The 71,013-nt window shown below is 52.7% G+C and overlaps 1 protein-coding gene across 1 annotated transcript; it reads right to left on the bottom strand.

Moving 5' to 3' along the window:
* Window positions 1-49,306: 49,306 nt before the first annotated feature.
* COL6A1 (collagen type VI alpha 1 chain) lies at window positions 49,307-70,161 on the bottom strand. Its single transcript, XM_079922766.1, is given in 36 exon segments — window positions 49,307-50,639; window positions 50,769-50,798; window positions 51,586-51,766; window positions 51,864-52,047; window positions 52,274-52,383; window positions 52,662-52,841; window positions 52,844-53,030; window positions 53,032-53,062; window positions 53,249-53,285; window positions 53,889-53,924; window positions 54,455-54,520; window positions 54,717-54,779; window positions 55,168-55,203; window positions 55,322-55,372; window positions 55,491-55,553; window positions 56,253-56,315; window positions 60,590-60,652; window positions 62,164-62,226; window positions 62,482-62,517; window positions 62,606-62,659; window positions 62,753-62,815; window positions 63,575-63,637; window positions 63,833-63,886; window positions 64,175-64,219; window positions 64,316-64,342; window positions 64,535-64,561; window positions 64,663-64,707; window positions 65,257-65,310; window positions 66,119-66,163; window positions 66,237-66,257; window positions 66,391-66,411; window positions 66,508-66,636; window positions 66,791-66,950; window positions 67,418-67,618; window positions 69,291-69,420; window positions 69,948-70,161. Coding segments are annotated over 36 exon segments (3,339 nt in total). The 5' UTR covers window positions 70,045-70,161; the 3' UTR covers window positions 49,307-50,016.
* Window positions 70,162-71,013: the final 852 nt, after the last annotated feature.

Below are 71,013 nucleotides of genomic sequence, written 5' to 3'. Positions count from 1 at the left end.
AACTTTCCTTTTAACATCTACAAGGTCTGAAATTTTGATATGTCTTCTTTTATTTCTGATATTGGTAATTCATGTCTGCTCTCCTTTTTTTTTTGGTATTCAGTTTTGCCAAAGTTTTATTGAACTCAATTACTTCAAAGAACTGGCTTTTGTTTCCATTGATTTTCTCCATAGTACCTTGTTTTAAATTTCATTGATTCTTTTTCTTTATTTTTTCCTTCCTTCTACTTGATTTGAACGTATTTTGCTCTTTTAAAATAGGTTCTTGATGTGAAAGCTTGGATTATTGTTTTGAGATCTTTCTTCTTTTCTTTTCTTTTTTTTTTTTGCTGTACGCGGGCCTCTCACTGTTGTGGCCCCTCCCTTTGCGGAGCACAGGCTCCGGACGCGCAGGCTCAGCGGCCATGGCTCACGGGCCCAGCCGCTCCGCGGCATGTGGGATCCTCCTGGACCGGGGCACGAACCCGCGTCCCCTGCATCGGCAGGCAGACTCCCAACCACTGCGCCACCCGGGAAGCCCTCTTCTTTTCTAATATAAACATTTAGTGCCATAAATTTCCTTCTGAGAGCTGCTTTAGCTGCATACCGCAGATTTTAATATGTTATATTTTCATTCAGTTAAATATAACATTTAATTTCCCTGAGGCTTTATCTTTTTACTTAGATTATTTAGAAGTGTGTTATTTACTTTTTAATCATTTAGAGATATTTCTTATCTTTCTGTTATTGATATCTAGTTTGGCTCCATTATTATTAGAGAACATACTTTGTGTGATTCAATTCTCTCAGCTTTGTTAAAGATTTTTAATGACTCTAGGTATCATTTATTTTGGTAAATGTTTCCTGTGCACTTGAAAAATACTTGTGTTCTGCTCTGGTTGGGTGAAGTATTTAATAAAATCAGTTAGATCCCACTGGTTGACACTGATATTCAGTTCTTTATCCTTGCTGATTTTCTAGCCTATTTGTTTTCAGAGAGAAGTGTCGGAATCTCCAACTATCATTCTGGGTTTGTCTATTTCTCCTTCTGCTTCTGTCTTCATGGATTTTGCTTCATGTATTTTGAAGCTGTGTTATTAGGTGCACATGCATTTAGGATTGTTGTATCTTCTTGGTAAATTGACATTTTTATCATCAACTTCCCTTTTTATCTATGATTTTTTTTCTGAAGTTAATTTATGAATTTTTTTCTCTGAAGTCCGTGTTATTTGTTATCAATATAGGCACCCCATTTTAAAATGTGTGCTTGCATGGTATATCTTTTTCCATCCTTTAAACACTAACCTACCAATATTATATTTGAAATGAGTTTCTTGTAGATAGTATATTGGTGGGTGATTTTTAAAAATTCATCCTGAAAATCCCTGTCTTTTATTTTTATATATACATATATATTTTTAATATAGTTATATATATTTTATTTTACATACTTATATATTTATTTCATATATATAGTGTATATATACTATTATTTATTTTTTAATTTGAAAATATTTTTTGGTTTCGGAACTAATCTTTTTATTTATTTATTTATTTTTAACATCTTTATTGGAGTATAATTGCTTTACAATGGTGTGCTTGTTTCTGCTTTATAACAAAGTGAATCAGCTATACATATACATATATCCCCATAGCTCCTCCCTCTTGCCTCTCCCTCCCACCCTCCCTATCCCACCCCTCTAGGTGGTCACAAAGCACCGAGCTGATCTCCCTGTGCCATGCAGCTGCTTCCCACTAGCTATCTCTTTTACATTTGGTAGTGTATATATGTCCATGCCACTCTCTCACTTCGTCCCAGCTTACCCTTCCCCCTCCCCACGTCCATTCTCTAGTAGGTCTGTGTCTTTATTCCTGTCCTGCCCCTGGGTTCTTCAGAACCTTTTTTTTTTTTTAGATTCCATATATATGTGTTAGCATATGGTATTTGTTTTTCTCTTTCTGACTTACTTCACTCTAATCCCTGTCTTTTAATTTAGACTACTTACTGTTGATCTGTTTGGATTCAGGCCCACCACTTTATTATTTGCTTTTTGTGCCCCCTCCCCCTTCTAAAAATTCTTCTGTTTCCTTGTTCTTGCCTTTGTTTTGGTCATTTGAACATTCTTTGGTATTCTACTTTAATTTATCTATTGCATTGTTGATTATGTATCTTTTTACATTTTTTGGTAGTTTCCTGGCAATTACAATATGCATACTTAAACTTTTACAGTCTACTTAGAATAAATATTTTACCATTTCAAGTGTCTTGTAGAAATCCTACCACCACGTATGTTGCTGTGCTCTCCATCCTTTATGTTGTAGTTGTCTTGTATAATATATCTACATAGGCTGAAAACTGCATGACACAATATTATAAAATTTGCTTTTAATCATCAAACATATTTTAAAGAACTCAAGTGGAGAAGAAGAGTTTCCCAGATACGTACCATATTTTTTGCTCTTCCTTCCTAGGCTTCCCTTATGTGCAAAGAACTTCTTCTAGTTATTCTTTTAGGGTATATTTGGTGGTAGCAAATTATCTTAGTTTTCCTTTATCTAAGAATGTCTTTATTTCACCTTCATTCCTGAAGGTTATTTTTGCTGTGTACAGAATTCTGAGTTAACTTTCTTTTCTTTCAGTGTTTGGAAAATGTACCACTTCCTTCTGGCCTCCATGGTCTCTGGAGAGAAATCTTCAGTCATTCAAATTACTGTTCTTTGATAGGCAATGTGTCATTTATCTCTGCAATGAAGATATTTTTCTGTCTTTAGTTTTCAGAAGTTTGATTGTGAGGATCTGAGTGTGAATTTATCTGGCTTTTTCTTGTTTGGAGCACTTAGCTTTGTAAACCTAAGAAGGAGAGAAGGATAAGAGGGAGGGTCAGGCTCTGCCTGTGATGCAGGCAGAAACTCCTCAGCCAGACCTGTCTACAGAGCTACATGTGATGGAATTTAAGGTTCTGCAAAAAGGAGCTGCAGGAGCCCCACTGAGATGATTATTATACTGGTGTTTTCCAAGGTATGTCTTGGTCAGGTTGGCCAAGCAGATGGAGACAATAGAAGTTCCAGGGCCTGGATGTGTGCCATAGCTCCTGTGGGGGGCCTGCCGTTGACCTCTCTACACATGATTCTCTGGTCACTGGGACCACCCATGGTGGCCTAAAGGGCTTGAGTTTGGAATGACCCTTTTTCTTATCACTGATGTGGGAGGAGGGAACTTTAAACAGATGAAGTCAATGGGCATCTGTTGGCCAACTTTCCAAGGATGCCTCCAAACGTGCAGGGCATTAACATGCCTGTTGAGGGCCTGGCTGGGGTGGGCACAAGCTGGGGGAAGCATGCAGCAGCAGCCAATGGAGAGATGGTCCAGGCGGAGAAGAGAATAAGCAGATGTGATGCAGTCAAGTGACCTCTAAAGAGGTGGCCTGGAGCCACTGCTCCCGCTACTATCCCCTCTCAGACCGCCTTCCTCTCCAGGCCCAGCCTGTCTTACCTGGCACTCGGGGAACTGAGGCTTTGCTGGTCAGTCTGCATGGACATGAATGCACGTGTCCTGGCTGGGTGAGGACAGGCTGGAACCAGAGGGGACAGACTGAGCAGGAGGGGGGGTGGGGCACTCCTTGGCATTGGTGCCAGAGGAAAAGTGGGGGCTGCTGGAGAGGACACCCCCAGGTGAAGATTTTAAAGGCAGAGCTGCTCTGGGAGACTCCAGAATCTGGGCTGGGACCTCTGAGTGGATGCAGACGCCCAAGAGGAGACTTGGCCGCAACACAGATGGTCAGGAAGCTGGAGGCCCAGGGGGCAGCTGGGCAGCCCACCTAGGGCGTGTGCTCCCCTGGGCAGGGTGCAGGGGGGGTACCAGGCCCCGGGCCCAGTGGCGCATGGGGTTCCCTGGGAGGTGGGGCTGGAGGGGAGGGTGGAGGGGTGTGGATCCACAATGTGGAGGGGGCACTGCGGCTGAGTGTGGGCCGAGATGCCCCGTCAGGGGCGGCCTGGGGGCAGGCCTGCCACACAGCACACACACAGAAGTGAAGCCCTTCCAGAGCACGAGGCCTGGGAAACAGAGCCGTGATGAGGAGCTTTGAGTATCCACTGCCTTAGCTTTAATACAACTTATGGAATTGTAAGCTCTTTAATTTAGTTTTTGGTAGTGGGTGTGTTTGGCAACTGCAAAATTCCTGAACACGTATCAGCCTCCACGTGGGCTCTGATGCGCCGCTGGGTGCGGGTGGGGCGTGGAGAGACCATCGTGGTGGGCCGTATGCCTCGGGGGACACAAGGAGATTTGGGCCGAGGGGCCTCACGCCTGCTGCTGTCTCCACAGGGACAGGACCTCGGGGCCTCCTGTGCCCGCTGACTCACTGGGCCCCTGGCTGCTCTGGGCCGCTCACTTCCTCGTGACACATGGGTTGGCTGCCGCTGCCTACACGTGTTTCAAATCTGAGGGACATGGCTTCGTGCTGACGTCCCAGTGCCTCTCGGATGCCCCTGGCATGCGCCCAGTCGGGCCAGCTCCTGGGCCCACCACCAGCTTCCGAGCAGGGGGAGCTAGGAGTCCTGGGGCCGGGCGCTGAGACCCCTGGAGGCCCCGAGGCTGTCCCAGGCCACACTGGCCACCAGCCTCAGCCTCCCTCACTCATCTGTTTTTTCTCAACTACTCTTTTCTGAGCACCCGGCTGCCCTCTCCTCTTGGGGTATGAACGGCACATTTTGGGACAAGACTCAGTCCTGCCCGAGCCCCCTCCGCCACAGGTGGCCTGTGCTGGCTGCAGCCCATGGGCCGCAGTCTGTGGGCCGCGCTGCTGGGCGGCCTGATGGGCAGGAGCGGTAAGCAGTGTCCGCGTCAGCCTGCAAGGCCCGCGAACAGACCCTAGTCACACCTCTGCCTGCTGTGTGCGCTTAAACAACGGTCCTGAGCTGTACTCGCACTTTATTTTGCTTTCAGCAATGTATCTTTGATCCATACATCACATCCTGGGCAAGTTATCTTTGCAGCCATTTGAAGTCAGGCCACCCTGGCCTTGAGTCCTGGCTCCTTCCGTCTGGCTACGAGTTTGGCCTTGTTTTCAGCCCAGCTGACAGTGAGTGGCGACAGCACTCACCCGGAAGTTGTTGAAGGAGTGAATGTGTGAAAAAGAGTCTTTGCAGAGAAAATATTATTGCACACTGACAGCGGGAGTTAATTTCGTAACCCAAGGACATCTCCCAGCTGTGGCTTTTCTGGGTGTTTTAGTTGTTCTGTTTGTGGGGAGTTGGTCACCTCTCCAGGCCCCATGGGAGAACCCCAAAACCCATTATTGGGCCCAGGGCAGGTCCAGCCCCCGCTCCCTTTCCTGGCCCAGAAGAAGGAGGCGTCTGGGATTTGCTCAACCAGAGGGAGGACCCTGTCCATCTCCCGTGGACAGAGGGCACCTCTGCCTGGAATCAGGGCCGCTGTCTGGGCTGCGGTGCCCGGGCAGTGGGCTCCCCTCAGCCCTTTCCCTGTGGAAGGGCCCAGCCTGTCGCTGTAAGGAGCCCTCGTCGTCCCACCCAGCCCTGGGCCCCCTGCCTCCCCTCAGGGCTTGTGGCTCTTGGATTGGGGATTATCTGAGAGATGCCTATCCCCCTCTGGACTGCGGGGTCCAGCGCCCCAGGCAGCCCCAGGGCTTTCTGTCTGTCCTGGGGTTTGCGCCCCGCGCAGCCCCCTTCTGCCTGAGTTCTTTCCCTTCTTCTCTGCTCTTCGTCCCTTTTGAGGCTTCGGTTTCTTTCTGCCCCCATCGGCCCTCGTGGCCCTCTCTGTGGTCAGCTTCCTTTTCTCCCTGGCAAACTGCCGAAATCCTCAGAAAACCCACGGTCCCAGAGCTGAACTGCTTTGGCCTCTTTCCTTCAAGAAGCCACAGGCCGAGAAGGGGGGACTTCCCAGAGCTGTCAGGGGGCGTGATGGAAGCCATCTGGGGCCACGTCCCAGCCAAGAGTCTGTCCTCCCTAACCTCAGCTTTCCGCAGAAGTTGAACGCTCCGTGGGACAGTGCCCGGAGTGGGGTGTGGTGTGGAAAACTGGAGGAGTGATTCCAGAATCTGGTTATCTGAGCTCCATCCTTTAAAGGCCCCAGGCCTTCCCCGAGCCTGCCCAGAGACCAGAACCGAAGGGCGGCCTGCAGAACCGAGGAAACTGCCCCGCCTGCCCCTGAATCAGCTGATGGGCTTCTGCAGCTCCACAGAAGGAGGGCTGGTGGTGGGCCGGACCCGGGGTCCCCAGCTCAGCCCGCCTGATGCCAGCAGTTCCAAGCAGAGGACTTCCTAGGACGCCCACCGCCACTGTCCTCGGGACAGAAGTCCAGTGGGCTCACTTCTCCGTCCTCTCTGGTTCCTTTGGGGCATCGTTCCCCACCGCCACACCCCTGCTAGAATTCTGGGTCTAGGGTGTCCAGCCTTGGTGAGTCCCTCCGACGTCCAGTTCTCCTGTCTGTCCTCTGGGCAGTCTGGACCCTGTCCTTCCCTCTACGTCCTCACTCCAGGACCTATTGTCTCCAGGCCCAGTGTAGTTTCCAGCAGGCCCGAGTCTAGGCCAAGTGTGTCCCCTTGCTGGGTCCACAGAGGACTAGCCCTCCAGCCACTTTGGAACCTTGGGGACAGCACCGCCGAGTTGCTGTCAAATCTTCTGCTCCACCTTCCTCTCGGCCTAGCCCCTCAGGCCAGCATCCTCTGGTCTGTGTCCAAGCAGCAGGCTTCCTTCCTTCCTCTGAGAGGTTTTCCCAAACCCACCTCTGCCACCATGGAGCCTGGCCTCACCCAGCCTGGGGGCAGAGCCGTTACCAGGCCACCTGAACCTGGCCATGCCGGCCAAGTCCCCACTGCCGTTCTGCCCTTGGCATGAGCCATTCACCCCTGTGTCACTGCTGGGATCCTCACACGGCTGGGTCCCCACCATTTACAAAGCATAGGCCGTGTGGTCAGTGCCACGAGCGGGGCCCTCACCTCTGTGAAGGTCGCCCCCATCCGCACGCTGGGATCCTGGATGCTCCCACACAGGGAACGTTTCCTTGTGCTGAGAGGTTTTCTGTGCTGTTGGACATTTACACTGCCTCCAGAATTTGAGTAAATATTTACATTTCAGACTAATTTAGTAAATATTCCTAAGAAGAGTTACTGACTCCAGAGGAATGAAATTCTGTGGACGTTTGTGCCTATTTTTAAATCAAGATCTAATTTAGGAAAAAGTGCAAACCCTGAGTGTACAGCTCTGTAGATGTTCCCTATTGTAGCTCACATACCACCTCCCAGATTAGGGGTCCCCCTACCCCCAGAAGCAGCCCCTCTTCTCAATACCTTAGCTTCACCTCCAAGTAACCCCTGTTGTGATTTCTATTGCCGTATGTTAATTTTGCCCAGCCCAGAACTGCGTATAAAGTATAAGCTCTGGTGTCTGGATTCCATCGCTCAGCATAACAGTTTTGGTGGGTGCCAGTTGTTCATTCCTTTGTATTGTTCAGTGGTACCCCGTTGCATAGCTGTACCTCATCTGCTGACCCCTTGATTTTAGGGAGATCCATTTAAGACTTCTGACCTCCCAAACTCTAAGATAATAGATTTATGTTCTTTTAAGTTTTTGGTATTTTGTTATAGCAACAATAAGAAACTAATACAAGGGTGCTGCAGTGACCAACTACACGTGTGGATTTGTTTGTTTCTCTTTCAGCTTTCTTTTGCTTTTTATATATTTATATTTTGCAGCTCTGTGGTTTGCTACGTACACATTTAGGCTTGTGATGTCTTCTTGATACACGGATCCTTTTATCATATGTAACGTCCCTCTCTGTTGGTTATTTTCTTGGGTCTGAAGTCTACTTTATCTGATATTAATATAGTCACTCTTGATTAATGTTTGCATGATATATCTTTATCTATCCTTTTACTTTCGAACTGCCTATATCATTATATTTAAAGTTAATATCTGTGGACAGTATATGGAAGAAGCAAAATTTCTCTTATAGCATGATTTTGTTTATAGAAAATTCTGAAGAACACGGAAAAAGCTATTAGAATTAATAAGAGAGTTAGCAAGGTGACAAGATACAAGATTAATATAAAAAATCAACTGTATACGCCATACACTAGTAATGAACAATTTGAAATGAAGTTAAGAAAACAATTTCATTTACAATAGCAGGAAAAAGAATAAAATACTTAGAAATAAATTTACCAAAGGAAGTGAATGGCTTATATGCCAAAATTTACAAAATATTCTTGAAAGAAGTTAAAGAAGATGCAAGTAAGTGGAAAGACACCCCATGTACATGAATTGAAAGACATAATATTGTTAAGAGGGCAATACTCCCCAAACTGATCTACAGATTCATCAAAATCCATATTAAAATCCCACCTGGCTTTTTTGTTGTTGTTGTTGCAGAAATTGACAGGATGATCCTAAAATTCCTATGGAAATTCAAATCATATATCTGATAAGGGACTCATAACCAGAATGTATAAAGAACACTTAAAACTCAACAATGAAAAGACAGATTAAAAAGTGGACAAAGCGGGGCTTCCCTGGTGGCGCAGTGGTTAAGAATCCGCCTGCTGCTGCAGGGGACACAGGTTCGAGCCCTGGTCCGGGAAGATCCCACATGCTGAGGAGAGACTAAGCCCGTGTGCCACAACTACTGAGCCTGTGCTCTAGAGCCCGTGTGCCACAACAAGAGAAGCCACTGCACTGAGAAACCTACGCATCGCAATGAAGAGTAGCCCCCGCTCGCCGCAACTAGAGAAAGTCTGCGCGCAGCAATGAAGACCCAATGCAGCCAAAAATAAAACAGATAAATTAAAAAAAAGAAAATTGTAAAAAAAAAAAAAGTGGACAAAGGGGACTTCCCTGGTGGTGCAGTGGTTAATACTCCAAGCTCCCAACACAGGGGGCCCGGGTTCCATCCTTGGTCAGGGAACTAGATTCCACATGCATATCACAACTAAGACTTTGCATAAGAGTTCGCAAGCTGCAACTAAGAAGCCTGCCTGCCGCAACTAAGACCCAGTTCAATCAAATAAATTAAAAAAAAAAGTGGACAAAGAACTTGAATAGACATTTATCCAAAGAAGGCATAGAAACGGCTAATAGTACGTGAGAAAATACTCAGTATCATTAGTCATTAGGGAAATGCAAATCAAAACGTCGAAGAGATACCATTTCACACTCACGAAGGCTAGCGTAAAAGACACGGGTATTATTAAGTGCTGGGGGGATGCAGAGCGAGTGGAAGCTCATCCACTGCTCGTGAGGATGTTAATGGTGCAGCCACTTTGGAAAACAGTTTTCCAGTTCTTCAAAAAGTTAAACATAGAGTTACCATATAACCCAGCAATTCTACCCCTCGGATACACCCAAGAGAATTGAAAACAACGGACACGCAAAGACTTGTACTCCAATGCTTATAGCGGCATTACTCATAATAGCCAAAAAATGGAAATAATCTGTACGTCCATCAGCTGGTGACTGGGTAAACAAAAGGTGGTCCATCCACACAGTGACGTAATTCAGCCATAAAAAGGGATGGAGTACTGACTTACGCTAAAGCATGGATGAGCCATGAAAGCATTGTACTAAGTGGATGACTCCAGTCACGTGAAGCCACATGTTGTATGGTTCCATGCACATGGAATGCCCAGAATAGGAAAATCCACATAGATAGAAAGTAGATTAAGAGTTGCCAGGCCCGGTGAGGGTGGGGAGTGGGGAAGACTGCTGGCGAGTAGAGGCCTTCATTTTGGATGAAAATATTCAGGAATTAGATGATGGTGGTGGTGCACCTCTCTGTGAATATACCAAAACCCGCTGAATTTTACACTTTAAAATGGTGAGCTCTATGGTATGTGAATTATATCGCAAAAAAATTTAGTTGTACTCCTGGTTTAAAGAAAAAAAGAGAGAAAAAGAAGTTGCACAGGTCCCCCGAGAAACGTGAGCCTATGAAAAGTATAAAAAAATAAATTATAAATAAATTATAAATAAATTATAAATCCCCCGTAAGCCCACCCAGCAGCCCATCCTATCCACTTGTAATATTATAAATCCCCCGTAAGCCCACCCAGCAGCCCATCCTATCCACTTGTAATATTATAAATCCCCCGTAAGCCCACCCAGCAGCCCATCCTATCCACTTGTAATATTTTTGTATATAATCTTCCACAATATTTTCCACACATGCGTACATTTGCACACCCATACTTTTTTTTTTTTTTTTGCGGTACGCGGGCCTATCACTGTTGTGGCCTCTCCCGTTGCGGAGCACAGGCTCCGGATGCGCAGGCTCAGCGGCCACGGCTCACGGGCCCAGCCGCTCCGCGGCATGTGGGATCTTCCCGGACCGGGGCACGAACCCGTGTGCCCTGCATCGGCAGGCGGACTGTCAACCACTGCGCCACCAGGGAAGCCCCCACACGTTGTTTTTAAAAGCAGGATCCTCTGCAGGTACCTGTTTGTAACTTGCTTTTTTCCCATGTATCAATATAATACAAACCCCTTTCATTTCAGTAAATACACATTGCTGTTTAAAAAAATAAAAAAATCAAGTGAGTGTCCCTGTGGTCCAAGGACAAGGACCACAGCTTGAAGGAGGCAGCCCTTCCGGCCTTCGTAGCCCGACTGGCTTCAGTCTGCAGAGGGCAGGACAGACATGCGAGGGAAGTGGGGGCCACTGAGAGAGAGGCGGACCACAGGGCGCGCCGAGCTCACAGCCCCTGGGGGTACCAGCCAGGAGGAGAAGGGTGGCCCCGACCCCAGAGCAGGTATGGGTGGGTTTCAGGATGTACGGAGGGCCCGGGGCTCAGCCCCTGCGCTGCGGGCGGGATGCCCATCTGCCTTCCAGAGCGCTCTAGCGTGCGGGCAAAGTGCGTCATGTCTTCATTTTTCACTAGTCGGGAGGATTAAAATGTTATCAAAACAGAAAAAGAAATATTATTCATGGGACATGGCCCAACTGTGCTGTCTCTATGTTCACATGCAGGAGAAGGGCTTTGAAAACATCACAATCCACCAGAAGGAGACGGAGAATCTAAATATTTACAGGCTTCCAGAGCAGCAGCTGGCCTGTGGCTCCCACCTTCTACCCCACGTAGAGAGCTGCCTCCTCCGAGGGGTCTGGGTCAGCCCCAGGTGGACTCGCCAGCCCCGCCGTGCACTTCATTCTCAGCTCAGTGGGGAGGTGGGGCATGTCCAAGGTAGGGGCGGGAGGGTCTTGGCAGGCTGCTCATCTGTTTGTGGCCGTACACGTGGCGTCTGTGCGTGTGCACGTGTGTTCACACGTGTGCCGGTAAGACAGAGAGAACCCCTGAGGCAGAGACACGGAGGGGAAGGGGGCGATGCGCCTGCAGGGAGCCCTGCTTGGACTCGGGGTCCCAGTGAGAGCACGGACAGGTGGGTCCCCGTGTGGGTCATCTGGGTCCATGATGAGCCACGGAACCTTCGCCCGGTCACACAATACAATAAACATGTATGTTGTTGGCCCGTTGGTGACCCTCCAGTCCTTGGAGGTGCCTGAAGATCATGGCTGCTGTGACAGAAGAATTCCGGGTTTGGCCTCGGAAAGCGTTGGGTCCAACTGCCCGGTCTGCTCCCCTGATGTCCACGGCCACCCTGTCATTCAGGGCCCCTACCCCTGTCCCTGGTGGACATCTCAGTGAGGGGTGAGGGTAGGACCACCCAGCCAGGTGAGCTCACCTGCCGTGTGCCTGCCGCTCGGTGCCACCATGCCCCACTCCCGAGCTGCTGTCAGGCTGTGGACGGCTCAGACCGGCACTCGGAGGCTCTCACCCCTCTGCTCTGCGTCGTTACTGCTCCTCCCGTGGCCGCCAAGTCAGATGACCCCTTTCGCTGTCATCAGGTCCTGGAGACGCCTGGCTAGCGGGCCTGGGTGTCTGCTCCTCTCCATCTGTCATCACCAAGGGTGGCCCACACTGTCCCCGACCCTGTCCAGCCTCCTGGCCTCTCCTCTGGGCTGCCCTGGGCTCTGCAAACTTGAGGCCTTCCCAGGGCACCTAAGAGCTGTGCGGTTTTGGGGAAATCACGACTCTCCCTGGAAGGGCGTCCTCACCCCACTGTGACAGCATGGGAGCCCGTTACCTGGACGGGCAGCGTACGTGCAGGCTCCTTAAATCAGGGGCCCACGGGGAGGGCGCTTTACTCCAGGGAATAATGGAAAGAGGTCCCCACCCTCTGCTAAAGGCCGGTGGTTCCCAGCAAACCCTGGATCTGAGCCCACCAGCTGGGGCCTGAGCTGTGGGGTGACCTGCCGGGAGCCCATGCTGGGGTGATTTCGTCTGCACCTCCAAGGCTGACTGGGGCGGCTTCCTGGAAGTCACGAGGTCACTCCACCTGGTCGAGTCCCTGCCCACCCGAGGCTGCGAGGCCCCGCGCACGATGCTCCAGCTGGAATCTGGTGGCGGTTAGGGTTAGAGTGACGGTTAGGAATCTGGTGGGGGTGGCGTGGGAGTGGGGCGGGCCTGGCTCCTGCTGTGAGTCCCCCGCCATCCCCCCTGCCGTGGGTCTCTGGTGGGTGAGGGAGGGCCGGGGACCCTGGAGGGCGGCCGTGTGCTGAGAAGGCAGCTGGCCGAGGTGCTGCCTCCCTCACCCCTTCTCCTGCACGTCCCCTCGTGCACCCCAGGCGGGGCTTGGCACTCTCTCCACTCAAAGGCCCATTTCCTTTCTTCTGATTCAGAAGAAATCCTCCTGCAGATGTGTTCTCCTCAGCGTGTTTGTTTAGAGTCAAGTGACATGTTACAGGGAAGGGGTGATTCACAGCAGCCCTTGCTCCTGATGCAACACGAGAGGCCCAGGCTTCCGGAGTGGAGACCAAGCCCCGACCTTGTCTCGATGGTGTGTGGGAGTGGGCAGGCGACAGGGGAGTGGACAGGCACATGGACCCAGACCTCAGCCCTGCGGGGTCCATTTCCCAGCAGGGGTGCGGGCAGGCCACTGGGCATATCCTCCTCCTTCCACGCCATGGGATGCCCTACGTGGGCCCAAGTGCCCAGACCAGGGTCACCTCTGGACTCCGATGGGCAGACGGAGGCAGGTGCAGCCGCTCTGACAGCAGGTGGGCGAGCCCCTCCCCTGTCCAGCCCCTGGTTGACCTTGGTGCTGTCACCAGGTGTCCTCTGAAACCTGGAGCTGGGACGACATTGCAAGCTTAGCAGAAGACCTTTGGAGTTATTGGGTCTTCCCGTCTGCAGTGGGAAACATGAGATGCCCTGGTGGGCTTGAGTGAGCCTGACTCGGGCCGGTCACCAGATATGCAGCGAGCAAATAAGACATAGAAATGAAACCTCTGTTTCCAGCTTCTGGTATTTTGTGGATATTTGGTTCCTAGCCCCGCTGACTGATTCAGACCCCGGATACCCCAGAGTGCGACGGGTGACCAGATACCCCAGAGTGCGACGGGTGACCAGATACCCCAGAGTGCGACGGGTGACCGGGGCCTCCATGTGGATGAAGCAGGTACAGGAGGAGGAGCAAGGGTGCGACCTTGGCTTGTGGTTTTGTGCGCCTTCCCGCCTGGTTTTGTTCTGGGGGTTGAAATGTGTGGTGTGGCGCTGGGCCGGCAGCTGCTTCCGCTTGAGGCCTGCGGGCAGTCTTCTCACCGCAGCCCCTGCCTCCCCCTGTGTGATCCCCGCCGGCTTCAGTGCAGCAGCGGACAGAGGGCTTGGAGGGGTCGTGTGGGGCTGCAGCTCAGCCTCCACGAGCCTCAGTTTCCTCCCTCTGAAACAGGGGTTAAGATAGTGGTGACCTCCTCAGGTGGACGTGGGGCTGCCTCAGCTGAGAAAACCCTGAGAACCATGGCACCTGGCAGCGAGCAGGCTCTCAGGAGGGTCAGCATACCTGCCGCCGTCACCGAGGAGAGCATCGTGTCGGCCTGGTGCCAGCCGCAGCTTTCACGCGGTTTACTGACGTGTGGCACGCATGGAAAAGTGCACTTATCGACTGTACGTGGCAGCCAGCTCCTGGGATGGGTGCCTGGTGCATTGCATCCCGATGGAGAGCAACGCATCGGGCCCCTCCAGCTGCCCCCTCCCCAGGGTGGCCACAGTCCTGATTTCTAGCAGACCTGTGGTGTTGTCTGGCCTTGAACTTTCTATGGATAGAATCTGGCTTCTTCTGTCCACACGGCATCTGAGAGACGCAGTCTCACTGCTCTGTGTCCATCACCCTATAGATTTCCTGTGAATCTGCCTCCGTCTGCTACTCCGTCCTAAGCGGGCTCAGTCGAATGGAGACTTGACGTTCCTGCTGGGCACCTGCGGGAGTGGGCCAGCTGGTCCTGGCACAGGCACGGGGCGGCTTTTCTGAAGTGCAGGCACCGGCAGTGCTGCTGTCCCTGCCACCCACCCCGCCGGCAGGCACCCGCTTTCGTTGTGACACGCCGCGGTAGTGTCACTTGCAATTAACAGCCGGCTTTGGTGGAGCAGGGGGTGGGGTGAGTGGTGGGGACCGGGGTCTGGGCTCTGGGCTCTGTGTCCACCATGACGACCAGGCCCAGGGCCAGCACTGCTCCTCTTGGCCATTGGTTCCTGCACGTGGTATGGTCCTTCTCCTTCCGGAAAGGAACCATGTTCCTGCAGCAGGAGCCCCGAACTGGCCTTGCTTCTCCAGGTGCTTCTCCGCTGGACAGACAACTCCCCACAGAGCAGGACCCCCTCCCTTTGGGAGCCCTGAGGGAGAGCAGGCAGGTGGCCACCCTTTCTCACCAGGAAGTGGTGTCTGGCCAGTGGGACGCCAGCCCCGTCCTCACAGGGGCCTGTGGACTGGCTCACAGGGCCAGGGGGTGACCACCGACCACGGCCACAGCTTTTCCACGAGGAGAGAGCAGAGCCGGCCACACCAACACTCAGAGTAGGGGGCTGGGATTCTGCCCGGGACTCGCCCCTCGGGTGCACATGGGCCCCGTTCTCTTCTCTGCTCAGGTGATGGACGCAGCGCAGGTTTCCCAGACTCCAGGCTCCCAGTCCCACCCTCTCCCCCACCCAAGCCAGGACCCCGCTGGGCTAAAGCGCAGAGGCTGAAGTGTCCACATCTCCTTGGGCAGAGGCTGGATCCACGCCTTCAGGTGGAAGAGAGGGGGACCACCCTTCTCTTTGGGCAGAAGCTCTGAGGGGAGGAGCGGGCGGGTGTGGGACAGTTCTGCTGGGCTGAGCAAAGCCCTCCATGCTCTGGAGAGGAAGGTTTCTGCCGTCCTGGCCAGGACTACGTCCCCCAGACTCCTTTACTCTCTGGGGTAGCGATTCAGCCGAGGGATGGGACGTGGCAGGTGAGAGGTGGTGGAGGGGTGTGGCAGGGGACATTGAAGGCACATGCCAGGAGACCTTGGCCATCAGGTCTGCCCGCCGGGTCAGGTATTTGGAAATAGTTCCAGGCAGGAGCTAGAGAGAGTGCAGGGCCCAGGAGCTCACTGCTAAAGGGAGTGGACCATGTTCCTTCTAGATTGAGGCCTCTGGGGACAAGGATGGATCTTCTCGCACCCCCTACCCTGGTCCTCCTTTCTCTGGAGACCCTCAGACCTCGGATGGGAGCTCTGGCCACTGAGAGCCTCGGGCTGTCAGTCACTTCCCTCCTGGGTGTCCAGCCTGCCTTCCTTTCCCACAGAGCTGCCCCACCTATGTGCCCGCTGAGGAGGCGGGATTTCTCCTCCTGCACTTGAATAAGCTCCCTTTCCTGGGGTCGCCTTCCTCCGTGGACTCTGTCCATAGTTGAATCTGATCTCTCTAGTGGTCCCACTCTGGAGTCTGTAGAAAATTGGCACCCAGGCAATTTGTAGGACTCACTAGATGGAGAAGTGAAAGGGAGAGAGCCCTGGCCACCAGCACGAAGGTGCTCAGCCCTTAGAACACAAGGATGGGAACACGAGCAACTGTTGCTTTTCTCAGTATGAACCAGGTGCAACCCCATGAGCAAATTCCAACAGGTGGTGGGAAAATGCCTAACAAATATTGAAGGGGCACAGAAAGTGATGCACAAGTGTGCAAAAGTGATTTTGAACTCAGGTGTGAGAGAAAAGAAATCTAGTGTAATTTTATACTCCATAACTCCTCGTTTTGTTGAAATGACTTGAGATTTTATACGTAAAATCTTGAACTAGTAACTATAATAAACAAAGTTTAAATATATAACTTCTTTTAAAAAATTACGTGAATTAAATTTTATAACCAGGTAAACAGCAATTAATTAAACCCAACTCACCTCTCACTAAGTTTTTACTTCTCACCACTGTTTCTTTATAGTGTGTCTTCCCTGTTCTTGAGTTTCTATTTTTATTTATTTCTCTATCAGATAAAAACAGTCTCTGTGTCCAACAATCTATGAGTGTTTATTTTTACATATGGTGTGAGGTTAGGATCTTTACATATGATGTTTCAGATTTGTTCTCAATACATCTTAAGTTTTCTCTCATATTTTTTCAATTCATATTGTCTTCTGTACCCTAGGAAATTTTCTTGAGCTTTTCTTTGAAATGATCTGGTTTTCTGTAAAGTCCAAACTGCTGTTCATTCTTTGTAGTTTAAAAATGGTGTAATATGTCAAACAAAAAGATACAGAAACAATGTTACCAACACCCATGGAGCTGCCACTTAGGTTTAATGTAAGTTGGCATTTTGTCATATTTGCTTTCTTTAAGAAATAAAACATTGTAAACAAAATCAAGCCTTCGTGTGCTCTGCTCTGATTCCAAAAGGCACTGATCCTTTAAAGAAGAGGTAATGATCCTGTTCAGCGTTAGAAAACATACTAACTGATAGCGCAACACGAATAGAGAGAAAATCCACGCAATCATGATAATAGGTGCAGTAACAGCATTTGATAAAATTTGATTTAATTCAAAACATAAATTATCAGCAAGTAGGAATAGAGGGAAATGTTCTTAACCCGAGGAGCGTATTTATCAAACATTCATAGTTAATATTGAACGTAGTAGTGAAACTAGAACATCCCCATTGTGGTCAGGAGCAAGACGAAACTGCCCACCGCAGAGGGCGCATTTTCCAGAGGCCGCAAGACGCTCTCATCCTACCTGCTTGCAAAGGATAAGCCCCAGGTTACGCACTGTGGTTACCTAGGAGCCAGAGAGGGCAGGGCTGCTCATCCTTAAAAACAGTGTTTAAAATGCTGTTTTGTTTACTTAGTGTTTACTTAGTCTATATTTTTCTTTATCTTTATCAGTGTGGTTTATTTTAGGTGTGTCTCATGTAAGCAGCATTAATTGAATATGATTTTATTTTATTTTCATACAATCTATTGATGTTTATCCTTTAAAATATGAGTTTAATCCACTTACAGTTACAGTAATTACTGACATATGTAACAATTTTTTTCTACCATTTTATTTTGGATTTTCTATTTACTAGGATTTTTTTCCTCTGCTTTTTTCTTTCTTTCCTGACTTCTGATGGATATATATATATGTATGTATATATGTATATCTATCTATCTATCTATCTATCTATCTATCTATCTATATTTCTCTCTTTCTCTGCTAGTTTGGAAGCTAAGATTAATATTTCTATATTGTTAGAGGTTATCTTAAATTTTTATCATACATTATACATTAGAAAGTTTCTAAGAAACTCTAAAGTTACTCAGTATTTCTATCCTTTTCCAGAACAGGAAACCTTAGTGTGCTTTAACTATTCATTGAACTCTGCCCTATCTTCTTATTATTGTCTATTTAGTTTTACCTTTTTAAAAGACTAAACTTTTCAAACAGTAATTTATTATAGATGCCACAAGTTAACTACTTTTTTTTATAACCCATGCCATTTCTTCACATTAATTTTATTTTTGGTTGAAGTATATCCTTTAATCTTTCTTTTAGTGAGGACCTTTATTTTATTTTATTTTTTAACATCTTTATTGGAGTATAATTGCTTTACAATGGTGTGTTAGTTTCTGCTGTATAACAAAGTGAATCAGTTACACATATACATATGTCCCCATATCTCGTCCCTCCTGCGTCTCCCTCCCACCCTCCCTATCCCACCCCTCTAGGTGGTCACAAAGCATTGAGTTGATCTCCTGTGCTATGTGGCTGCTTCCCACTAGCTAGTGAGGACCTTTAAATAGATAGGTTTTTCAATTTTTGTTGTAGTTTTCTATTGCTGATTAGCAAATCATGATGAAATGCACTATTGATAATACAAGATTATCAGTCCCAGATTCTGTAGGTCTGGAATTCAGACAGAGTACAACAGGAATGGCTTGTTTCTGCTCCCTCCACGGTGTCTGGGGCAAGACAAGAAATGCTGAGGGCAGGAATCAACTAAAGCTTCTTCACGCAACATGCATGGTGTCTGGGCCGGGGGGACTCCAAGGATGGGCCCCACCGGAAATGTTGACGGGGGCACATACACGCACGGACTCCTTACAAGACGGCAGCTTCAGGTGGAAGTTCACGTGGTGGCTCCGAGCCCCCGGAGCAAGCATCCAGCTCCAGGGCAGGAGTGGCATCGCCTTTTAGGAAGGTCCAGCCTCAGAGGCGCCATCGTGTCCCCCCCACGTGCTCTGTTAGCGGCAGGAGTCACAAGGTCACGCAGATTCAGAGGAAAGGGTCGTGAGCAGCCGTCTCTGAAGGGAGAAGGGTCGCAGAGTTGGCGGCCACGTCTTATAACTACCACAATCGCTCTCTGGACAGAAGTCATCTGTGCTGCTCCCCGGAGCAGAGTAGACTCTTCCTCCCCAGACAGGCGCATTCCATCCTTTCAGTCACGCGCTGAGCGCTGAGGATCTTTTCCCCAATCAAGTCCACGTGTGAATAAGACCCCTCAGGTTTGGTTCCCCGGGGAAAAGCTCCTCTTGTTTCAAAGGCTTATGGAAAAAGGGGCAAGTTGTCTTCCCCGCACACTCAACACGCCACGGTGGACAGGGACGGGCCCATCTCAGTGGACACCCCTGACCAAACGGGAGTGACATGCGAGGCACCAGTGGTTGTTACTTCCCAAAAGTCTCAAGTCTGGCTGGGCGTCCGTCTACGGCCCGTTCGCTGACCCACCCACATCTTGGGAGAAACGTTTCCTCTCTCAGCTCTGTTCTCTGAGTCCTTGTTGGCCCCCGAGTCATCCTCGTCTCCCTTAGGAGATGACCAGTGTTTGCAGATGTTTTCCTGGCCTGCTTCCTTTCTGCAGAAGTTCAGGAACCCGAAGACGCCTTTTAATTTTGAACCACTCTGTTCCCTTTAGACGAAGCCGATATATTCCCTTAGAAACAGCGTGGGGCCCAATTCGCACGAGGGGCTTCAGCCAAAGCCACACCTAAACATAGGTCCTTCTGCACCTTAGCAGGGCTTCCAGCTTCCTCTTTCCTTACCCTGTCGACAATGCAGTGCCGTGGAGCGTGGTACTATGCTCATTTGGAAGAGAACAGAATTTGGAGCTGTGCAGACCTGGGTTGGAATCCAAATTGCCACTGATAGTTGTGGTCCTGGGCAAACCGCTAGTATCTGAACCTTACTGATCTCATCTGTAAATGGAAGATAACACCATCTCCCTTCAAGGGCACATGGAGGTGTCTGGGGCACGTAGCAGCTGGACTGCTGGCTGCGGCTGGGGCTATAACCAGCCCCCCAGGTGCCACATTGTCCAGAGGAAGAGAAAGGATGAGAAATGGGAGGAGAGCGCCTTTCTCTTCCCTCGCTCCCCGAGCATTGCAGGCCCGAGGGCACCTCTGGCTTCTCCTGGTACCACCAGGTGGAGGGGTCGCTGCTTTTGGCTACCACCCCCTTTATTTTTCTGAGAGGGAAGGAGATTTATGGAAGAAGGAAAGCTGGCTCGCCAGTCCCTGGCTCACTCTGTGAGTTCATTGCAGAACCTCCAAGTAACGTTCGTCAGAAGCCCCTGAGCAAGCCCTGGAGAAGGGGGAGCACGTGTGAGGTCTCAGCGTTTGCTGCCTTTGTTGGACGTCAGCTCGTTTCCTCTAACACGGAGGCGAAAGGCCGTCTCCAACTGGATCTAGGTCCCTGCGTGAGTATGCTTGCCTGTTTCACGATTGCTTAAAAGCAGGGTGACACACACGTGGATTTAAAACACATTTAGAATTTGTTTCCTTCAGAACAAAGCAAGTGCACTGAAGGGCTCTGAAAAGACAAATTAACTGGCGTAAAACATAACGACTTACACTGTGGTGCAGGTGCTTCAGGTGCCCCATTTACCCAGTCTGGTGCTGCAACCCACCTGAGGCTGATGCCAGCAGAGAGGAGGAAAGCCCATGGGTCCGAGCAGAGGAAGAGACCAGATCTGTTCTCATGAGAATCCTGGCAGTCCAGACAGCCCTCCCTCCAGCAGATTCCCTGGAAATGAAGCTGTTTGTCAGAGATGCCAGACCCTGCCTCATGCTTTGAAAATGTCCCCTAAGCTCTGCGATAACCTCGCTGGGGTCACATCTGGCTTGGAGGCCACGTGACAAACATTCCATATTTAAGGCTGAATTTGCAAGTTTGCAACAGGAGGGAAAAATACAATAGCGTGTGTCAAGAATACCCTATCTAGAGGGAACCTAAGGACACGGGATCTGTTGATCACGGCTTTGTTCATTGCATCGTATCTTGATTGGTCTGTGCGTGAGCAGCTCCTCAAAGCTTCCCCGACATCAGTGTCGTCAGCCTTCCTTGGTCATGATGGGTTGTCCTTTCTTTGTGTGTGCTGCTTGGTTTGCTAACATTTTGTTAATTGTTTTCATTTATGCTCACTGTAGCTTTTCTTTGGTTTTGTAAGGGTTTGGTGTTGGGCTTCCTTTGGCCTCATCAAATGATTCGGGAAGCATTCCATGCTCCTTTGCTTTTTTTCTGAAAGGGTTTGTGGATAATAGGTAATATTTTGTCCTTAAATGTTTGTTATAATCTACCAGTGAAGCCATCTGAACTTGTCTTTTTCTTCATTGGGATGTTTTGAAGCACGAATTCTACTTCTATTCATTCTTGGGTCAGTTTTGGTGAGGTCTGTCTTTCAAGGTTTTTATCCATTTCGTCATTGGAATAAGGTGGTTACAATATTCCACCATTTTTTAGTAACAGTTTTCTTAAGATATAATTCATACACCATAAAATCCACATTTTACAACATACAATCCGGTGGGTTTTAGTATATTCACAAACTTGTGCACCAGCACCACTATCCAGTACAACATTTTTATCACTCTGAAAAGAAACTCCATCCCACTGGCAGTCACTCTCCATCCCACACCCTCCCAGTCCCTGGCGAGCAATAATCTACTCTCTGTCTGTGTGGATTTCCAAATTCTGGACATTTCATGTAGTTAGAATCATACAGTCTTTTGTGACTGGCTTCAAACACTTAGCATATGTAGCATAAATCAGTACTTCGTTCTTTTTTACGGCTGACTAATGTTCCATCTTTCATTGACTGAGTTACCACTTGATGGGCATTTGGACTGTTTCCCTATTTTAGCTGTTATGAATAATGCTGCTATAAATACTCATGTACAACTGAGTAAACATTGTGTGAACAATATGTTTTCAATTCTCTTGTGTATATGCCTAGGTGTGGAATTATTGGATCATATAATAACTCCGTTTCACATGTTGAAGAACTACCCAACTGTTTCCAAGGTGCCTGCACCACGTTACATTTCCACCACAGTTCACGAGGCTCCGATTTCTCCACATCCGTGTTAACACTTGCTTCTGTCTGTCTTGTTGATTACAACCATCCTAGTGGGTGAGAGTGGTATCTCACTGTGGTTTTGATTTGCATCTCCCTGATGGCTAATCATCTTGAGAAATATTTTCATGTGCTTATTGGCCATTTGTACATATTGTTTGGTTAAATGTGCATTCAAATTCTTTGCCCATTTAAAAATTGGGTTATTTGTCTTCTTATTGTTGAGTTGTAAGAGTTCTTCTTATATTCTGAATACTAGTCCCTTATCAGATACATGATTTGCAAATATTTTCTCTCATTCTGTGAGTTGTATTTTAACTATCCTGACAGTATCCTTTAAAGAACAAAAGTTTTCAATTTTGATGAAGCCCAATTTATCTGTTTTTTCTTTCATTGCATGGGTTTTGCTGTCACAGTATGCTGTTCTAAAAAATTACCATTGAGGGATGAGTGGACAGAGCACAGAGGATTTTTATGGCAGTGAAAATGATACATTATATGAGTATATCATGCTCAGGAAAGTGAGTATGATACTATAAGGCAGACGCATGTCATTATGTACTTGTCCAAACCCATAGAATGTACAACACCAAGAGTGACCCCTAATGTAAACCACAGACTTTGGGTGATAATGATGTGTCAATGCAGGCTCATCATTGGTAAGAAATGTACCATCTGGTGTGGCATGTTGGTAAAAGGGCAGGCTGTGCGTGTGTGTGGGATATAGGAACCCTCTGTACCTTGCTCTCAATTTTGCTGTAAACATACTCTAAAAGAATTGTCATTCAAAGAAAAATGATCAATCAATTAAAATATTTTCTGATTTTCCTTGTGATTTCTTTTATTGATATGTTATTTAGACATATATTGTTTATTTTCCAAATATCTGGGGATTTCCCAGTATATTAACATTTTTCCTGATGCAGAAATGCAGCTCTTTCTAGTTGGACCCTGGGAATAGGAGGGTGGGGATGGGGCTCACCTTCCACAACCAAAGACGCACCAAGTAATATTCCCAGTACAGAGTCGTTGCCCCTGCTGTGAATTATGCCTCTAGTGTGTTAAAGCTGCTTAGTCAGATATATTTCTGTTATGGATTTCTAACCAATTCCATATTCTATATTATCTCAATGCTATTACTTTTATTGACATTTTATGGCTCAAAGTATAGCCTACTTTGGAGTATGTTCAATGTGAACTTGAAAATAATATATATTTTTCAAACATTAGGTATAGTGTTTTACATTTGTCCAGTAGGTTGGCTGATAGTTGTTCAGGTTTATATATTCTTGCTAATATTTTATGTCTAAGAGACGAGCGCTAAGTCTCCAACAATAATAGCGGATTGTTAGGTGCAAATATACTTAGATGTGTTATGTTTCCTTCATGAAGTAATGCTTTTATCGTTACGAAGTGTTCTTCTGTCACAACTACCACTTCCTGTCTTGAAACCTACTTCAGTTTTTATGAATAGAGCCACTCCAGCTTTCTTATGATTAATGTTTTCAAACTTCTTCATTCTTTAGATTTGAACCTATTTATATCTCTATGATATCTCCTATAAATGACATATAATTGGCTTTTACTTTTAAAAGAAATTTGGTTTGACAATCTCAGCCTTCTAATTGGAGGATTGAGGCCATTTTCATTTACTCATTATTAATAAGGTTTGCTTATTACTGCCTGGCTATTTATTATTATTTGTTTATTTTTGTTCCTCCTTTCTCACCTTTTAAAAAATAACTATTCCACTCTTTCTCTTCTATTGGATTTTTTTTTTTTTTTTGCGGTACGCGGGCCTCTCACTGTCGTGGCCTCTCCCGCTGTGGAGCACAGGCTCCGGACGCGCAGGCTCAGCGGCCATGGCTCACGGGCCCAGCCGCTCCGCGGCATGTGGGATCCTCCCGGACCGGGGCACGAACCCGTGTCCCCTGCATCGGCAGGCAGACTCCCAACCGCTGCGCCACCAGGGAAGCCCATCTAACATTGGGTTTTAACGATATATTTTTAGTGGTTGTTTTATAAATGACACATATACTTATTTTATCAGTCTACTTTGAATTAACGTTCACCATTTCACTGTAATATGAAAACCTTGCAACAGTATTTTTCTATTTATCCTCTTCTGACCCTTGTTCAATTTTTTTCTTATATTTTACTTCTAAATAAATTACAAACCACAAAATTTGCTGTTGTTATCATTGTTTTTAACTCAGTTTTTTTTTCAAAATCTAAAAACCCAGGAAAATATTCTTTTATATTAACCTACAGAGTTCCTGTCAGTCAGTTTGGGCGGCCGTAACAAAGTATCATAGAGTAGGCAGCTTACAAACAACAGAAATCTATTTCTCACAGTCCTGGCGGCTGGAAGTCCAAGAGCAGGGCGCCAGCAGCGTGGCGTACAGCTGCAGGGCCTCTTCTGGGAGCAGATGGCCGACTTCTCGCTGTGTCCTCGAGTGGCAGAAGGGGCAGACAGCTCTCTGCCATCAGGGCCCCAACCCCACTTACGAGGGCTCCACCCCAAGGCCTCACCTCTTAATACCGTCACACTGGGAGTTAGGATTTCAAATATGAATCTGGGGGTGACACACTCACTCCGTCCGTCACCCTTTGTTTTGTTCTTCATTTTCTTCTGCAGACTTCATTCCCACCGGAGAGAGTTTTGGTTGTCACAGCCGGGGGTTGCTGCTGCTGGCATCTAGTGGGTAGAGGTCAGGGATGATGGACAGGACAGTCCCCACAGCAGAGAGTTATTTACCCCAAATGTCAACCGTGCTGCAGTTGAGCATCTGCCTTGGCACCATGTTTACATTCAGTATCATTTCCCTTCAGTCCCCAAACCTACCTTTAGTGTTTCTTGTCGTGGAGGTTCAGTTGCTACAGAGGTTTGTTTGTTTGTTTGAACTTTCGTTCATCTGAAAATTTCTATTTTGCCTTCCTTTTTGAAGGATGATTTTGCTGGTTACAGAATTCTAGATTGAAGGTGCTTTTCTCTCAGCACTGTAAGCGTGTTGCCCCATTGCCTCTGCCTCCAAATGTTCCCAATGAAACCAGCCATTTAAGAAAAGCCATTGGTCTATGTAATGCGGATTCTTCCTCGGACATATGTTTCTCTTTATATTTGGCTTTCAGCGGTTTGTGGCTTTTCATAAGATTGGAATGTTTTCGGCCAACAATTCTTCAAGTATTTTTCTTCCATTGTCTCTCTTTCCTCTTATTCTTGGACTCCAAAATGCTTGTATCTCAGACTACTTGATATTAGACTACTTGATACAAATCTTTCATTTCACAGATGTTCTGGTCATGTTTTTAAACTCTTTTTTCTCTCTTGGCCAATCTGGATAATTTCCACTGACCTTTGTTTCAAGTTCACTGATTCTGACTACTGCATTGTCCAACCTAAGCCCATCCTTTTTTTTTTTTTTTTTTTTTTAGTGTTGACATTCACTTCCTAAAATATACCATCTGTTCACTCAGATTTGAAATAATTGTTTTAGTTTATTCTTACTCCAGTAACTGAACAATCAATGGTCTCCCCTAAAGAATGTAATTTCTCTTAAATACAGGTCACATTTTTCTGCTTTTTGCATGTTTTATAATTGTTTTTATTGTATTCTGCAAACTGTGTAGAAGAGAATAATAAAGATGAAGTATTTTTGTTTTGTCCTGTTTGTTCCTTAGAGACTGAAGTCCGTTTCCTCTGAATGCAGTAAAGGTGCATTCAGCTAGCCTCTAGCTGAGCCAGAGAAATTGCATCTTTCTTCAGACTGAGTTAACCTGTGGATTAGCCCAGCCTCAAATCCTGAGCTATAGTCTTCTGGATCTTGTCAGTATTTGGGCCGGGAAGGGTTGCTTGTAGTCTCAACTCTATTGACCGAAAGAAAGCATGGGACTTTTTGATTTCTCTCTGCTTAGCAACCCCTACTCCAATGCCCCTTTCATGGCAAGACCTGGAGTGGGGGAGGAGAATTGTTCAGGTTGAGTCCTCCATCCTTGCCTTTGTGGCTCTTCTAGACTCCAGCTCGTGCCATCAGTCCATACTGCCGCCCAAAGTCCAGCTCACAGCCCTCTGCTACCATGAAGGTTTTTCATCCATGGCAGGCTAACTCTACCCAGACCTCAGTGTGGAAGCAGGGAGCTGTCATGTCTCTCTGCTCACTCATGATTGTTTCTTTCTGGAATCCAGTTCTCAAGGCTTCCTTCTGTCTTCCCCTCTTCTTACTCTTATATAAATGTACAATTTTTATCTTGTCTTGGTTTTTCTTGTTGGCCCTATGGGAATGAAGGTCTTTCCCATTCTGATCTGAATCAGAAATCTCCTGTACTTCGTGTTTTGTTACATGCTCTTTCCAGTCAACAGTATGTCATGGATATCTTACCTTGTGAACACAAAGAGGTTTACCTCATAATTTTAGAATTTTAAACACTTACTTTTTTTCCCAAAAGTAAATAACACAATAAAAACAATCTCTAAGTTAACCATTGTTAACTTCTCTTGTCTTCTTTTTTATTGAGAAATCATTTGCTTAGAGCAAAATGCCCAAATCTTAAGTTTATAACCCAATGAATTTTACATACATTTATACTTTGTGACCACCGCTCAGATCAAGATATAGGACATTTCGGGCTTCCCTGGTGGCGCAGTGGTTGAGAGTCCGCCTGCCGATGCAGGGGACGCGGGTTCATGTCCCGGTCCGGGAGGATCCCGCATGCCGCGGAGCGGCTGGGCCCGTGAGCCATGGCCGCTGAGCCTGCGTGTCCGGAGCCTGTGCTCCGCAACGGGAGAGGCCACAACAGTGAGAGGCCCGCGTACCGCAAAAAAAAAAAAAAAAAAATGATACAGGACATTTCCATCATGATTCCCAGTCAATACTCCCTCCCAGAGATAACCATTTTTTTGATTTCTAGCATGATAGATTGGTTTTGCCAGTTCTTAAGTTTAATACAATTGAAAGCATATAGTGTGCACCATGTTGTGTCTGTGAGATTCATCCATCTTGCCATGTGTCCATTGTTTCACTGCTGTGTAATGTTCCATCGATGAATTACACCACAGTTGATTTATTCATTATCCAGTTGATGGACTATTGCTTCCAGTTTTTGGTTTGTTATGAACAAAGCCAACATGAACGTTCTTGTAGGGCTTTTGGGGGTAGGTATATATGCAATTTTTTCTGATTTTACCTTGGGCGGACTTGTTAGTTCATAGGGAGATGCATCTATAGCTTCAGCAGAAACTGTCAGTTTTGCCAAGTGATGGCCCGTTTTACACTCAGCCGTGTGTGAGAGTTCCGGCTGTTTTAAAGCCTCGCCAGCATTTGGTGTTATCAGTCCTTTTAGATTTCTGCCATTTGGTTGGGTGTACAGTAGAGACTCATTAATTTTTAACTTGTACTTCCATGATTGTGTCCCATTCTTTTTTTTTTTTTGAGTAGGATGCATCTTCCTGAGGCTCTTTTAAGCAAGGCATTTTAAAGAAAACAGCTTTGCTGCTGTCACTGCAGCAAAGCAGACCAGCAACAGCAGAAGCCAGTCGGAGGAAGCTACACAGCTAAGAAGTCCTCCTGTAGACTTTAGGTCTCGCAGTCAGTCCCAGTCATCCATCCACCCCACGTGATTCATGCTGCTAAGATGGAAATCAGAAACCTCCGTCATGGGGATTCCTTTTCTCTGCTCATGTCAGGGACATCTCCTACATTTAGACTTGGAGGGACTCTTTCCTTTTTAAGTTCCTGATATTGAGAGAGCTTTGAGTCCATCCAAACACTGGAAGGTTAGGAAAGATTTGATTTGATCACCAGTGAATGACACACCCAGCCCAGAAACCATTCTGAAACCCACCCTAGACTGTGGTGAAGTGCCCCGAATTCAGGCATCCTGGATTCAGATCTTGGGCCCCCAATTTTTTAACCATGCCAGTTTGGGTAAGTACCTTTAACCTGTCCAGGACTCATCTTTCTCATCTGCTAAGTATGGAAAGGAACGGGAGTCATCTTATAAGGTGGCTGTATCAGAGCACTTAGGACAGTGTCCAGCAATAGCCCACAGTAATGCTGACACGATTATATGATTGTGGTTTTCATCCCTAACTGAATCTCCAGTGAGGAGCAAGGTGCAGACCTGTGAGAGACGCTGACCATGTGACTGACCACAGGGCGCCATCAGTGGAGTCATCACCCCACAGGCTTGGAATCAGGCAGCCTGGGCTTCATATCCGGGCTCTGCCCTCAGTTTTCTCATCTGTCTAACGAGCACGTTCAAGCCTGTCACACGGGGTGCTGTGAGGGTCACACCACCTAAAGGACAGTAAACTGCTGGGGCTGCGTCCGTCCCGCACACTGTGAGTCCTCACATAAAGGTTACCGGTGCTGGACCAACCACCAGGAGATGCAAGCGCTTCACGCCCACAGGCTCGGGGTCCGAGGCCGAGGCTTTCCTGTTCCTTCTGAGAGTCCCACCTTGTCCAGGCGGCCACCCCTGCGGCCGCAGGCCCAGGCTCAGGACAACCCGCCTCGGGCTGGGCTCTCAACACCGGCACAAGCCCAGCGTCGCGCGAGCAGCTTCAGCGCGCATCAGCCTGGGTCCCTGAGGCGGGGAGTCCCCAGCGGAGCCGGGGCTGATTGGCTTAGAGACACACGCACACGCACACGCACACACACGCGTGATGCCTCTCTGGCCAATGAGAGGTGAGGACGAGGCCCCTGGGGGATTCTGGGAAGGGTTCTCCTGATGGAGCCGGAGGAGCGGCTCCCGGGCTGCGCGGGCACGTGCGCCTGCTGTGGCCCCGAGTGGGGTCCCGTGAGTGGTCTCTGGAGGGGACCCCGTGAGGTGGGGTCGCGTGGGGTGCGCTGTCCGGTCAGGACGCGGTGACACGGGCGGGGTCCTGCGGGCGCCGTCAGCGTCTGCGGGGCAGCCGGAGCCTCCCTCCTGCGGCTGTGTTCGACACGCTCCGGCCCCACGGTGTCCGAGGGATTTTCGTCCAGGAAGCTGGTCTGGGAGACACAGTGAGCGGTGCGGCAGCGTTGCCAGCCCGAGTTCCCCAGAAAGCCGGTGGGGAGCTCGTCCCCCGCGGCAGGAATGCCGGGGCAGCGGCAGCGGCTCTCATCTTCCTCCAAGTGGCGGTTTGGACAAAGTGTTTTGTTTGGTTTCCGTAGCTTCCAGAGCATGTGAGGAATGCTAAGGCCTCTTCCAAGTCAGAGGCTGCTCGTTAAAGTCACCTGCGCTCCTTCCAAGGCTCCGGCCCAAGGACGGGGCGGGGCCTGGCTTCGCAGATTTTAAGGGACCCCTCCCCAGGTGGCCACTCTTTGCCTTGAAGCCAGCGGAAAACCTCTGCTCTGAGGGCTTGGAAGACAGGGCAGCCCGTGGAGTCCACGTGCCGCTCCAGTTCTCTGCGAACTTCTGCTCTGGGTCTACGTGGTTACCCCGTCGGTGGGGTGTGGCCCGACACATGGAGAGTCAGTCATACGTCTTGCCCTCTGTCTCCTGGAGCAGTTCAGGCCTTGCCATCTTCAGCGCAGACACCCCGCATGTGCTCTGCCAGGGAGGGAAGTCTGAATAACACTATCACAGCCACTCCCACGGCCTCTCCTGGCACATCTGGGGACCAGATGGGAGAAGCGGAGATCAAATGCAAGCCTGAGAGGAAACCTCATTAGATCCAGCTGGCAAAAGATGAAAAATATGCACGGCACAGGGACAGAACCCACAGGAGAGCAACACTGAGGCAAAAGTAGTGGGGACCTGACCTAGAAGTGGCCTTGCAGAAGGCAAGAGGGTAGATGGTGGTGGCTTGTATGTTCTGAGAGCTTCTGGAGGGTAATGTGCGGGTACAATCCCCTTGTCCCTTCATCTCACAGCCATGGGATAGACACTTTAATTGGATTTGCATATTTAAATGCTTTCCATTACACTTACCATGCCCAGGTAGAGCCTAGCTGCTTTACAGAGATCACTGTAACCTTCAGGACAGCGGTCTACCATGGCTGCTAGGATTGCTCCCACATCAGAGATGAGCAAATGGAGGCACCAACGGCCAAGATCTGAGTCCAGGTGGTCCGCTCCTGATCCCGTGCTCTCAAGTGTCAAGCTTAGTGCCTCTGGCACAGCAGTCAAGGGCTAAAGTCTGCAAGCTAGCAAGTTTGAGTTTGAATTCTGCAAGGATCCAGATACACTTGGCTTGACCTCAGCTAGGTGAAAACCCAAAGCTCTCTGCTGGGCATTCCTGCTAATTCATGGGCACTTTCATTTCCTGACCTCTGTGCCACAGCACACAGGTCTGTGCACTGTCCCCAGTCCTACTCTACATCCACCAGGTCCACCAGGAGCAGGACTCCTTACATCTTGGTACCCATCAAAAGTTCTCGGTGGGCATTGTGGACCATACCAAGTGCTACACGGGTGGTGGGGGAGGGGATTCATGTAAAACACTAAGACGTGCCTGACCTTCTGAAGTCCACTCTGCTCTCCCCCACGCTCACTCGCTACACAGCCCCTGCATTTTTCCTTCCCTCCCACATTTCCCCGAGTGACTCTAAACTCCTCTCTACTGTGGTGTATTTCCACATCACCTCCTTTCTTTTATTTATTATTTTTTGCAGTACACGGGCCTCTCACTGTTGTGGCCTCTCCCATTGCGGAGCACAGGCTCCGGACGCGCAGGCTCAGCGGCCATGGCTCACGGGCCCAGCCGCTCCGCGGCATGTGGGATCTTCCCGGACCGGGGCACGAACCTGTGTGCCCTGCATCGGCAGGCGGACTCTCAACCACTGTGCCACCAGGGAAGCCCCTCCTTTCTTTTCTGAAGCCTTGTTGCCCTCCTTGCTCACAGCGGGAGGAGAGGGGGCCAACCCCTTTGCCCTTCTACCCTAGGGCTTGTCAAGGAGTTCTTTACAAGAAAGTGAATGTTCTTTCTGCCAAGACATCTCCTACTGAATATATCACTCTCCATTTTTGATCAGGAAATGTTGGTTCTGCCCCTCCCATATTGAAGAAATAAAAGTATAAGATGTGAGTAAGAAGGCACCATGCATAGCCCTGTCACTCACTGCCTGTGGCTCTGGAAGAAGTCCCCAGTTTCCTCATCCATAAGCTAGGGATCAAAGCAACTACTCCACACCTTTGAAGAGTTGTCAGCCACATCTGGCTTAGGAGGATTGATGAAGCCAGTTCTTTTTTTTTTTCTGTGCGCGGGCCTCTCACCATTGTGGCCTCTCCCGCTGTGGAGCACAGGCTTCGGACGCACAGACTCAGCGGCATGTGGGATCTTCCCGGACTGGGGCACGAACCCGTGTCCCCTGCGTCGGCAGGCGGGCTCTCAACCACTGCGCCACCAGGGAAGCCCCAAGCCAGTTCTTTTTCTTGCTACCCTCAAACCCAAAGAATATGAAGAACAAGGGGGGTTTGAACAAGTGAAGCAAATAACAGCAAAAGCCTTCACTATTGAAAGGGAAGGAGAGATCAGCTCCCTGTGACAAAGCAGCGCCTGCTTCCACCCTGACTGGAAGCTGTGGAGAGAGAGGACAGAAGTCAGAGTATTGGGAAAGATGCCCACTGAACCTGCCAACAGTAGGGGGCTGAAGGAGATGGGAGTCAGAAGCCCTGGGAAAGGTGGTGAGAGTTCAAAGAGGATAGAGCTTTTCTCACCCTTTTCCTCCTGCCCCAACCCCTGTAGTGGCAATGCCTCCTGGGGTAGAATGGAGTGGCCAGCAGAGGGGAAGACTGAAAGAACACCTAGAGTGGCTTACCACCAACAACAGACAGAAATGTGGAGAAGACAAATGGGAGAAGACCTGAGAGAGCAGGATGGGGGAGCTGGCATACTTCATTGAGCAGCAGTAATGAGGTATGTCTCCCTGTCCTCACTGGAGTGGAGTCATAGGAGCCTGTTGAGGAGTTAGGACTTCCACATGGCTCAGCAGCGATGAGGCCACCTCCAGTGTGGTATCAGTGGAGACCACAAGGAGAGCTGGAACTCCTCATCACCAAGAAGTAACAAGGAGCTCCCCTCCCTTTGGGTATCAACGGAAGCCTTCGTGGGGAACCTGGACCTCTACTTCCACGCAGCAATAACAAGGTAGTGTCCCTTCCCCTTCTGAGAGCACTGTCAAAGAAAGCCAACTAAAACAAGATTTAAGTGCGATCCAGAGTCTCATAACATAACACAAAAATGTCCAGATTTCAGTCAAACATCACTAATTATACCAAGAACTAGGAAGGTCTCAAACGGAATGAAAAAAACAAACAATATATACCAATACTGAGATGACAGAGATGTTGTTAGAATTATCTGTGAAAGTTTAAATCAGTCATGATGAAAATGCTAGAAACAAATGAAAAATAGGAAGCCTCAGCAAAGAAATTGAATACATTGTCTCACCCAATAAATAAAAGATGTAAAGAAGAACCAAATGGAAATTTTAGAACTGAAAACTACAGTAACCAAAAGCTCAGTGATGGGTTCAACAGTAGAATGGAGGAAACAGGGGAAAGGTAGAACAATGGAAATTACCCAATATGAACAACAGAGGTAATGTTCCAGAACAAAACCCCCAATCACAAAAAACAGAACCTCAGGGGCCTGTGAGACTGTGACAAAAGATTTGATACTTACGTGGTCAGGATCCGAGAGGGAGAGAAGCAAGAGGGCAGGGCTGAAAAAGTACTCAAATATTTTTTTTCAGAAAGGTGCAAAAGCAGTTCAATGGAGGAAAGCTTGCCATTTCAACAAATAGTCCTGGAGCAATCGGAAGCTTGTAAGTCAAACAATGAACCTCCACCTAAGTCTCACACTTGATACAAATAATAATTCAAAATGGATCGAATCATAAACGTAAAACACAGAAATACAAAACTTTTAGAAAAAAATAGAAAAATTTTAAGATCTAGCACTAGGCAAAGAGTTGTTAGACTTGACACCAAAAGCATGATATATAATAGGAAAAATTTATAAATTGGACTTTGTAAAAATTGAAGGCTTTTGCTCTGTGAAAGCTCCTGTTAAGAGGATGAAAAGGTAAGCTATAGAGTTAAAGAAAATGTTTGCAAACCGCATATCTAACAAAGGACTTGTAGCTAGAGTATATGAGGAACTTCCAGAGCTCAACAGGAAAAAAAAAAATCCCATTAGGAAATAGGCAAAAGACATGAAGAGACATTTCACTGAGGAGGTAATTGATGGCAAATAAGCATGTGAAAATATGTTCAACATCATTATTCATCAGGGAAATACTAATTAAAACCACAGTGAGATATCATTACACATCTATCAGAATGGCTAAAGTGAAGGGTGGTGTCAGCACCAAATGGTTTTTGGATGAGGAGAAACTGGATTACTTATCCAATGCTGGAAGGAATGTAAAATGGTATAGGAAAGCAGTTTGGCAATTAAAAACAACGACAACAACAACAACTAAATATGCAACTACCACCCAGTAATAGCACTCCTGGGCATTTTCCCCAGAGAAATGAAGACTAATGCTCACACAAGAACCTGTTTACAAATATATATAGCAGCTTTATTTGTGATAGCCTCAAACTGGAAACAACCTGGATGTCCTTCAGTGGGTGAATGGTTAAACAAACTGTGGTACATGTATACCATGGGATACTACTCAGTAGTTAAAAGGAATATGTATATTAACACATATATGTGGAACCTAGAAAAATGGTACAGATGAACCAGTTTGCAGGGCAGAAATAGAGACACAGATGTAGAGAACAAACGTATGGACAGCAAGAGGGGGAAAGTGGCGGGGTGGTGGTGGTGGTGGTGTGTGATGAATTGGGAGATTGGGATTGACATGTATGCACTAATATGTATAAAATGGATAACTAATAACCTGCTGTATAAAAAAATAAAATTCAAAAATAAAAGGAACCACTGATATATACAACACCTAGATGAATCTCTAGAGAATTATGCTGAGTGAAAAAACACCAGTCTCAAAAGATCACATGCTGGAAGTCCTAGCCACCACAATCAGATAAGAAAAAGAGAGAAAGGAATCCAAACTGGAAAGGGAAAATTAACTCCGTCACTGTTTGCAGATGACATGATAACTACACATACAAAAATCTTCAAGACACCACCAAAAGCTACTAGAGCTCATCAACGAATTTGATAAATTTGCAGGATACAAAATTAATATACAGAGGTCTGTTGCATTTCCATACGCTAATAATGGACTATCAGAAAGACAAGAAAACAATCCCATTTACAGTCTCTTCAAAAAGAATAAAATACCTAGGAATAAATCTAAGGAGGTAAAACACCTGTACTCAGAAAACTATAAGACACTAATGAAAGAAATCGAAGATGATACAAACAGATGGAAAGATATACTGTGTTCATGGAGTAGAAGAATTACTCAAGGCAATCTACAGATTCCATGCAATCCCTATCAAAATACCAATGGCAGTTTTTCACAGAGCTAGAACAAATAATTCTAAAATTTGTATGGAAACAAAAAGGACCTTGAATAGCCAAAAACACCTTGAGAAAGAAGAGCAAAGCTGGAGGTGTCTCGCTCCCAGGTTTCAAACCGTATGACAAAGCTACAGTCATCAACATTATGGTACTGGCACAAAGAAAAGGCACAAAGATCAATGCAAAAGAATAGAGAGCCTAGAAACGTACCCATGCTTATATGAACAATTAATCTATAACAAAGGAGGCAACAGTGTATAATGGGGAAAAGACAGCCTCTTCAATAAATGGTGTTGGGAAAACTGGGCAACTACGTGCAAAAGAATCAAACTGGACTACTCTCTCACACCATGCACAAAAACAAATTCAAAATAGATTAGAGCCTTAAATGTAAGGCCCAAAACCATAAAACTTCTAGAAGAAAACGTAAGCAGTAGTCCCTTTGCTATCAGTATCAGTAATATGTGTGTGTGTGTGTGTGTGTGTGTATTTGGCTATGTCTCCTCAAGCAAGGGAACCAAAAGCAAAAAGAAACAAATGGGACTACATCAAGCTAAAAAGCTTTTGCACGGTGAAGGAAGCTATCAACAAAATGAAAAAGCCACTTAATAATTGGGAGAAGACATTTGCAAATGATATATCTGATAAGGGGTTAATATCCAAAATATACAAAGAACTCATACAACACAACATCTAACAAACTAACACAAACAACTTAATAAAAAACTAGGCAGAGGATTGGAATAAAAGTTTTTTTCCAAAGAAGATATTCAGATGGTCAACAGGCACATGAAAAGGTGCTCAACATCACTAATCATCATCAGGGGAATGCAAATGAAAATCACAATGAGATATCACCTCACACCTCTCAGAATGGCTATTATCAAAAAGACAACAAATAAGAAGTGTTGGTGAGGGTGTTGAGAAAAGGGAACTCTCCTACACTGTTGGTGGGAATGTAAATAGGTGCAGCCACTATGGAAAAGAGTATGGAGGGTCCTCAGAAAATTACAAATAGAACTACCATAAGATCCAGCAATTTATCAAAAGAAAACAAAAGCACTAATTAGAAAAGACACATGTACCCCTATGTTCACTGCAGCATTATTCACAATAGCCAAGATATGGAAGCAACTCAAGTGCCCACCAGTAGATGAATGGATAAAGAAGATGTGGTATATATGATGGAATATTACTCAGCCATAAAAAGAGGGAAATCTTTCCACTTGCAGCAACATGGATGGACCTAGAGGGTATTATTCTAAGTAATATGTCAGACAGAGAAACACAAATACTGTATGACTTCACTTATATGTAGAATCTAAAAAACAAAACAAATGAAAAAACATAAATGGAAACAGAGTTATAGGCACATAGAACAAAGAGGTGGTTGCCAGAGGAGAGGAGGGTGAGGGAGGGAAGAAAGAGTGAGGGAGATGAAGAGGTACAAACTTCAGTTGCAAAATAGATGAGTTGCAGATATGAAATGTACAGTGTGGGGATTATAGTCAATTACTAGGTACGATCTTTGTGTGGGGACGTAACTAGACTTATGGCGATCATTTTGAAATGTGTAGGAAAAAAATACTATGTTTTGTAACAGGAACTAACATAGTGTTGTAGGTCAATTATACTTCAAAAACAAACAAACATACAAACAAACTGAAAGAAAAAGGATCAGATATGTGGTTACCAGAGGTGGGGGGTTGAAGGAGGGGAAATCGGATAAAGGCAGTCAAAAGGTTCAAACTTCCAGTTATAAGATAAGCAAATACTAGGGATGTAATGTAAATACAATGTAATATAATTAATACTGCTGCAGGTTATATTTGAAAGTTATTCAGAGAGTAACTCCTAAGAGTTCTCATACGCACATAAAATTTTATTCTGTTTCTTTAATTTGGTATCTATATGAGATGGATGTTCACTAGACTTGTGATAATCATTTCATGATGTATGTAAGTCAAATCATTAAGCTGTACACCCTAAACTTATACAATGCTGTATGTCAATCATGTCTCAGTAAAACTGAAAGGGAAAAAAAAAACCCATTAATTTAAAAAAACAAAATTCCCCGAAACCAAAACCAAACCAAACAAAACCCCAAAAGATCACATACTCTATGATTCCACTTGTATAACATTTTTGCAATTACAAAATTAAAGAAAGGAAGACCATATTAGCGATTGCCAGTAGTTAAGGATGGGCTGGAGGTTGGAGGGAGGTGGCTATGATTATAAAAGGGACATAGGGGAAATTCTTGTGTCTATGGAACTGTTTTGTATTATGACTCTGTCAATGTCAATATCCTGGTTGAGTCATTGTACTATAGTTTGCAAGATGTAACCATTGGGGAAAACTGGGTAAACAGTACACAGTATCTTTTTGTATTGTTTCTTACAACTGCATGTGAATCTACAATTATCTCAAATTAAAATGTTTTTAAAAATTTAAATACATGAAGCATTATGAGGTTGGTTGATTTTGAAAATCAATTAATGTAATTCATCACAGAAACAAACTAAAAAAGAAAGAAATGATCATCTCAAAAGATGTAGACAAAAAATTTGATAAAATTCAACATCTTTTCTTGATTTTAAAAAAAAACAATGAATGGAGAGATATACTATATTCATGGTATTATTAAGATGTTAATTATCCCCAAATTAATCTATTGATTCAAAGGAAATTTCAACAGCTATTTTGTAGATACTGACAAGCTGATTTTAAAATTCAGGTGAGAATGCAAAGGATCTAGAATAACCAAAACGGCTTTGAAAAAGAATACTGGAGGACTAACTCTGATTTCAAGACTTACAAAGCCATAGTAATTGGGACTGTGTAGTACTGGTGTGAAATAGATCATGGAACAGATAGAGTCCAGAAATAGACCTATACAAATATTCACGACTAACTTTTACAAAGAGCAAATGTAATTCAGTGAAGAAAGGATAGTCTTTTCAACAAATGGTACTGGAACAATTGGATATCCACATGCAAAATAAAATGAGCCTTGATCCATATCTTGCACCATATACAAATATTAACTCAAAACAGATTATTTAAAACATAAAACTATAAAACTTATTTTTAAAATATTGGGTTGAGCAGAGTTTTTACGTATGATACCAAAATCATGATCCACTTTTTAAAAGATTAAATGGACTTCATCAAAATTAAAATGTCGACTCTTTGAAAGACATTGCTATGGGAATGAAAAGACAAGCCGCATACAAACTGGGACAAAATAATTGCAAATCATATATCGGATAAAGGTTTTTTTTATCCAGCTTATATAAAGAGCCCTCAAAACTCAATAATAAGAAAACTAACAACTCAGTTTAAAAAAATAGGCAAACGATTTGAAGAGACACTTCACCAAAGAAGATACGTGTATAACAAATAAGCGTGTGAAAGATCCTCAGCATCGTTAGTCGTTAAGGAAATACCAGAATGAGATGCCACTACGCATTAGAAAGATTGTGATTTAAAAGACTGATCATGACAAGTGTTGATGAGGATGTGAAGCAACTGGAACTCATACACTGCTGGTGGGAGTGTAAATGTTACAACCACTTTGGACAGTGGGTCTGTTTCTTAAAAAGTTAACCATGTCTATTATATGAACCAGTCATTCTACTCCTAGGAATTTACCCAAAAGTAATGAAAGTGTATGTCCACACAAAGACTTATATACAAATGTTCATAGCTGATGAATGTGTGGAGAAATGGTCATGGCTGTGTACTGTCAGTAGGACTCCATTTTTGCAAACATTTTGGGGGACAGTTTAGCAACATCTACCTTTTTTTTCCCCAAGAGAAATGTAGTCCTTAGCTTGTGTGAGGCTGGCTCTGTGTGTTCACCTCTTTCATTTGGAACATTTTGGGTTACTCTGGGTATTCAGAAAACAATAGAAATTGAACTGCTACAGAAATACACACTGAAATATGTTAGTTACTTGTTTGTTGGGGTTTTCCTTTACATGCCCTCTTTTCCTTGCATGATTAAGTGGTATTAGTAAATTTGTTCCAGATGGAAACTTTGTTGAAAACATTTGAATCGTGTGGCCGTTAGTACATTTGCAAAAGTTGCTTATTACAACTTCTAAACAAAAGTTAACTTCATTACTGAGTATAGATGGTATTATTTTTATCCTTAAATACTTCAGTGTGTGTTTCCTAAGATCAAAACAACCTCTTACATACCCAGAGTGCAATGATCACACTTAGGACATTTAATATTCATTACAATGCCATCATCTAATCCACAGACCATATGCAAAGTTTGATGATTATCCCAATAATATCTTTTATAGTTGTTTGTTTTTCCTGGCACACGATCCAATCCCAGATCACATGTTGCTTTTAGTTGTCATATCTTTAGTCTGTTTTAATATGAAGCAGTTCCTTAGCCCTCCGCAGTGACTGCGACATCTTTGAATAATATAGGCCAGTTATTCTGTAGAACATCCCTCAACTTGAGGTAGTTAGATGTTTCCCTTTGATTAGCTTCCGGTTATGTATTTATATCATTATATTTTGGGCAGAAGTATCACAGAAGTGATGTTGGGTCCTTTTTGCTGTATCGTCACAGAAAGTCCATGATGTGTATACGTTTTAGGGTTTTTTTTTTTAATATATGGATGTTTGGTTTCTCCTGCACCATGAGTTGAAAAGAGTTTTCATTCCCCACCAGCTTAAACCTTTGCTTTCTTCCCTCTTTACTTCTGCTTTCTTTGGGTCTTTTGCACTCTCCCCTGAACACATGCAGCTGGTCAGCAAGTGATTTGGAGTTGATGCAGATTTGTGGATCGATACCCTGCTGCATCTGTGGCTCTCCTTTCACACACCCTCTACACAGACACACACGCATCCAACACACAAAGAGTAATCTGAGGTGGATCAGAGGCCTAAGTGTAAATGCTGAACCTGTAAATGATAGGAGAGATTATCCTCATGACTTGGGGTTAGGCAAAGATTTTTTTAGGACACAGAAAGCAATAGCTGTAAGATAAAATTGGGTATTAGATGTTATAAAAATGGAAATTTTCTGCTTATAAAAAGACAGTATTGAGAAAATGATGATGAGACAAGTCATGGAGTGGAAGAAAATATTTGCAAAGTATGTCTAACAAAGAACTGGTATTCAGACTATTAAAAGAACTCATGCACAACTACATAAACAGAACTACAAACCTGTACAACCCAACAAAATTGGGCAAAAGATCGCCACAGGCACTTCAGAATGCAGTGACTAGTCGGTAAGTACATGAAAAGTATTCAGCTTCATTAGTCATCAGGCAAAAGGAAATGAAGATCACAGTGAGATACCACTGCACTCCCACAGAAATGGCTAAAGTTAATAAGGCTGGCAATATTAAGTGTTGACAAAGATGCAGCAGCTGTGACACATACATTTCTGATGGAAATGTGAAATGGTACAAACACTTTGGAGAACGGTTGATTAAAAGGTTAAACAGATACTTCCCATACAATCCAGAAAGTCTTCTCTTAGGTATTTATCCAAGAAAAATGAAAATACTGGTCTGAACCAAGACTTGAACAGAAAAGTTTATAGCAGTTTCATTCATGAGTCCAAACCTGGAAACAATTACCATCCGTGTGTCAAGGGTAATCAGAACACCATAGAGTGGAAACTGACTGCGCTCAGCAATGGAAAGGAACAGACTCCTGACACATGTGACAACATGGGTGGACCTCAAAAACACTCTGACGTGGAGTGAAAGAAGCCAGACACCAAAGAGACCGTACTGTATTACTCCACAATATATGTCTGTAAAGAGACAAGTCTAATTTGCAGTGTCAGAAAAAAATCAGTGGCTGCCTGGGGTGTCGCCGGCTGCCTGGGATTGGGGGTGATTCAAATGTTCTTGATCGTGAGGGGTGCCATGCAGGAGCACTCACTTGTTAAAACTTATCTAACTTCACACTTAAGATGGGCTCATTCACTGTGTGTAAATATGTTTCAACAAAGGTGACTTAAGTAGAAGGATACAGGGGTCATGATTTCGATTTGTACAGGACAGAGCTGGGGCCAAGCAGCAGTAAACGAGAACAAGAGCACAGCAGAGTGTGGTCCCCCTTCAAGATGGCTGCCTTACAGCCATGCTATCTATGCTGCAAGTGACAGCAACAATTGTCACAAGGCAGAAACTGCAGGAGATAATAGGAGAGACAGAAAGAAATCCTGCTAGTAGGAGATGTAATACTCCTCTGTAGTCCAAGACAGATCAAGGGGACAGAAGTGAGGAAGCATGTAGAAGTACTGACTGCACGGCATGGCGAGCTTTACGGAAACTGTGGAAATCTGTGCTCTCAGGAAGAAACTACATTGTCTTTTCCAGGGCACATAGGATAGTCATGGAAATGGACCATAAATTAGGCAACAATAAAAATCTCAATTCCAGATAGAAGTAGTGTAAACAACACGATAAACCTAGAAATCAAAACAGAAATATTAAATGTTCATCTTCCTGTACATTTTAAAACTTTGTTTAAAACTCCTGTGTCGGGCTTCCCTGGTGGCGCAGTGGTTGAGAGTCCGCCTGCCGATGCAGGGGATACGGGTTCGTGCCCCGGTCCGGGAAGATCCCACATGCCGCGGAGCGGCTAGGCCTGTGGGCCGTGGACGCTGAGCCTGCGCGTCCGGAGCCTGTTGCTCCGCAACGGGAGGGGCCACAACAGTGAGAGGCCCGCGTACCGCAAAACAAACAAACAAACAAAAACTATTGTGTCAAGAGTCAAAGGGTAAATGCAAACCAATTTCAGAAATGCTAGGAAATGGTGATAATGGAAACATATCAGAATCTAGGGAGTGTAGCGCAGGCAGTGCTCAGAGACAAACTTATAGCTTTATATTTATAATAAGAAAAACAAAAGAAAGAAAAATAAATGAATTGTGTTCAACTCAAAAATTTAAATTAAGAACTACTGAGTAAACTGAAAGTAGGCATTAATAAGGCAAAGTCAGAAATTGAGTTGGAAAACAGAAAAACAGTAGAATTAACAAATAAAACCCCAGTTCTCTGAAAATTACCAACAAAATAGATAAATCACTAGCTAACCTAATCCAGAGAAAAAAGTAAAGCCGTAAATACACGTAACAAAAACTCTAAAAAGAGGAGGAATGACCATCAAGACGGAGAAAATTAAATCTTAAGAGATTACTTATAACTCTAGGCAAAAGCACTTGAAAACCTGGATGAAAAGATAATTTTCTATGACTTACCAGCACTGAGAAAGTAATTACAGCATGTCTATGCAGACAAATTCACATAGAATAATTACCTTTTATTAACTAACTGCTCCTCTCCACCGTCCATCCCTGAACGACCAGGTTTCAAAGGGAGCTAAGTATTGATAGAAGATTACATGACCATCTTCATATAGGCAAAAGAAGATTTATTTCATAATCTTTTATGGTCAAATAGAAAAAAGCCAGTATCTTAATGGGGTGCACTGAGGCATTCCCACCAAAGTCAGGAACGTGACCAAGCACTACCACACCCCTACTACTTAATCCTATTGGAAGCATCATCAAATGCAGTTGCACACACACACACACATAAGCACACACACGCACGTAGGAATTGGAAAGGAAGAATTAAAATGACCTCCATTCTCCAGTGCAGATTGTAGTTCTCGTAAAATCAAGGCTGAGAAACTACTAAAACAATAAAAGAATTCACTAACGTAGCAGGGTATGCCATTAACATAGAGAAATCAGTTGTCCTCATAGAAACAATGACCAAACAATAGTAAAAGCAGATAGAATAGTCAGGAATTCACAATAAATATGCAAAACTCCCATGAAGTCAGCTTTACTTTGAAACGCACTGGAGTGGACTAAGAGGGAAATACAGGGCATGTCTCTGGGCCAAAACACTCGTTATCATGAAGAAGTCAAGTTGTCTTAAGTTAATGTATAACTAAAAATACCAAAGGGTTCTTCCTCTCCTCCAGGCCTAGAAAAATTGACTCTAAAGCTCCTATGAAAAAATAAACAAAAGGAGTCAGGAAAATGCTGGAAACGATTAGCAATGGAGGGGGGAATGGGGCTTTCCCTACAGATGTTTAAAATACTGTAAAGTGTCCATAATTAAAAGTGTGGTACTGGTACCTAAATGGACGGATCAGTGGGGCACACTAGAAGACCCAAAAGCAGACCCAGATACACACGTGGAGTTTAAGTATGATAAAGGCAGCAGCTCAGGTTGGGGAAAAGGTAATAAAAGGTATTGGGTAACCTGGATAACCATTTGGATCCTTGTCACCCTATACACTATAGAATAAACTCCAAGTGGATCAGAGATACAAACAAAACATGAAACCATAGAGGCTCTAGAAGAAAACACGTGAATTGCTTTATAACTTGGGTATGGAAAAATCCTTTCTAAATATTGTTCTAAATTCAGTATCAACAGAGGAAATGATCAATAAATTCAATTATTTTATATACAAAACATTCCTGAACACACACACACATACACACACACACACACACACAACACACAAAACAACAAAAAAACAAAGGCAAAAGACCAATGACAAGTTGAGAACAGCACTTGCCGGTTGTCTCTAAGGGCTAATCTACTTAATACGAAGAGAGTTTCCAGAAATGGGGAAGGAAAAAACCAAGAGCCATGGACTGGGGGGCAAGAGCCAGGAATACTCTTTTTCTCAGAAAATAAATGGGTGTCAAAGGCCCTCAACACATAAATAAAAGCTCAGCATCGTTTGTAGTGAGAGAAATGCAAACCTGTTTTCTGAAGTTCCGGTTCTCAGCCATCAGGTTGACAAAACCCCAGAGGTGTGACGGCTAATTTTACTGGCGAGGCTGTGGGGCGAGGGGCCGTGAACATGCAACACAGCACAGCTTATGGAGGCAATTGGCCAGATCTAACGAAGTGACCGGTGTGCTTCCCTTGATCTGTCCTAGGGATGCGCACACATGCAAGAGCAGGAGATGACAAACGTGGGGGGTTTTCTTGGCAGCTGTGGGATTGGAAAGCTTTCGGATATCTAGGTGTGAGATGCTGCTGGGAGCTGTGGCAGATCTACAAGACGGAAAACCCAGTTGCTGCAGGGGATGGAGAACGACAGGAAATAATCTCCAGGCTGTGTTGTTAAGTGAAAACCAGAGCGGAGGTCTGTGAATTCAGTGCACTCTCTTTTGTATGGAAATGGTGTCACAAGACGAAACACTGAAAGAACTAACTAAAAACTGATGACAACGGGAGCCCACGGGGAGTGGGGCGGAGGCACAGGCTGGGAGCACGACCTCTCCAGGGAACGCTTTGACTTTTGACCTTTGAACCAGGTCAATATTTCGTATATCGAACAATTAAATTACAAAGGAAAATTTCCTGATCCTGAGAACAGGCTGAGAAAAAGTCAACCTAAGTGCATATCTTATTAATAATATAATCTCATGAAGGAAAAAAATCATTTCAAGTAATTTTAGAACACTGTAACTTTAGCACCCATTCTCGGTGTGACACAGGACAGAAAGGACCGGAAAGAAGCCTTAAACTTTGTTCAGAGCTCAGGGGGCAAACAGCTTGTCAAAGACAATTTCAGAAAACTGTGGAGATGTAAATATGGCCTGGGCATATGGTGATGTTTAGAAGCTATTTTTAGCTTGGTGTTCTATTTTGAACAGGATTCAGTAATGGTATTATGTCATGCAGAAAGCAATTCTTATTTTTTTAGAGGTGAAGATTGAAGTACTTATGCGTGAAACGTCATCAAGTCTGTAATTTACTCTCAAATATTTCAACCGTAAGGTTATTAAAACAAGCCTGGCAGATGGTAACAGGTTAACATAGAAAGTGGGTACAGGGTGGCTCAGTCCTCGCCATTGCACTGTCCTCGCTGATCTTCTACGTTTGAAATGTTTCATCCGTGAAAAACACAATGATTTCGTTAAACACAATTTCAGAAAGGGAGACCTGATGGAAATAAAAAGAAAGTTATTTGGGGTTTGTGAGGACTGCAGCCTGGGACACAGGTTCAAGAAGCAGTTGAACTGTGCTGCACTGAATTACAGACAAAATGGCGGAGGAGGTCTGTAAAGACGAAAACTGCAAGGTCACAGTTACACAAGTTTTTAAATAAAGAATTATAATTGGAGCTGGCAAGACAGAAGGGTGCTTGTTACGTGAGGATGGGTTGGGGTCTGAATGGTCGCGTAGCCACAAGGGGAGACCTTGAGGCCTCAAGGTTGCAGCTGGTAGCGGCAGCTCTGAGTACGGCTGGGGTGCCTTGGGTCTGGTGCAGCTCAGAGAAAGTTCCAGTTCCCGGCGGGGCAGGGACGTGTCTGAGACCAGATCCTCCGTGGCCACCCGACTCCATTTCTGCTTGCCTGAACTGGGATCGGTCCACTGTCATTTCACCTTGTCGTCAGTTTAAAGAAGGACAAGGAGGGTCTGCTTTAGACAAGACACAGGCACGGGGGTGGGCGGCGTGATGCTGGCCTTTAAGCTGGTCCTTGAGAAGTGAGACGTGAGTGCTGGGAGCACGGGCCTGGGTCTCGGCTGGTTGAGTCTCTTGACCCTTTGTTTTTAGCATCTTGCTTATCCCGAGAAACATTTCCTCAGATAACTAGAAAACTATTGAGGGCCTGTTCTCACGAGATCCATTCTTCGTTGCTGGCCAAGTTTGAGCTCACCTCCTACATTAAACCAGATGGTCTCGTGTTCGGCCAACAGCTTCTCTGGAAACCAGGACGGACGCCTCGGAGACCGCCCAGCTGCTCCTCTGGGCCAGAGAAGCCCACCGGTGGGGTCCCGGGAAGGGGGGTGGGGTTACAGCTGGGGGCAGCCTGCAAGCCTACGGTGTCAGCCCGGAGCCTGGCCGGGCAGAGGTGGCCCGCCCCTTCAGGCTGTCCACTCTGTCACTCCTGTTCCAGGCTTTCTCAGACGCAGATCGTAAGCTCCCTGGCGGTTCAGCATGTAACTGGCAGCTCCTTCTCTCCGAGGGAAAAGTAAACTACGCAGATGGGTCGGTGATTCACCCGGGAAGTGGGATCTCTCTGGGGGCGCGCGGGGGCTTGGAGCTCCCTCTCAGTCCGTCCCTGGGGCTGAGGCCCTCGAGCTCTTTGGCAGAGCTGTTTTCTGAAGAATCCAAAGAAGTTAGAAGCCAAAGTGATGTTACCCACGGTCAGGATTTGAAGAGTAAAATCAAGTTATAAACTTTATTTTTACAAACATATCAATTTCTCATTCGTTGACCCTGGTGCCATTTTGGGCCGCCCAGGAGATCCTCTCGGGCTCACCTGGAGAAGAAAGTTCAGTGCACTTGACAGGGCCGTGAGGTCGAGGCTAAAGGAGAGGCTGAGCTCCAGGGAGAAAGTGTGTGTCCCGCGGGCGCTGCAACACATCACCGCAAACTCTGCGACCCTTGTGATGACACCAGGCCCACCCAGATGACCCAGGATGACCTCCCAGTTGGAGAGGATCCAAACTGTAGAGGGAGGTGGAAACCGGCAGCAGGGCACAGACGATGGCACAGATGTGCTGGTGCCGGCTGTCCCTTGGCAAACAGCGGCAGCCACGCTGCACCCAGGGGGGCAGGTGGTCTCGGGAGCCCTGACAGGAGACCTTCAGAAGGAAGATGGGGGGAAGGAGGTGTCCCCTCTTCCTGCACCACTGTTACCAATGGGCCTGATTCCAGGAGGGAGGAGTGGGGAGAGGGGGTGTCTCTTAAATAATGACAAGAGTTGAGAAGGGCCGGGGGTGAGAGCTGGAGACAGGGTGTACGGCCTCCTAACTCACGCAGCCGCGTAACAAAGCACCACCAGCTCGGTAGTTTGAAAAGAACACAAATGGACCACCTCATGGGCCCCGTGGTTAGTGGTCTGGGCACAGCCCAGCTGGTCTCCCTCGGGTCTCGCAGGCCGGAAACAGCCTGTCGGCCTGTGCAGTCCGACGCTGGGGGCCCTCTTCCAGACTCACTGCTTCTTGGTGGGGTTCAGATCCTGGCTGTTGTGGGGCTGGGGTCCCCTCTTGTGCCTGGCCACCCTCCATGGGCAGTTCCTAGAAGGCCAGCAGGTGAAATCTCTCTGTCTTTTAGGTCTGACCCACCCAGGAGAATCTTCCATTTGATTAACCTGAAGTCAACTGCCTTGGGACTTTAGTTACCCTGCAGAGTCCCAGGAGTGGTGTCCCAGCCGACTCACACTCAGGGGAGGGGTCAGTGTGAATTAAAGAAATGCCCCGTTCTGCCTGTGAGCAGGACCATGAGGCTGCAAAGGGAGGGAGGCTCCCAGCTCCCCGCCCCAGGGGGTGGACGTGTGCTGGGGAGCAGACACACAGCCACGGGGAGGGGGAGGGGCGTCCGGCGCTGCCAGAGGTGGTGCAGACGGGGAGCCGCTGGCATAAATCCCAGCTTCTCTCTCTTAATCTAAAGCGTGTGAATGTGCACAATTCTAAGAATTGTGACAAACACACACCCACGTGACCCCCACACCATCAAGACGGACGACACTTCCATCATCCGGAAAGTTCCCTGTGCCCTTCCCGCCACCGACGCATCGCCTCCGATCAGCTTTCCCGCCCTCGAGCTTCCGCAGACGGAACAACGCAGCACGTGTGAGTCTGGCGTCTTTCACTCGGCACGATGTGTGTGAAGCTCACACGTGCTCTGTGGTGTCACGCGTGGAGTTCGTGGCGTGGATGGGCCTTGGCTTGCCGTCCTTTCTCCTGTGGACAGAAGAACATTCTCCCCGTCTTTGGTTGGCACAGGGTGGTGTGGCGGGCTGTGAGGGAAGAGTGAGGGATTCCAGGGTCCCGCAGGGGCTCTAACGCCACCTCCCACCGCCCCTCGCCACACGGCCCCTCCTGAGCGCGGGCGGCAGCTCGTCCTGGCTCACCTTGCTCCCCAAGCGGCCATCCAGGCTTCACTGGAGGAGGGCGTCTCAGTCTCCAGGGAACGTAAGTGTCGTCATCCCCGCAGCCGAAAGACAGAGGAGCAGCTGAACTTAAAATCCTGCCCCGGGAGGGCATCACTTCCTTTAGACCGCAGCTGCTGGGCCAGCAGTCGGGATGGCGAGTGGAGGCGCCCAGGGCAGGGCTGGCCCGCGGGTTTCGATCAGTGAGCTGCGTGGCCAACAGCCCTCGGACCTGCAGCCTCCCGCCGGCCCTCAAAAATCATGGATGGAAAAGTGTTCCTTCTTGCACATTCTTAGCATCAAAAACGCATCATGGAGACCAAATACTGGCTGTAGCAATCAATGTGAAGGTGATCGACTCTTCCCTGAACAACAAAGCCCATCAGACAGGGTTAAGTGCCCCTGAAGGCCTTGTTCAGAACGCACACCAGGACAGCGCGTCTGGAGTTCGAAAGCAAAAGGACGACAAAAAAATAGTCACAAAACGCAAACCGATGCAGGTGAGGCCAAAGCCCTTCTGCCGTCCGGGCAGGACCCCGTGGAGGCCGCAGCCCTGAGGTCGATGTCACAATCACTCGGAGGGATTGCGGGGCTGGGTCGGAATAAAGGGATCCCGGAGATGGGCTGCGTGCGCGCTGTCTGCCCCGCGCCTGCCTGCGACGGACGGGCAGCTTCCAGGTGGGGCTGGCAGGGGGCCTCCGAGCGCCCCTGGGATCCCACTGCAAGGACCAGGCTTCCTGGGAGGGGCAGCCAGGAGAGACGCCGGGTGCCGCCCCTGGCAGTGCGGGTCAGGACAAAGAGGGGGCGGCCGGACCCCTGAGGGTGTTCTGCACCCCCAGCCACCCCAGTGCCCAGTAGCTCCAACTGTGCACTGAAGGGAGCCACAGGGCCCAGGCAAGGCGGGATCCTGACCCACCGACAGGAGCGGGATCCTGACCCACCGACAGGAGCGGGATCCTGACCCATCGACAGGAGCGGGTAACTGGCTTTGCACTCGTTTGCGGGACTTCACGTGACGGTCTGGAACGTTTCCTTTACACACTTGGAAGGGACGTGGGCGTGTGGGCTGGAGGTTTCCCTCACAGCAGTTTGCAAAGAATAAAGGCAGATGCTTGTCCTTATCTGGCCGGGGCGCCGGGTCCCAGCCAGGGACTCCAGTTAGAGAGGTGATTCACGGATTAAAGGCGCGGTCCTCTTAAAGGGGAAGTTTCTGATTTCTCACTGTCCTTCAGGAAGAGGTCCCTGGGGTGACCACCTCCAGGTGGGGTGGGGAGGCCTGCGAGTGGGGGGAGCCCCCATACCCATGCCTCGGCCGCCCGACCTGGACTCAGACCCGGGGTCCCCAGGAGGGAGCCTGAGCCTGGTGGGGGCTGCGGGGGTCCTGCAGAGGCTCCTGGAGCCCCGGCGCCCCCTCCCTGGCCAGGCTTGCTCCCCTAAAGCTGCCCTTTCCTGCAAGCCCTCAGCCTCCCCTCCGCGGCCACGTCCGGGGGCTCGAGCTGCCTTGGCCCCAAACGGAGAAGCGTGTGATGTGAGGGGGTGAGGCCTCGGGTGGGTGCGTCCCTGTTACGAGCCCAATTTGCGGCTGAGGGCACGGAGGTGAAGGTGACTGGCTCAAGGTCACACCGCTGAGGGGTCACCCCTCAGGCCACGCTCCTTCTGGTGACAGCGGGGCAGTGGACACTTACCGCCAGCAGCTGTTGGGTTCCCATGGAGCTGAGTGTGACATCAGGCAGGAGCTGAGCCCCTAGGGAGACTCCTGACCCCTCCTCTACATGGGTGCCGCTCCCCCCAGAGTCCCCGCGGCCCGGCGCTCGGCTCTCACAGCCCCGTTGCGTGAGGGGTTGGGGTGGGGTGCCGTCGCCCCGCGGGGGGCCCCACCCAAGGACGCTAGCCAGGTCCCCCATGACTAGGCCTGCGCGGAGGCCCCACCCGCCTCTCCTGACCCCGATGCCAAAGGGCGTCGGACTCCTGTCCTCCTTCTTCAGCTGCAGCCCCTCTCCCCCAGCCCCCCCCGCCCCCGCCTTCCTGGGGGAGGCCCTCTTACTGCCCTGAATCCAGGACCAAACCTGCCAGCCCCTCCAGAAGGCCAGAGCTGGGGTTGATGCCGGGATGCTGTGGCCCTTTGGGGATTTATCTTGTTGGAGCCGACTGGCTCTTCCAGCTGCCCTCCCCCACTGAATCCACTTCTGATTCTGCAGCCCAGGGTGTCAGGGCCCCTCCCAGCTCCTGCCCCAGACCTGGAAGAGGGGGGAGGCACCTCTACTGGCTCTGAGTGGGGCGCCCCAAGCACCGCTGAGTCCTCCTGTTGGTGCAAAGTGCAAACGCCGAGTGGGTTTAACTCCTCGGACAGATGACGGCGGAAAGGAGAGTGACAGCCTTTATTTGGAAAAGTCGCCGACATGGACACGTTGAGAAAACCCACAGGAAGGAATAAAAGTAAAACTAAAGTGCCAGGAAGGCCTTCAGTAGAATGGAGAACCAATCACTTCCTTGAGGAAAAGAGCTTCGGCTCGTTTGTGGTGAAATGCATCACTTTGCCCCGGGTGGCGGGGCGAGGCCTCTGCGTCCTGGGCTGGGGCTGGGGGCAGGATAGCACCTTTGCTCTGGGGTTTTTGGGACACGGGGTCGAGGAGTCGCGGTTTCTGCTGGCCGGGGGTGAGTGACAAGAGCCTTGGGAGGAGGTGTCGGCTCACCAGGGCTCAGGCAGCTCCCTGGGAGACCTGACTCTAGGCGTGAGTGTTTCGTGAAGGAAAGTCAAGCTACAAGGGAGTGGGGGAGGGGAGGCGGTGACAGCTGACCCCAGGAAGGAAAGAGAAACCAGGCTTAGGGGTTCTGACTCGGGATTAGGGGACCCTGACCGGCAGCGCGAGTCAGGTGCGGGTTCAGGTGGGCGGCGGGAGGGGCCGGCAGAGCCCAGGGTCGGGGCGGCAACACCCCGCTCGGAGGGGCTGGCAGAACGCAGAGCGCTGAATCGCGGCCTTTCGAGCTTCTCCTTAAAAAGCCTGGCTAGTCGGGTGGGCCAGGAACCTTCCGGCCCCTTCTCACTCTCCGTTTCAGCGGCGGTGGCCCGGCTGCTAGCCCAGCGCCACCTTCCTGGACACCGTCTGGTAGAAGACGCCGCGCAGCAGCGCCTGGTAGCTGGGCACGCGGAACAGGTGGCGTTCACCGAAGGCCACGTCGTACTCGGCCGCCTTGCCGGTGACCAGGACGCGCACGTGGGGCTCGTTCACCTGGGGGCCCACCACCACCATGAAGATCTCGATGCCTGCCCGCTGGGCCTCCTGCACGGCCTTCTCGATGGTGGCCGCCGTGGCGCCCTGCGAGTTGCCGTCGGAGAAGAGCAGCAGCCTCTTCTTGGTGGCGCCGGGCGAGGCCTCGCGGTAGAAGCGGGTCACGTAGCCCAGGGCGTCGGTGACGTCGGTGGCATCGTTGAAGAAGTCCATGGTGTCCAGGGCGCTGGCCAGCACGGTGTAGTTCTGCACGAACTGCAGCGCCGCACGCTCCGGCCGCTGCTGCCCGGTGCCGCTGTACTGCACCACCGCCACGCGCACCTCCTGGCCCTGGCCCGTCTGGCCCGCCGTCAGGAAGCGCTCGGCCAGCCGCTTGGCGAAGCGCTTGGAGGTGTCGAAGTTGTGGCTGCCCACGCTGGCCGAGCCGTCCAGCAGGATGGTGATGTCGGTCGGGGAGGAGAAGGTGACTGTGGGCAGGGGCGGCCGTGAGCACACAGCGAGGCCCCGAGAGCCTGGCCCCACCCGCCCTGTGGCCTCTCGACCCTCCTCACCCGGTGCCCCGCCCTGAGAGCCCCTCCCCCTCCCCCGGTACTCACTTGGGCAGGTGTAATCTGGACATTTCTTGTCTGTAAGAGAGAAAACCCCACAGCATGGACCCAGCGATCTCAGAGACCACTGTTCCACCTGTAGCCCCCCAACAAGAGGACAGCTGGCATCTCCATGGAAGCACGGCTGATGTTCCTGAACAGCTGGCCCCCTCCACCCACCAGGAGGGGTGTCCTTTGTTCAAGAGGGGCCTTTGAGGGACGGAATGGCCCCCCAGGCACCAGCCCAGTGAGGCAGCCCCCCTTCCCAGAATGGGGAAACCAAGGCTCAGAGAGGAGGAAGGGTGGTCTGCAGCTCAGAGCCCGGGCCACGTTGTCCCTGGACGAGGCTGAGTACGTGCCCACCGGGAGGGCTAGGGCCCCGAGTCTGACCCTGCAGCTCTCTCTGGCTGCCGACCAGCTGGCTGCACCACGGACTCAGCTCTGACCCCGGGCCAGGCCCAGATGGACATGGCAAGTATGTTCTTAGGTAGGCACCTCTGAGGGGCCTCAGACTCCAAGGCCAAACACGGCCGAGCCTCAGACCCCAGCGCACACGTGTGCTCACGGCTCCAGGACGACGGGCGGGAGATGCGGTGCAGCCCACACTCGGGGGGGGGGGCACCCGTGTGGACGCTGGACCATGAGGGAGCCAGGACGCTGGACCACGAGGGAGCCAGGCCACGGCCTCCTCGGGGAAGAGCGGGAAGCGGCTGGGGGGGCGGCAGGCGTGCTGCTGGCCGTGGGTGTGTGGCTCCCATGGCTGGAGGGTCACCGTGAGAGCAGAGCAGGACACGCCTGGGCCGAGGGGGGCCCTGCCCATGCCCACCTATGCAGATCTGGGCGGTGACGTTCTTCAGGAAGCCATCGTCCAGCAGCTCTGCGTAATTCTCCTTGACCAGCGAGATGCCCGGCCGCCCCTGGGGCGCCAGGCCTTGGCAGGAGATGACGTTGAGCTGGTCGGAGCCTGCGGCTAGGCCAAACACATCCTTGATGCCCACGGAGACCACCTGGGGGGAGGGGCAGTGTTGGCGTGGCCCCCGGTGGGGACAGTCCCCCGAGCCCCAGAGCACAAGGGTGGCAGCGCAGACACGGAGGCCGCCCCACCTGAATGTCAGGGCCGCAGAGCACGCTGAGTGGGGTGGTGTCCCTCTGGGTGTCCGAGCGGCCGTCCGTGAGGACCAGGGCGATGCGGTTGTTCTGGGTGGGCGGCAGCAGCCGGTCCCGGGTGTACTGCAGAGCCTCGCCTGTGAAGGTGCCTCCGCCCATCCAGCGCAGCTTCTTGATGGCTCTGTGGGGCCACGGCGCCGCCCTCAGTGGGGGGCGGGGCTTGGGGCGGGGCTGGGGCAGGGCTGGGGGTGGGGCCACGGCGCCGCCCTCAGTGGGGGCGGGGCTGGGGCCACGGTGCCCCCTCAGTGGGGGGCGGGGCTGGGGCGGGACTGGGGCGGGGCTGGGGCAGGGCTGCGGGGGGCCGCTGGGGCGCCGTGCGTCGGCCGGCTCCGAGCAGCCGCACTCACTCCTTGAGGTCCTGGGCGGTCCTGATGTTGGGGTCCCGCAGGTCCACGTGCTCCTGCATCTGGTTGTGGCTGTACTGCACCACGCCCGCGTGCGACTGCCCGGGCTCAAACTGCACGGGGACGGGAGCCGCGGTCGGGAGCGGCCCCCACCAGGGCCCCCGAGGCGCCCATGCCCCTCCTGGGCCGCCCTTCCACCCACCACCTGTCCCAGGCTGGACCGGCCCCCGGGCCCCCGGGGTGACTCTCATGCTCTGGTGGGCTGGGGGCTTCGGCTTTCGAGAAGCAAAGCGTCCGTCCCATGGCCCCTAGCGCCCGGCCCTTCCACTCTGGTGTCAGGACAGACCCCTCCTGGGAAGCTCCGTCCTCGAGCGAGGCCTGGGCACCTCACCTTGACCAGCTCGTCCCTGCTCAGCCGGTCGATGACCTTGACGATGAAGTCCTTGGAGATCTCGAAGTTCTGCAGGCCGATGCTCTCGGAGCTGTCCAGCACGAACAGGATGTCGATGGGGCCGCACTGGCACTCTGTGGGCGGTGGCGGGCTCAGCCTCGGGGCCCCTCCCAGGACCCCTCCCAGAGCAGGGCAGCCCGAGGGGCAGGGCCTCGAGGACCCGGGGGCACCGGAAGAACTCCCGTCCCCCCGTGCCTGCTTGTGTGAGTGAGCGGGGAGAGGACGAGGTGGGCCAGCACCCCGGGGCTGCGGGAGTGTGGGCGAGGGGCTCCACCCCCCACGGGGTCAGTCCACTCGAAAGCTAGAAACACCAGGTGAAGAGTGACACTCACCACAGCAAGCTGGGAAGAGGAGAAAGAGGAAATTACGTGGTCGTTTAGACTAAACCCTCCAGCCAGCCCTCCCCGGCCCACCAGGACTCTCGTGGGTGGGCATACGCCTGCCCGCCTGCCTGCCTCACCCCGGCCGGCACCGTGGCAGGACACTCCTTCTAGTTAGGACAGTTACTCAAAGGTGGAGATACTCACAGCACATTTTCATGATGATGTCCAAAATCTCGCATTCCTGGGGAGGGGGTGAGACACTCCCATGAGACAGAACAGGCCCTGCTGTGACCCCTCCAGGGCTGCCCCAGGCTCTGGGGTGAGGCCAGCCTTCCAGGTCCCCATCCCCTGGGACCACAGCTGGGACCACAGAGGGGCTGGGCTGGGCAGGGTGTCTCCCTTCCCATGGTGTGCCCTGCTCTGCCTGTGAGGCCCCTGCCTGCAGGCATGAGCACCTGATGTGGTCTCTGACATGTGGCCATACGTTCCGCCCCCCGTGGCCATCACATGTTCCTGTGGGGGCAAAGACGTGTCTCCCCGTGGCCATAAGATGTCCACCCTGTGGCCATGTGCCCCCCCCGGCTTCGTATGTTCCCCTATGGCCACCACGTGTCCCCCCAGTGGCCATTGCATGCCCCCCATGGCCATCATGTGCCTCTATGGCGATCACATGTCTCCTGCGGCCATCACACCCCCACGGCCACCATGTGCCCCCCTGTGGCCATCACGTGTCCCCCCCCCCATCGCCATCACGGCTCCCTGCTGCTGTCACAGCTCCCCACCCTCACAGGATCCTGGGCCAGAGCAGTTGGCCCCCAAGGATGTTCACAAACACCCCACTTACGTCTGGCCCTGGTGGTCCTATGTGTCCTGGGGGTCCCTGTCAGAGAAAGGACAGGAGAGGGTGGACGCTGGGGCCCTGCCCGATTCCTGGGCTGCAGGTCTGACGGGAGCCCTCGGCTGACCCCACCTCCACTTAGGGCCCCCCGAACACTAGGGGCAGCTGAGGCTTCTGCACGTTAAGGGCTGCGGAACCTGCTACCTCCCTCCGCTGGGCGACAACTGTCTAATGTGCCCTTTCCTGGTGGTCTGTGGGTGCTCACGGCCCGGGGCAGAGTGTCCCTGTGGGTCTAATGACACCACCGCGAGGGGCAGGGTGCCCAGCCTCATCCAGGCACCGCCCCGGGCCCTGCTGCAACCATCATGCCTCACCTGGAGACCCACCCTCCCCTCCTCTGCCCACCCCTGCCTGCTCAAGCCCCCACCCCGAAACTGCCCGTCCCCGTCATCCTGCCTGCCGAAGCCCCGCCTCCCGAGCCCTTCCCCAGAGCCTGGCTCCCAGGTTCCCGCCCCCACACCCCAGCCTCTGCAGCCTCTGGGTGGGGCACCTGCCCGCGCCCGCCAACGCACCGGGGGGCCTTCGGGGCCTCGGTAGCCCTTTGCTCCTTTGGCGCCTCGGGGAGAAATGTCATTGTTCTGGAAAGACAGCGCGGTGTTGCAGGCACTGCCACACGTGGCCGGAGCCCCTGGACCCCCTGCTGCGAGCCTGCCCACCGCACCCTCGACCCCGGACCCTCAGCCGCCCTCGGAGCCACCACAGCCCTCCGGGTCCGGGCCCTCGAGGCCGAGGCCGGCCCGGGATGTCACAGCATGCGGTGGGCTCTGCACTCACGTCCTCTCCAGGGTCCCCGGCTTCTCCCTCGTCTCCCTTGAGGCCAGGGTAGCCTTTGGTGCCCTGCAGGGGAGCACGTGGTTAGGGGGAGCCGGGCCCAGGGTCTGGGGTGGGTGCTGCGGGCCTGGGCTCCTGGGGAGGGCAGGGCTCTGGGGGGTGTGGTGGAGCCCTCGGCTCTTGAGGGAAGTGTCAGCAGGGGCACCCCGCCCGGGGCCGGGCGGGGCTCCCAGAGACGGAGACGCAGGTGGGGGTGCCTCGGCGACAGCTGGGCTGCGGGGGACAGTGCGTCTGCACGTGTGTGTTTGCACGCGTGTGTGCCTCTGCACGCGTGTGAGTGTTTGCACGCGTGTGTGCCTCTGCACGCGTGTGTGCTTGCTCAGGTGTGGGAGCGATGTGCTTGAATGTGCGCGTGTGCTCCAGGGGCCGACGGAGCGGAAGGGCGTGTACTCACATTTATCCCGGGAGGACCCCTGCTGCCCGGATAGCCCTGCAGGAAGGCAGGACAGTCATGCCGGGCTCTGACATGGCGGGGGGCCACGAGGGGCAATCCCGGCCACGGAACCCGTGTGCCCGACTGGCCAAAGGGGGTGTCGGGGGGCACTCACAGGGAAGCCGGGGAAGCCCTCGGTGCCGTTTCCAGGGGGGCCGTCTTCACCCTGGGAGAGCAGACCGTGTCCAGTCACTGTGGGACTCGCCCAGGCCGGCTGCTTCTGGACTCTGGGGTCCCAGGCAGCCCCCCTACCAGGGCTGTGCCCTGTGCCCTGCGTCACTCACCCTTTCGCCCATCAGCCCGGGGTCTCCGGGGGGTCCTGGGGGCCCTGAGGCTCCTCCGGGGCCCTAAGGAGGAGAAAATGAAGTGGACACCAGGCAGCGAGCCACACAGGCTCAGAGGTACAAGGTCTCTTGGAGGAAAGAGGGACAATTAAATAAAATACACGTCTTCATGCAGCACAGAAATGACTAAAAGAAGGGCTTTTAAACCGATGATCCTGGGGCCGTGTAACCTTCGGGCCTGAGAGGCCACACCTGCCCAGTGGTCCACCCAGGGAGTGACCCAAGGACGAGGTGACCAGAACAGGGGCAGAACCCACGGGGTCACTGCAGGAAATTCAAACCCGAGCGCCCATCCGGCGGGGGTGGAGGAATCAGCAGATAGAGCTACAGGCATGGCCAACGCGAGCATGTCAATAACGTGCTGAAAAATCGTTAAGGTTTGAGCTCATGATGAGAAAAACAACAAAAAAACCTTACCAAGTCAAATTTATAAGGCATAATATGCAAAGAAAGAAAAAAGAATTTGGAAAGAAATAAGCCAAACTCTTCATGTTGTTTATCTCTGGGGGGTGTTTTAGATTTCTTTTTGTAGTTTTCTTCATTTTCTAAATGTCCTAAGAGTCACATATACTGTGAGGTGAAATGAAACAGTTTTAACAGGTAAGGAGCCTGGGGGATCTCCTAAGGAAGCGCTGGGTACGGGATGGGGTCTGGGTCCAGGGCTGGCCCCTCCTAGGATGGGGGGCGGGGAGGGCTCCTCACCTCGGGCCCTGGAGGCCCCTCGTCGCCGCGGTATCCTTTCGGTCCAGTGGGGCCAGCCTCACCCTGCAGAGAGAGGACACAGCCATCGGTCCCCCTCTGCCCCAGAGGAGCCGCCCAGGCCCCAGACCCCGCACTTGCTGGCTGCTCTATCCCCGTCCCTCTCTGGAGGTGACCCCTGCATTCCCGGGGCCAGGCTCTCGGTCCCCTGAGCACTGCGCAGATGCCCCCAGCCAAGCCCCAGCGAGGAGGGCAAGCGTGTGTCACTCAGGGGGCTGCTGGCCCGCCTGCCCCCCTGGGCCCCGCCAACGGGACCCTGGACTCAGAGGCCCATCCCCTGGGCCGCGCCAACGGGACCCTGGACTCAGAGGCCCATCCCCTGGGCCCCGCCAACGGGACCCTGGACTCAGAGACCCATCCCCTGGGCCGCGCCAACGGGACCCTGGACTCAGAGGCCCATCCCCTGGGCCCTGCCAACGGGACCCTGGACTCAGAGGCCCATCCCCTGGGCCCCGCCAACGGGACCCTGGACTCAGAGACCCATCCCCTGGGCCGCGCCAACGGGACCCTGGACTCAGAGGCCCATCCCCTGGGCCCCGCCAACGGGACCCTGGACTCAGAGGCCCATCCCCTGGGCCCCGCCAACGGGACCCTGGACTCAGAGGCCCATCCCCTGGGCCCCGCCAACGGGACCCTGGACTCAGAGGCCCATCCCCTGGGCCCCGCCAACGGGACCCTGGACTCAGAGGCCCATCCCCTGGGCCCCGCCAACGGGACCCTGGACTCAGAGGCCCATCCCCTGGGCCCCGTCACGAGGCGGCGCTTCTCACGAGTTCTCTGCTGGCTGCCCTCCCGTCACAAACGTGCATGACGCCCGTTATCCGGCCAGGAGCTGCTGCCGCGCTGCCGCCCCACACCGGGCAGGGGGCCGGCCGTGGCCACGGCCCGGGAGCTGGCGTGGTTGTGCGCCCTGGCCAGCACCAGCATCACGCTCCCTGCATGCTGGCCACGGGGACACGGGGGCTCAGGGGGTCAGCCTGGGGCCCCGAGAGCTGCCTCGGGGCAAGAAAAGCGGCACCTCCTGGTCCCGGGTAGCACCTCCTGGGAAACTGGGACTCAAGGGCCTGCCTAAGACACAGAAAGACCAAACTCGGGCGGAGCTCCTGTGGGCAGCTGGCACCCTCGCAGGTGGGACCGGCCGCCCACCGCGGTGGGACGTGGGACGGGCGAGGCCGGACGGCTGGGCCTGCCACGGGACGATGGGACCCTGTCCTCTGTTTCTCCACTGCCTTTTCCTGCGATTTGGGAAAACACATTTCCCAGAACTCTCTGCATGGACCCTGGGGTCGGAGCCGGCCTCCTGCCGGGCCTGGAGTCGGTCGCGGGTCCGTGGTGGGGTTGGGAGGGCCGGGCACACGAGCCAGAGCCTGGAGGCCCGGAAGTCGAATGTCCAGGTGACCAAGCGCCTCCTTGGCCGGGAGCCACGGGTCGGGAGGGGACCGTCTCCGGTCGCTCACAGGCTGGGGGGACACAGGGCCCCCTCCCAAAGGGGGCAGCCGCCCCCAGCAGCGCCCGGGGTCCCCACCGCCTGGGGTGGGGCCTCCCTCTCTCCCCACGTTCTTGGTCGTTTCCTTTTCTTTGCAGTGACTATCATGACTGAAAACTGATGCTGCTGGGATGGTCCCATGAACCCGTGTCGGTTCTGCTTTTAGAGCTTCGTGCCTTCAGAGTCTCGAATGACCTCCTGAAGGTGCCACAGGGAAGACCTGCATCATACGGGCAGCTTGTCCCGGCAGCACCGGCCAGTAGCAGTTACTGCTCCTTGGTTCCCGTCCAGGAAAGTCAGGGGCCCAGGCAGGGGCCCAGGAAGCCGCCCAGGCAGCAGGCCCAGCCCGCCTGAGGCCACATGAGTTACAGTCATGGGAACTGGGTGGAAATGGAAAGAGGAGGGGTGTGCGACAGCCAGACGAGAAAGAGGCACACGTAGGCGAGGGGGTTTAAACATGATGGAAGTGCGTTTTAACCAGCAGGAAAGACTGCGGTTACGTGTGTTGTGACAACGGGCTGGCCGTTCGCCGAAAAAGCCAAGCAGGCCAAGCTCACCTCTCTTCCAGCCCCTCAGTCTCTACTCCAGACAGATCAAAGACGTAAGCAAAAAATACACTAAAAGGCGTGAGCACATTTGTAAATCTTTGTAAACGAGCAGGACATCCTCAACCACAGGGTACCATAGACAAGGTCAGGACGCAGATGACAACTGACAAAATGTCTGCACCATGGATGGAGCCCCCCGCCATCAACGTGGGAAACACAGACGCCGGTGGGAAATGAAGAGCTGCCTCAACAGCCCGGCAGAGACCGTGCTTGGCCCGTAAACCCACGAACAGTCAAAGCAAGAGGGGAGAGAAGGCTCACGGCAGGAGTCTGATCATAGCTCGTCCTGGCAAAGGTGTGGGAGCCGTCCTCTTTTACACTCTTGGGGGCCAGACAGAGAAGTAGGTAGGATTATTTGGCAAATATTAGCTCACACACACACCACTGGGGCTGAGAAATGTTGCTGCTAAGAACTTACATTCTGGACATAGCCTGGGAAGCTCTTCAGGGTGGATGGATGGATGGACGGCTGGGTGGGTGGATGGATGGATGGACGGCTGGGTACATATATCCACAAATATGTATGTGATCGATGAATAGACAGATGGCAGAGGGGTGGGTGGATAGAGGGATAGATGCACACATGTACATAGATGGTGGATGGACGGACGGATAGAGATGGATGGATGAATGGACAGATGGACAGATGGACAGATGAGCTGACTGAACGGCAGATGGAGGTTGATATTTATGACAGTATTTTTCCTTTTTTTTTGGTTATGCCGTGCAGCTTGTGGGGTCTTATTTCCCCTACCAGGGATTGAACCCGGACCATGGCAGTGAAAGCCCAGCATCCTAACCGCTAGGCCACCAGGGGACTCCCTACAGTATTTTTCTGTAAAGCAAAATACTGCAGACAATCTCGTTACAGTCAATGGGGACGAGAAGGGGCAGGAAGTAGGCCCTTCCGAGGGCGCCAAGGAACAGGCCGCAACGCAGGTCAGTGGCAGAGCCGGCCGACGCCCAGCCGGCAGCACCCCCAATCGCAGGGGCCCTCAGGGGCTCGTGGACCCTGAGGCAGCCCTCACCCCGCGGGAGGCGGTGGGCGGGGTCGAGGGCCTTGCGGGACCTACCTCTGCAGCCAGGCGTCCTCACCACGCACATAGGTCAGCTTGCTACGTGTTCACTACGTGTGGTCTGTCTCCCCACTGGATGGCCAGCACCCCAATAACAAGGGCAGCACCAGGCTGTGTGCCCCCCTTCCTGTTCTCCCCCAGGGAGCTCCCCCAGGGCCAGAGCTCGAGCAGGCCCTGCTGACCTCTGCCAGGATGCGCTGGCCACCAGCGGTGTCCCTCTGGCCGAGGCCTGCCCAGTGCAGACTGCCTCCCAAACTGCCTCGCCTCTGCGTGCATCCTGTCCCCACCCTCCACTCGTGGACCCCCGTGGCTGGCCCCGGGCCGGGGTCTGGAGAAGATGGGCTGAGAGCAGCGGCGGGCATGATGCTCCCTGGGGAGGGTCGTCTCACCTGTGCCTCTCCCCCAGCCGCTCACAGCCTCCTGCCTGTCCCCCGCCCCCTCCTTCCACCCAGCCCGCGGCTTCCTCAGGCCTCCACTGTCCTCCTCATCCCCAGCATGGCCTCTAGAAGGTCACATCCAGGAATTCTAGAACCTTCTGTGCACCAACACTCCCAAATCGATTTCCAGCCAGGATCTCACCTCTGGGCTCCAAACACTGAGAGAGGCTCACATACCCTGTCTCCAATGTGGGGTGCCTCTGTCTGGGCTCAGTCCCCTGTGACCCCGCTCCGCCAGGCCAGGGGGTCCCCAGGGTGCCCCGACTCCAGCACGCCCCCGCTGCTGCCCGCCCTGCCCCCTCATGCCCCAGCCCGGCCTCCAAGCCCACTGCCCTCCCCCAGCACCAGCCGAGCCAGGGCACCCTTCCTCACCCTGAGGGCAGCGCTGGGGGCAGCACGGGGCTCTGCACACTCAGGGCTGCACCCTGGCAGGCGCCCACCCTGAGACAGGGCTCCCCTGGGAGCACTGGGCCCAGCTCACCAATCTGCACCAGCCACCCTGGCCCCCCACCTGACCCCAGACATCCCAAGGTCTCCAGGCTTTGCCCCTGCAGGAAGCACCCCAGGTGGGAAGAGAAAAGGGACCTCCCCCTAGGGACCTCCCCCTAAATCTGTGAGCTGATCCGAACCGGCAGCAGCTCCCCCCCTGCCCCCCGGCAGCCGGGCTTCCTACCGGGTCTCCGGGGATGCCAATGGGGCCTTCTCGTCCCTGGTCACCTTGGGGTCCAGCTTCACCCTGGAGAGGAAAAGCTGCTGAGGTGGAGATGGAAGAGGGCAGCCGCCCCGGGTGGCCACCAGGCGAGGCCAGGGGCCCGTCAGCTCCCACACAGCCAGGAAGGGCCACCGTCTGCTGTGGGCCGGCCTCGTCCTTCCTTTTCACGCTTGCCCACGTGTTTCCCACAACGTGGCCACGTGCCTGGCCATCAGGTGACTTGTGCTTTCAAGGGGCCACGACAAGGGGCCAGCAGCCCCCCCCCGAGGCCGGGAGGCATCTCATCGTCCACCTGGCCTCGGGCCCCAGAGCTGTGTGGGGCTGACCAGACCTCCACCCCCCTTTGTCCAAGGCACCTCCGGGAGGCACAGCCTGGCCTTCAGTCCTGTTTCCTGACCTGAAGCACTGGGCTCGGAAAGGGGGTCAAAGCTACATCGTCCCTGCTTTGCTGTCCTTCCCCACCCCTGCCTGGGGGGGGCGTGGGGTTCTGGGGGGCCCGGGGTCGGGGTCAGAAAGACAAACCTCTCTTCCCCTGACCTTGGACTTGGCTAAACTCACTCTCCCCATCGGGATGCCTTGGACACGCATCTGGAGAAGCATTTGCCCCTACGTCCGAGCGTCACCCCAGGGGGACAGCACAGCCTGGAGAAGCACCCCGTTCTTGCGGACGGGGAGCGGCGGCGCCTGCGTCTCCAGCAGGGAGGGGGCCAGCCGCATCTGAGGCCTGGGGCTCAGCGTCCTTGCCTCCTAACCCGGAGCCATAGGGTGAGGCCTGCTCTCCTCTCCAACCGGGCAGAGTGTGACTCGGTGCCCACGCTCTGGGTCCCGCCAGACTTTCCCGCTTAACCGCGTGGCCCCTGACGGCGAAGCCGCTGGGCCTTGGAGGTGAGCGAGCAGCAGCCCCTGAGCTGTTTCCAACATTCCTGCTCTTGAAGTTTTAACAAAGGGAAACCGTCCCCGGAAGAAGACAGTTGCAGAAGAGGCTCCGTCTGCGAAACGTTTAGGAGCTCTGGGGGGAAGAGCCCAGACGTGCAGCGGGCGGGGCTTGCTGAGTCAGCTGCGAAAGTGTGAAGTTGGGCAGCTAAATAAAGGCCAAGCTAAGGAATAAGCGCAGCTCGGGGAAAGCCCGCGGAGCCAGACCCGGCCAGCCGGCACGAAGGTGGCAGCCACAGTGCAGAGGACGTGCTTCCACGGCGTGCCTGGGTGAGGTTTCAGGGGGCTGCTCCCTGGTCATCCGTGGTGAGTGGAGAAGCCCCACCCAGCTCACCTTGCCTCCCAGGCCCTGGAGGTGACCCGGGGCCACGCAGCTTGGAGGTCTGGGCGGGGCCCGAGCGCAGGAGCTGCTGCATTTCCCGCACAAGAAGTGTGTGTCGGGGGGTGTATTTGGGAAATAGGAGGCGAGGGCGTGGGTTGCCCACATCTAGGGGCCAGAGGGCCTCGGTGGCGTGTCCTGTGATTCTGATGGCCTGACCCTGGCCTGGCCCCGGTCTCTGCCCCCAGGGGATGGGGTCCCAGCTTTAGGAACAGTGACTCACCAGGTCTCCTCTCGGGCCCCGCGCGCCTGGGGTCCCCCGTGGTCCTCTTTCCCCAGGGCCGCCCTGTGTGGAGGCAGCAGAGGGCGGTGAGGCTGCAGCCCTGACGGTGCAGGCTGGGGCTCGAGGCCTGGGCACAGGGCCTGGCGCCCCAGCAGATACCAGGACTTGCAGTCCCTCCATCTCACGCCCCATCCTTCAGAGACTGGGGTCCCATTGGCTCCAGCACACTCCCCGGGGTCTGTCCACCTGGGACCACAGGGCTGGTCACACCGTCCACGTCTGCCACTAAGTGGTGAGGCCCAGGACACCTCCACTCACCCTCTCTCCGGGGGGTCCGTCTGGTCCCGCGTTTCCCTGGGATTAAGAGGAATGAACACGAGTGTTAGTTTGCGTCGGGAACGCTGCTTGAGGCTCGGGCATCAGGAGGACGAGGGGCTCCTACCTCGTCGCCGGCTTCTCCCTTCTCTCCCAGGGGACCGGGTGCTCCAGGCTCACCCTGGGGACAACAGTGAAGACTGTCCTTGACCCTGCGGCCCCTCCCAGGGCCGGCGCCCACCCCGCTGTATCGGGGGGCTGTGTGCATACTCACCTCGTCTCCGGGGGGCCCCGTGTTCCCTGGCCTCCCAGGCTCCCCGTCTGCTCCAGGCTCACCCTGGAAAGATGCAAGGGTCAGCCTTCAGGAGGCCACGCCCAGCCGTCCTGGGGGCCAGTGACCCTACGCTGGCCCTGCTTCAGGCCGCCGTCCCTGACTGGCTGCAGGAACCTCGGACACAGAGGACCCTCCCCAGACACCCACATCTCTGCACAAAACCCGCCTCCTGGGTTCAAATGCCGCCACCACAGGGGCCAGCCCGGCCCTCATGAGTGGATGCCCACTGTTGCCAGGCTGGGGACCTCGGCCCACACTCCAGGACATGTGCGTTGCTAGGACGCGTTTGGGGCGGAGTTCATGTTACTGCTCCAACTTTCCCAGCAGCAGATTTGAATTAGGCTCAAAACGTGAAGTCCTCATGCCTCACTGCTCTGCCCACTGCAGCATCAGCGCCACCCTGTTTATTCTTGAGTTTAGATTTCCCGTGAGCAGATCGATTCTGGGCTGACCCGCGGGCTGCAGGCTACGTGGACATTCCTGAGGTGACCAGAGAGGCCCCAGACGGATGAGCAGGGGCGGCTGGTGTGGTGGGGACAGGACGTGTCCGAGGCTCAGGAACCAGCACTTCCCGGGGCGGAGGGCCCCCCACCCCAGCCCTGGCGGCCTCAGGAAGGGCAATGGCGAGGCCTCATCCCCCATGGGCGGTGGGGCCTGGCCCCCAGACTAGGGGCGAGAACCTGCTTCCAGGAGGAATTTCTGCTCAACGCTCGGTGGGTCGTAAAGCCCCAGCCTGGCCTGCCGCGGGCTTGAGTCACTGACCTTCCCTCCTTTCAGTCCGAAGGCACCCGCGTCGCCCTTGGGCCCAAGGGGTCCTTGGATGCCCTGGGGAGAGGACGCAGAGTCAGACCACATTCTGAAACCGCAGCCACTGGGCTGCACACACGTAAGCGACAAGCAGAAGGGCAGGTCTGCACGTGGTGTGGCCCGTGCGACTTCTTAGCGTGTCAGCAGGAGGGCTGAGGCAACTCCACTCTTGACGACTTAGTCTTAAAATGTCGGTGAGAGAAAGTGACTTACATCGAATCCGGGCGAGCCCTTGCAGCCTGGCAGGCCAGGGTACCCCGTCTCCCCCTGCAAGGAGGAAGGCGGGTTCGGTGATCAAGCCTTTCAGCACTGGCCCATCCACCCGCTTCCCAAGAAAGCCCCACCCGGCAGAAGGAGCTCTGAGCTTGGCCAGGTGGCTTGGGGTCCACTGGGACCTGGGGCTTGGCAGGAAACGTCTCCTGCCTTTCATGCTGCCCAGGGGTGGCCGCACATGAGACCCCTCCCCACCCACCGGCCCTGGGGTGGCCAGCCTTGCCCACCGTCCCTTCCTGAAACACGGGCCCCGCCTCCAGCCCTCCCCCAGCTGAGGGTGACCTTCATGCCATCCACGCCGTCCACGCCACGCTTCCCCTTCTCGCCCTGCAAAGTGCAAAAACCAAAGAAGGTCAGACCAAGGTCAGACCGCACCCCACAGGGAAGTGTCCCCACCGGCCATGCCCCTCCGGCCACACTCACCTTGTAGCCCTTGGGTCCCCTGGAGCCCTGAGGAGACAGGAAGGAAGGGTGAGAGGTTTGGTCTCCCCATCGTGGGGCGAGGTCCCCAAGGAGGGCGCCTCCCCACCACCCAGCTCATCGCAGCCCAGCCACGCCGGGAACAGGCAGCATTGTCCCTGTCCAGAGTAGGGGGCCGCTCTGGGCCCCGAGGGACACCCCCCAAAGTCTCACGTCACTCACCTTCTCCCCTCGGCTCCCTTTTTCTCCCTAGACAGCAAACAGAGGAGGGAAGGGGGCTGTGAGGGGCGCCCCAGGCCGGATGCCCTGAGGCCCCAGGAAAGGCTGTGGTAGAGGAGGGGGAGACGCACCTTCATGCCCTGGTAGCCGACGGGTCCGAGGTCCCCAGGCCTTCCCTGCAACAGAGGAAGGGGTGCGTTAGACACCCCTGGGGGCAGGGGCAGCCCCCATCCAACCCGCTTGCTCTCCACGCTACTCAGGCCCGGTCAGCTGGAGAGACCTGGCTGGCTGACCACTGACCTGCGTCTGAGAAGCGCCCTGCTATGAAGGCCTCACCCACCCCTCCCGGGGGCTCTCAGCGGAGCTCCAGGGAGGCGGAGGCCCAGAGCCCCCCACGGGGCCACGGGGGAGGGGAAACTGGCCGTGGCTGAAGCAGAGGCCCTGGGACTTTGCTGGCCGCCCCCTGCCCCCGCCTTCTGAGAGCAGGTGGGCCTGTGGGGGCGCCTGAGGGGCACGGGGGGTCTTCCCGGGCGGGGGCTGCTGGAAGGACGGCTATGCCGCGTGCGCCCTGGTCCTCGCCACCACGAGGGCCGTGTCCTCTGAGGGTCAGGCCACATGGCGATGGTGCTCAGAAGCCAGCCATCCTTCTGGAAGCTTCCGCAGCCCAGTTCCCTGGGCTCGGGCTTCTCAGCGCCCCCATCCCCCGGTCAGGGCTCGGCACTCACGGGGTCTCCGGCGTCTCCTTTCTCTCCCGGGAGCCCTGGCTTCCCTCTTTCTCCCTGGAATACAGAGCAGATCAAGGTTAGACGACAAATTCCATTTATTTCTTAAAAGCTGGTGAGAAGGACCCTCTACCTGCGAACAAAAAAGGTCCAAAAAGCTATTCCATCCGGTCCCTAGTGTTCATGTGATTTTCAGGCACCTTTCTCGTGGCCCATCCTGGGACCTGCGTGGTCAGGTCCACGCTCCCCTCCCACACACCCCACCGGGCCCTGGGGCTGCCCGGCGCCGGCTGGAGTGACCCCTGAATCTTTTCTCTCCGCCCATTCTTGCTGCTGGGGCGGGCGGGGTGGGTGGGGCGCAGAAGCCCCCCGGAGGAGGTAGCCGTGTGGCTCCACGGCTACTGCACCTGACACTTTCTAGGAAAAGCCAGAAATGTGGACTTTCACAAGCAAGATCCCAGGCTGTGAATACTGGGAACTAACTTTGCTCTCCAAAACCTCCGCACGAAGCAGTCGTGGCCTTGGGCCATGTTCACCCGTCCCATGGAGGGTCCGCCTCCAGCAGCGAAGCCACAGGGGTGGTCACTCCAGAAAGGCCGCTCCCTCCCCCATGGGGAAGAGGCCGGAGCGGCGGGCCCCACCCCACGGCAGCCCGTGGCCGCCGCATCGGCGTGGGGTCACGGCGCCTGGACTCTCTCCCGCGCTGGGGCACCTGCTCAGCACAGCAGGCGGGCGGTGAGCGCTCAGGACGGCTGCCTGGGGTCCAGCGCATCCCTAACACCTGGGTGCCAGGCAGCAGGGACATTTCTCCCAGGCTTCCCCCCCAACCCAAGGAGGAAAGCACGGACAGGACGCGGCCACGCACCTCATACCCGGGGTCGCCCCGCAGCCCAGGAGGTCCTCTGGCGGGCTGCAAGACACAAGAGAATGGTGAGCGCGAGGCGGCAGAGCCGGGGGGCCCGGGGCGGGGCTCGCACACTCACCTGGCACTCGAAGGAGCAGCACTGCGGAGGAAGGGACAGGGGACACGTCAGAGAGCCCGGGCACAGCCACACCGGCCGCCCGCGCTCAGCCTGCTGCCGGGCAAACGGGCGCCGGTGACGCTATGGTGCGGGGCGGGGGGTGGGGGGGCCTTACCACTTGCTCCACGTTATTTTTCTGAAAAGTGAAAGAGAAAAGTCAAATTAGTTTTCATTCCCAGGCGCGGGATCTCCGGCATCTTGGACACGGCGGGGAGGGCGGGGCCGCGCTCACGATCATGTCCGTGATGGTGTCGATGGTCTGGCTGATGACGGCCTCCGCGTCGCGGCTCTGCCCCCAGTCGGCCGCCGTGAAGTTGCGCCTGTACGTGTGGTCCGTGGCGATGATGCTCAGACGTGGCTCCTGGCGTGGATGCGACCAGAACAAGGGCGAACGTTGGTGACGGTGGGAGCGCCGGGCCCCTCTCCACCTCTGCTCCCCTGGAGCCCCCCGTCCCTCAGGCCATGCCTGTACCTGTGCTCCCCCACCCCCCGCCCAGCGTAGGCAGGGGTCCTACCAGGTGGTCGGGCGTGATGGCCACAGAGAAGACTCTGACGCCCAGGTGCTTGGCCTCGTTCACAGCATCTTCCAGGCCCCCGCACGGCTCCTTGTAGCCCTCCAGCGGGTGCCCATCAGTCACCACGATCAGGTACTTGTTCTCCTTCAGGTGGGAGCCCCTGCAGGGGGTGAGAGAGGTGAGACCACCCAGCCGGGCCCCTCAGGCCAGCACTGACCCTGACAGCTCAGGGCCCCACTGGAACCGCAGAGCTGAGACCCCTAGACTGGAGGTAAGGGTCAGGGGGCTAGAAACCCTGGAGAGAGACCCAGACCCAAGGCAACGTTTCCTGTTTCTCTGTGTTGATCCGGCCACAGGTGGGATCATAGGAAAGGACATTACACAGGAAATAAAGCTCTGTGGGATCTCATTTCAGGCCCCCTCTGCCTTCAGTGGTTGAGACGACAGTGGGCCGCTGGAGGGAAGGACAGAGGGGTGGAGAGCGCCCCTGGCGGCCATGGGGCAGGCTGGGCGGTGGTCAGCAGCACGACCCCCTCGGCCACCGGGACTGGTCCTGGGGACCTTGGACAGCCCTGGAGTGTGGCCGACCAGGCTGCGATCAGGGAGGTGCGGCAGGCGGGCGCTCACCCCACGAGCAGCTCCTCCAGCCCCTTCTTGATGGCGCAGTCCGTGTAGGTGCCTTTGCCGAAGTACTTGACCGCGTCCACGCTGCTCTTGAGCGCGTCCCGGCCGCCGGGCATGCGCGTGAGCCCGCGGATGATCTCCACCTCGTCGCTGTAGTGCAGCGCGCCCGCGTTCCACACCAGGTTGCGGTCACAGCGGTAGTACCTGCGGGCCCCACGGAGGTGAGCGGCCCTCCCCAGACGCAGGCCCGCTCCCCTACTGCGTCCATCCAAAGGCAGGACTGCCACCACGTCACAGGTGGACAGATGGCCAGTCCCGTCTCGCCCCAAGAGGGAGGAGCCTGCGGGCCCTGGCCTGGGCTTCCCGAGTGGCCCTAAGACCCTGGGTCCCGCCACCGGGGGCCACACGGGGCGGGGGCGGCCAGCTAGTGACCACCATGTCCCCGGCTCTCCAGGGCCTCAGACGAGGAGCTGTGTGCTGAGACCCTGCTCCAGGGCCACGGGGTGGGGGGCAGACCCTCCATGGACAGCAGTCGGGCCGCTGACAGTGGGCAGGGCAGGGACACTGGTGGGGACCCCTGGATCTGAGTGGCCTCCTCTCTCTGCCCCGGGCACCTCAGTCGATGGTCTCCGGGGGTGGCCAGGCCCGCAGCCCATCAGCAGACGGGTGACGGATGCCCCTGCGGAGAACCAACGCCGACAGCGGGAAGAGCCCCCAGTTCACAGGCGGGAGAACTGAGGCACAGGGCCAGAGTCCCCTGGAGCGGGACGACGGGCTGCAGGGCTGCCCTGGCACCCCCTCCCCGAGGCACATCCACACCGGGGCCCTCCCTGGGCCTCATAAACCCGGGCATTTCGGGAGGCCTGGGGCTTCAGTCCCACAGTCCCTGCATTGGGCAGGCCTGTCCTCTGTCCCTGCGGCCCCTTCTGGTGCGTGGGAGGCTCGGCGCCTGGGTCAGCTGCTCAGTGGGTGAGTGGGTCAGCAGGGACAGGGTGGGAGGAGGGGTGGGGCCTGTGCAGGTGAGGGAGGGGGAGGAACCTGGTCTGAGCTGAGCCCCCCCCCCCCCCCCCCCCCCGTGGCCCTGCCCCGCCCCTCTGCAGGCGTGTCCTGTGCTTGGCCGCACCCCCACCCTGTGGCCCTGCCCCGCCCCTCTGCAGGCGTGTCCTGTGCTTGGCCACACCCCCACCCTGTGGCCCTGACCCGCCCCTCTGCAGGCGTGTCCTGTGCTTGGCCGCACCCCCACCCTGTGGCCCTGACCCGCCCCTCTGCAGGCGTGTCCTGTGCTTGGCCGCACCCCCACCCTGTGGCCCTGCCCCGCCCCTCTGCAGGCGTGTCCTGTGCTTGGCCACACCCACTGCCCAGGGCTTCCCCGTGAGTGAGTGGATGCACGGTGCTCCCAAAGCCAGGACTGGGCTGGGGGCCCCTCCGACCAGGACTCTGGACATGGGGGACACTGGGACCTCGGGCCCGGGGTGTGGGCTCTGACCGTCCGCTTGGGCAGTGGTCGGCGCCCCGGTGGCTGGCGGGGAGTACCCCCTCCAGACACCGGGCGGACCCACAGGGCCTCGGTCAGCTCCCCACGCCCGCTCAGTGGTGGAGGTGGGGAGCTGTTTCCTCCTCAGGGTTTGGGGCCCGGAGCCCAGGCAGCAGCACTGCCCCTTCCGCCCTCCCGGCCGACCGGCCTGCTCCGTCTCAAGCGCAGCTTTTCCCTGGCCTGTCTGGACCACTCAGACTCGGGGAGGGGACTCGAGAGGCCCGGCCGGCACCACCCTTCTCAGATGCAGACCCAGCCGAGCAGGTTGCGGCTCAGCTCTGCCTGCTGGGCCACGGCAGGGTGACACCAGGCAGGCCGGCCCCGAGAGGACGGAGGTCCTACCTGTCGTTCAGGTTGTCGATGAAGCGCTTGGTGAAGGCCTTGACCTTGTCCACCAGAGCCCCGTAGGGCTTAAGCCTCAACGCCACGCTCTCAGAGGTGTCCAGCACGAAAAACAGGTCCACGGGGCAGTCTGGGCCGGGAACCGGAGGAGGGGCCTGCAGCTCACGCCCTGCGCCCACCTTCCCCAGGTGCGTCCTCCACCAGCTGCCTCCCCGGCCAGCACCCCTGCGGCAACTCAGACTCCCACCCTCCCGGAAGGGCGAGGAGTCCGCCCTTCACCACAGCTGAGGTCGTTTTCTCACCGCGTTTCCAAGTTGAATTTAAAACTACCAGGGGCATGACCTTCAGAAGGGGGGGAGGGTGGGGACAGGTGACCGTGTTTCTTGACTGACCACCAGCAAGGAATCAAAAGGAGCTGAGAGGCAGAGAGGGGGCAGCACCCGCGGGGACAGGCGCTCAGGGAGCTTGCGGGCTGAGCCCCGGCCGAGGCTCAGCCTCCTCCTGTCGGGTCCGGCGCCAGCCGCGCGGCATCTGAGCGCTCGGGCAGCAAGGGAAGGGGCTGGGGTCCCACTGGGGCATCACAGCTGATACGTCTGGTCCAGGCCGGCCTCGCCCGGCAGCCGAGGCCAGAGTCCCAGACGCGGCAAGTCCACTCACCTTGGAAGGCGATGGCCCTCGAGGCTGCCGCATCGTCCTGCGCGGTGGCCCAGCAGGCCTGCAGCAGCAGGGCGAGCAGAACACGGGGCAGACTCATGTCACCGGCCTGCGGGTCACCATGGAGCGGGGGCAGGGGGCAGGAGGCAGGCGGCGGTGGCCAGAGACAGAAAGAGAGAGAGAGAGCGAGCTGTCTCTGCTCTCCTTCGGCCAGAGTTTCAGCCCAGGAGGGAGGGAGGGTGGAGGGAGGAGCGGGGGAGGGGCTGCGGCGGGGGCCCAGCGGCCAGGGAGGCGGGGTCTCTCCCAGCTCCGCTCCGGGCGAGTCACTCACGCCCCCCCCCAAGCCGCTCTGAGCCCCGGACGCCACTCGCGAAAGGATTTACCTCCCTGGCTTGTGGGGAGTTTTTTATTTGCTTACAGGTCTCCTGCTAAGTCAGCTTGAAGAAGTCTGAAGAGGACGCGAGCCCTGAGACGAATTTCCCCGAGGCGTTTTGTTTCCAGCCTTCATGTGGGAGTGATCGGCCTGTTTGCCTGTCCACTCGCTCACCAGTTTCTACAAATCACGGTGCCGTTTGTGTAAACACCTCAAATCCATTGATCTGTCTGACTTCCGAGGCTTCGGAGAAATATCTCTTCACCGTTTAGTCAAATACATATTGACGAAAGACTATTTCATTTTTTACTCTGGGAAAACGCAGTCAGAACAATAAGTATACGTGCATTTGTTTTATATAAATACATATATAGACAGAGAGACAGAGACACAGAAAGAGGAGGGTGAGACCCTGCTTCTGAGGACAGATGTGAAGACCCCCGACCCCGGGGCCCTGCAGGGGTGGGCTCCAGATGTGGCCAGGCCCACCCCTGCCCCAGAGAACATTCTAGATCTTTCCCAGAGCTGGAGCTGTTACCACTTGTCTAACATCAGCCGAAATGTTTTATAGTTTAAAGACACGCCGAAGTCGTATAACCACAGTAAAGGAGTTTTGAGAAACCCTTCGGGAATTATACCCGCGGTGGTTGCTGTGGGACTTCTTCCAGTGTTTTCCCCGTACGTACGTTCTGAATC

Source organism: Stenella coeruleoalba (genome assembly GCF_951394435.1).
Source record: "Stenella coeruleoalba genome assembly, chromosome: 5".
NCBI classification, from domain to species: domain Eukaryota; kingdom Metazoa; phylum Chordata; class Mammalia; order Artiodactyla; family Delphinidae; genus Stenella; species Stenella coeruleoalba.
This window is presented reverse-complemented; position numbering and strand designations above follow the sequence as displayed.